At 40.8% G+C, this 72,089-nt stretch overlaps 1 protein-coding gene across 1 annotated transcript; it reads right to left on the bottom strand.

The window, feature by feature from the left end:
* Positions 1 to 24,973: 24,973 nt before the first annotated feature.
* Slc22a2 (solute carrier family 22 member 2) lies at positions 24,974 to 61,094 on the bottom strand. Its single transcript, XM_063233099.1, has 11 exons — positions 59,567 to 61,094; positions 57,994 to 58,097; positions 50,791 to 50,945; positions 48,544 to 48,712; positions 43,703 to 43,817; positions 41,866 to 41,972; positions 40,269 to 40,483; positions 38,991 to 39,099; positions 37,770 to 37,882; positions 35,300 to 35,399; positions 24,974 to 25,575 (listed from the first exon to the last, which is right to left on the bottom strand). Exons 1-11 carry the CDS (start codon positions 59,975 to 59,977, stop codon positions 25,509 to 25,511), a joined length of 1,665 nt encoding a protein of 554 aa, XP_063089169.1. The 5' UTR covers positions 59,978 to 61,094; the 3' UTR covers positions 24,974 to 25,508.
* Positions 61,095 to 72,089: the final 10,995 nt, after the last annotated feature.

Raw genomic sequence — 72,089 nt, 5'->3', positions numbered from 1 at the left:
TGGATCCTGCTTCCCAGATGGCATTTTATAGAGCAAAATCATGAGGTGGATAAATCTATGATCAGCCCATAATATTTTAAGTATAGACTCTTAGGTAATATTTGTCCAAAGGGAAGTAGGTCACATAGCAATACACATGGAAAGAACAAAAGAATTTTTCAGGAAGGGCTGGGTCTGGGAATCTTGGTCACCCGCTGAGATGACTAATGTCTATCTAGACTTTATTGGACCAGGTGTCACCACTTATCTGTTGGGGAGGATGTGGGCTTGGTCATTCCATCTTTATCTTGAGGCCTGGCCTCTAACAGAGGTGATACCAATCATAGTTGTAGTGTGTTTCTGTCTTTTGTATTGACAGTTTTGAGAGCCTAGCCCCATCTATTTCCCCTATTTCTACCTAGTTTAGCTGTTTGTAGTAATATGACTTTTCCTGTTGTTTGTGGAGGCTAGGATTATGGGTTTGGGGCTTCAGGATGTGAAGTTTTGGCTTACAGACCTGAGACTTTCCTAAGTTTTGTTCCTTTGCCTTTTTTTAATTGCTTGAGCCTAACTGCAGAGGCAGAGGCCACCTCTAACCACACTTAAGAAGTCTCTCCTGTAATTTCTAACAAAGTTTAAGGAGGCCTTTTTCTATCTTTTCCCTACGTACCAGGCTTCTATCTCTACAAAGGAAAGGGGATGAGTTTTATTCTTGGAGTTTGGATTGGGGTCCTATTTTAGACGCATTGTCCTTAGAGAAGTAACAATTCCATGTTTTCTTTAAAATATCAGCATCGGATTTAGGATAAGCTCACAACACAAGCTTTGCCTAACCACTCATAGGAACCCCGTCCTATAAAACTGTCTATGCTCCCCACATTTCTTTGTTTGGTGGCCTCATTCTCACTTTCCTCTTGCATCTGTCTCCTTACTTGTGTCTACCTGCTGAGGCTCAGGCTGAGAGTCAGCTGGATTTGTTCCCAAATCTTTTTTTACTTCTTGAACTTGACATTGTAACATTGCAGCTTGATTACTTATGTCAACATAAAATACCAACTCTGAAATAAGAAAATGGTTTATTTTAAGCCAAATATAAATGACCATGCCTTGGGGACACAGAATCAAGTTACTTGGAAAGATAGTGTCAGGTCAGACTTTAGAAAGATCTTCCCAATAAGCATAGTGCCTCGTACGAATAATAGGAATCCATGTTGCCCTCAGCAAACAGGAACTGACAGCCATAAAGAAATTTAGGACTGGACCTGCAGTTTCCCTGATGCCAAAAGACCCAGCTTCATATGCACACCTGTGCTGATTGTCCTTGCAGCTGTGACTCCAGACATTCCATCTGTATTCTTTGGGATTATGGTCCCCCAGCCCCAATCCTACATACACTTAGCCTCCCCTCTAAATATTCACTGATATCACTCCAATTTCAGCCTGCCTGTACTTAGATGGAATTAAATCTAGTCTTTCCCACAGTCTCCATCTCTGAGTGTTTCCTTGTGCACAATTAATTAACATTTGGTGCTGAAATCTGGAATGATAGAGGGGTCTACACACTATCTCAATCCCTTTTGCACTGAGGCCACTAGCCTCACGCAGTGGCATTGATTGCAGACTTTCATCCCGTACTTGAGGCAGCTCCCCAGCTCCTACCATGCTGACCCCTTCAGATCTGGTAAGCTCTCTCCCCTTTCTGGACCTCTAACATTCTCTGAGCTTTTAGTCCCCACTCTCCCCACCCAGCGCCCTCACTGCCTTAGCGATGCATTTTAACCCTTACTGTGCCTGATCTCCCTCCCTGCTGCTGGCTGCTCCCTAGTTCCACTCTCTCCCCTCTTCCACCTGGGACAGAGAAAGGCTCAACCTTCAGCGCCCTTTAAATCTAGCACTAGTCAGGACACTTCCGAGGAGACTGGTTCCCTTTGGTGACTGATCAGTTGTGGTGGCAACTGCCTTCCTCATTCACCCATGCTCCCTTACAACACCGGGTACAACTGAAAGCATTCCATACGGAGTCTGATCCTGCTCTTATTTGTCACACCAGGCGTGACAGTTACCTCTCTGCCCCTGATGGGTAATCTTACTCATTCTGTTCCCCTTATCCTGTCTTTCAAAAAGTCTGAACTGTCCCTGTCTCCAACTCAATTTTCTAATATTTTTTGTCACATTATACGGCCAGGATACAAACTAGAAAATGTTCCCAGAAAATGGGACTTTTGATCCCTACATTCTGCAGGATTTTGATAATTACTGCCCAACGCTAAAAGGTGGTGAGAAATCCTCTGTGTACAAGAATTCTTTACACTCTGTAACATTCTCAATTTGTGCACCACATAAGATTCCTCTCAAATCTTATTTCTCTCCCACCTACATCTACTTCATGAGAGGTGGACTCCTCTCTGACAGCAGATCTAACTGATTGCTCTCCCTGGCAGTGTCTACATCCTCTTGCTGCTGCAGTGTGTCCTCCTACTCTGGATCCACCTGCTGCTGCAGCCCCCTAACCTCCTAGAGAGCCACCTGCTGCTATGGACAATTCTTCTCCACCCCCAGAGCTTCCTGCGGCTGTTACAGCCACTCCCTTTCCTTCTGTAGGATCTCCTGCTGATCAGGCACCTACTCCATCTATTTATCTGGCACTTTCTCTTGAAATTATTTCTCCTCTGTCAGCTATACCTGTTACACCTGACGGCACTCGTCCCATACACCATCTGGTTGCAGTCTGGCCTCAAAACCCTGCCCCTTGTCATCTAGTTTCTATACTGGGGGACGACGGGAAACAGAGGGAATTGTTAGAGTTTGTGTTCTTTTCTCTTTGACAGACTTATCCCAAATTAACCAGTATCTGAGCTCCTCCTCAAATCCCACCCAGTATATCCAGGAGTTTTGACACCTAACTCAGTCATATCATCTAACCTGGACTGATTTAAATGTGATCCTGGACTGCACTCTTTTTTCACAAGAATGGGAATGAGTGATCATCCTGATTCAATCCTATGGGGATAAATAGCACCACTTTCAGGCCAATCCATTAGGTGTTACAGGGGTCCCCTAGGAAAACCCAGAGTGGAATTATCAGACAGAATCTCAGGATGTAGCAAGCTGAGACCACATGATTTCTTATTTAGTGAAGGAATTTCACAGTGTGGCCCAGATAGTTAATTTTGATAAGCTGAGGGAAACCTTCAGAACCTTAACTCAGTTTATATTTTGCTTGGCTACTATCCTTAGGCAAAATACACAGCATTAGACCCAGAGGGAGCAGAGGGAAGACTTATCCTAAGGATGCATTTTATTGCCCAATCAGCACCAGACATTCAGAAGAAATTGAAGAAACTAGAAGCTGGCCTTTGGGCACCAAAACAAGAATTTATCAATTTGGTTTACAAAGTTGTTAATAATAGAGATGAAAGTGCTCAAAAACAGTGCATTTCTGAGTTACTGATGTTAGCTTGCACTGTAAGAAATCCTCTGGCTGGATCGCCTCAGCCCAGGGCTAAAAGCATTTCTAAGACCTTCCTGCCCAAGGGCATCCCTCTGAGGCCATGTTTCAAATGCCGCCAGAATGATCTCTGGGCTAGGGAATGCCTATAGCCTGGGATTCTCCCTAAGCCACGTCCTTCCTGTAGGGGTCCCTGTTATGGCCTAGCTCTAACCAATACGCCTCCTCCTGTTCTGTATGCTCTGTTTTTGATAGGATTAAATTTCCATTTCCAGTAAAGACTTAAGTTTCAGCTTCTTGTAAATGCCCCGAACCCCGCTTCTGCATGTTTCTGCAAGGTGTGCTGTTCTGGGAAAATGTTCAACCGCAGAGAGCAATGGAATGTACCAAGAATCCCAGATGTAATATGTCAACAGCTTTGCGGTTTTTTAGCTTTAAAAATCTCACCCTTAGTATGTTGCATGCGCAGTCTTCCATATTGGCTACTGGAGGCTGCTTCACCAGGCCTGGAAATAAAACCTTTGCTTCAAATTTCTTAATTTCTTGCTTCTTTGGATTTATTCCAGGGTCCGAGCTATCACAGTCCCCACTGGAAGTCAGACTGCCCAGTGCTGGCAGACAGCCCTGCTGTCTCTAGGCTATAGCTCTAGGACCGCACCTGGCTCCTTCCCAGACCTTCTTGACCAGGCCACTGAGGACTGAGTAGGCCTCAAAACTGCAGAGGCCCCTGGAACATTTCAAATGCTGAACTCCAGGTGACTGTTACGGTAGAAGGTAAGTGAGTATTTTTGGCACTCAGTCGGAAGCGGCACAGAGAAAACAAGAGATAAAGTTAGCAAGATAGGAAAAGTTTAATGTAGGCACAGAGGCAGAGGGTTGGTTTATGTACATTCTGATGGGGGAGGGTATCGGGCAGCTGATGTAAGCTCCCTAATTTGGTGAGGTTGAAAGGGACTGGATTATTTTTCACATACTTGGACTTTGGCAAAGACTGCTGGGAAGAAGAAACTGTAGGGGTTTCTGGGAAGGAGCTAGGCACCATAACTCAGGATTAGACTGTCACCATGATGACCGGGCAAATCCCAGGTGAGGGACTGATCAGTAAGTCCATCTTATTATTTTTTTTCAATATATATATATATATATATATATATAAATATATATATAAAATATAAATATATATTTATATAAATATATATAATATATATTTATTATAATATAATATATATAAATATTTATATATATTTATATATATATATAAATATAAATAATATATATATTATTTAAAAGGAAAGAGAAAAAACAAAACAAAACAAAGCAGTGTAAGGGTACAATTAATACAGAACTAACAAAAAAAAAAAACAAAAAACAAAACAAAACAGTAAGAAATCACCAGTTAATAGATTACAATTATCATCCTAGAGACAGTTGCTCAAGTCACAGTATACACATTTTGGGTTTTATTACTCCTTAGTTCTTATTACTTTTTTTTTTTTTTTTTGGAAGAGAATAAAGTCAAATATGGCAAAACAAAGCTGTCAGTCAAAACCAAGGATAGACATAGCACATGATGTAAAAACAGAGTACAAGGTTATTGACAATGGTTACCATAATGCCTCTTGCTTCCTTAAAAAGAATTGTCTATCTCATTAGGTATTATAAAGTTGAACAAAACAGTAGAGAACAAGACCAATAAAACCTAAACTTTGTAAACACTACAGGACTTCCAAAGAAGATAATAGTCAAACCAGAATGGGCATCATAGTGAATCTTATTGCCTTCAAAGTAGTTGCCTATACCTTCAAAATTGAGACTATCATACAGAACGGAACAGAGTCTAATCAGTCAAAACAAGTTAGTGGGAGAATTACAGGACTTCAAATCAAGTGAATAGGAAATCAAATAAGTTACTATAACATATCCTGCTAATTTTTTTTATTTTTCCCCTTAATTAAAAAAATCATTAAAAATAACTAAATAATTTTTTTAATGAATAAAGAAGAGATTGAGATAAAAGAGGACATAACATCATAACAGTACAGGTCAAAGCATGACAGTTTCAGCAACATAGTGCTTCATCACCAAATAACCTGGTTTAATAGTAGTTACCATAGCGTCTTTTTCCTTGAAATATTTAAGTATAACTTCATACACTATAGCTTCAAACATATCAAGTCAGTGTAAAACCATTCAAGTGGATGAAAGCATTGTAGGGTTTTTAGAACCAACTAACAGAAAACAAACAATGGTTTCTATATTATCTCTTTGCTTATAACAATTTTTGTTTATACTATCACATATAATAAAATCCAGCAAGATACATCATGATAAAACCAATGGAGACAGAAGAGCCATAGTTTGGTGGGGCTTCAAAACAAGATGATAGTAAATCAGCACTAGCTGTTATGATGACTTATTTTCTTCAAAATAGCTGTTCATTTCATCACAGGTAATAATAACAAGCAGCCCAGAATAAAGCCTTCCCAATTAATAAGTGAAAACTTTATAAGGCTTCAAGGCCACATAACAGGGAATCATGATTACCACCTACTTTTATATATTTGAATCATTACTTACATTAGGGAAACTATTTGGTATTCACACATGCGATACTGATTTATTTCACTTATGAGTATGGTCTCAAGCTGCGCCCATTTATTGATGGGATCCTTCTTTATAGCTGAGTAATACTCCATTGTATAGAAATACCACAACTTTTTTATCCATTCCTCAGTTGATGGACACTTGGGTTGTTTCTAAGATCAAGCAATTACAAATTGTGCTGCTATAAATATAGGTGCACATATATCACTGTGGTATGATGCTTTCAGTTCTTCTGGGAATATGTCTAGAAGTGGAATAGCTGGAACAAATGGGACTTCCAATCCCAGCTTTTTGAGAAATCTCCAGGCTAACCTCCACAAAGGTTGTACCAGTCTACACTCCCACCAACAGTGTAGGAGAGTTCCTTTTCCCCCACAGCCTCTCCAGCATTTGTTGTTGTTGGTTTTCTTGATCCTGGCCATTCTTTCAGGAGTGAGATGGTATCTCAGTGTGGTTTTAATTTGCATTTCTCTAATGACCAATGATGATGAGCATTTTTTCATGTATTTATTTGCCATTTGTATTTCTTCATCTGAGAATTGTGTATTCATCTCAGATGCCCATTTTTGGATTGGATCTTTGAATTTTGGGGGTCTGAGTTTTTTTAATTCTTTATATGTTTTAGACAAAAGTCCCTTGTCTGAGGGGGAGTTCACTAAAATCTTTTCCCAGTTTGTGGGTTTTCTTTTCACTATGCTGGAGATTTCTTTTGACATGCAGAAACTTTTTAATAAGAGGTGGTCCCAGTTATTGATTCTGGGAAGAATTTCCCGTGTGGTTTGAGTCCTGATCATGAATTCTCTACCTACCCCTATGTCTTCAAGGTTTCTACCCAATTTGTCTTCCAATAGATTTAGTGTTTCTGTTTTAATATTCAGATCTTTGATCCATTTAGATTTTAATTTAGTACATGGTGATAGGCATGGGTCTAGCTTTAGTTTTCGGCAAATGGAGAGCCAGTTTTTCCAACACCATTTATTAAAGAGACTATTGTTCTTCCAGTGAACCTGCTTGGATCCTTTATCAAAGATAAGGTGATTGAGTGTGTTTGTAGTTGTGGTTGTATCTTCTAATCTATTCCACTGATCTTTGGCTCTGTTTTGATTCCAGTACCATGTTGATTTTACTACTGTTTCTTTGTAGTATAACTTCAAGTCAGTAATTGTGATGTCTCCTGCCTTGCCTTTGCTGCTTGGAATTGCCTTTGCTGTTCTAGGTTTCTTCTGGTTCCAGATGAATTTTAGGAGTGATTTCTCTAGATTTATAAGGTATGTTGATGGTATTTTTATTGGGATTGCATTGAATCTGTGTAACAGCTTTGGGAGAATGGCCATTTTCACAATATTTATTCTTCCTATCCATGAGCAAGGGATGTCTTTCCATTTTCTGAGATCATCTTCAATTTCTTTTTTCAGTGTATTATAACTTTCCCTGTATAGGTCTTTTACTTCTTTCATAAGAGTAATTCCTAAATATTTCATTTTTTTGCTTACTAGTGTGAAGAGTGTGGTTTCTCTTATTTCCCTCTGTGATTTTGCTGTTAGTGTATAGGAATGCTATTGATTTCTGAGTATTGATTTTGTATCCAGCTACATTACTGAATTTATTTATTATATCTAAGAGTCTTTCAATGGAGTTTAGGGGGTTTTCTATGTAGAGTATCATGTCATCTGCAAACAATGATAATTTAACTTCTTCTTTTCCTATCTTTACCCCTTTTATTTCTCTCTCTTGTCTAATTGCTCTGGCTAGTACTTCTAGTACTATATTAAACAGGAGTGGTGATAAAGGACATCCTTGTCTTGTGCTTGATTTTAAAGTAAAGGCTTTCAGTTTTTGGCCATTTAGTATGATGCTGGCTGTTGGTTTGTCATAAATGGCCTTTATTATATTGAGGTCAAGACCATCTATTCCAATTTTCTGTAAAGTTCTTATCATGAATGAATGTTGGACCTTATCAAAGACTTTTTCTGCATCTATAGAAATGATCATGCAATTCTTACTTTTGGCTTTATTAATATGGTGGATTACATTTATTGATTTACGTATGTTGAACCATCCCTGCATTCCTGGGATGAATCCCACTTGGTCATGGTGTATAATCTTCTTGATGATTTGCTGCATCCTGTTTGCCAATATTTTATTGAGGATTTTTGTGTCTGTGTTCATTAGGGAGATTGGTCTATAGTTCCCTTTTTTAGTTGGGTCTTTCTCAGGTTTTGGTACTAGAGTAATATTTGCTTCCAGGAATGACTTAGGAAGGAATGCTTCCCTTTCAATTTCATTGAATAGTTTGAGGAGTGTCGGCATTAGGTCTTCTTTGTATTTCTTGTGTGCAGTGAATTCTGCAATTCTGTAGTGAATCCATCTGGGCCTGGGCTCTTCTTTGTAGGTAAGGATTTAATTGCATTTTCAATTTCATTAATAGAGATTGGGTTATTGAGCAGTTTTACATCCTCTTGTTCTAGCTTTGGTACTTCATATGTTTCTAGGAATCTGTCTATTTCTTCTGTGTTATCAAACTTTTGAGAGTAGAGGTTTTCGAAATAGGTGTTGATGATCTTCTGTATTTCTATTGGGTCTGTAGTGATTTCACCTTTTTCATTTCTTATTGCATGAATTTGAGCTTTTTCTTCCCTCTTTAAAATAAGGTTGGCTAGGGGCTTATCGATTTTATTTATTCTTTCAAAGAACCAACTCTTTGATTCGTTGATTCTTTGGATTGTTTTCTTAGTCTCTATTGCATTGATTTCTGCTCTAATTTTTATAGTTTCCTCCCTTCTTTTGGCCTTGGGCTTGACTTGCTCTTCTTTTTCTAGCTGTTTGAGGTGTAGCATCAGGTTGTTTACTTGTATTCGTTCTGTTTTCCTGATGTGGGTACTCAGTGCAATAAATTTTCCTCTGAGGATGGCTTTCATTGCATCCCAGAGATTCCAGTAAGTTGTGTCTGTATTTTCATTTTCTTGTAGGTATTGTTTAATTTCTTCTTTAATTTTCTCTGTGACCCATTGATTACTCAATAGTGTGTTATTCAGTTTCCATGTGTTTGTGGGATTTTTACAATATCTTTTATCATTAATTTCTAATTTCAAAGCGCTATGATCCGATAACATGCAAGGGATGATTTCAACTCCTTTGCATCTATTTAAATATGTTCTGTGAGCTAATATATGGCCCATTTTAGAGAATGACCCATGTACTGCTGAGAAGAATGTGTATTCTGATGTTGTTGGGTGGAACATTCTGTATATGTCTATCAAGTCCATTTGTTTACAGGTGTGATTCAGTTCTGTTATTTCTTTGCTGATTTTCTGTCTGGTTGATCTGTCCCTTGGTGTCAAAGGCGTGTTAAGGTCTCCTGTTACAATTGTGTTACTGATAATTTGAGTTTTCATTTCTGTTAATAGTTGCTTTATATAACTGTGTGCTCTGGAGTTTGGTGCACATATATTTAAGATAGTTATCTCTTCCTCTTGGAGTTTTCCCCTAAGGAGTATGTAGTGACCTTCTTTGTCCTTTATGATCATTGTTGGTTTAAAGTTCAAGTTGTATGCAAACAGAATGGCCACTCTTGCTTTTTTTTGGATTCCTGTTGCGTGAAGTACTGTTTTTCATCCTTTGACTTTCAGTCTGTGAGTATCCTTCTGAGTTAGATGGGTTTCCTGTAAACAGCATATGGTTGGATTTTGTTTCTTGATCCATTCTGCTAGTCTGTTTCTTTTGATTGGTGCATTGAGACCATTTACATTAATGGTTATAACTGTTATATGCTGGTTTATTGTTGACATGTTATCTCTCTGCTGTTGCATCTTTATCTTTCTGTTCTGTTTAATTATCTGCTTTGCTTAGTGGTTTTTTCCTTTGTGTATCTAAACTGTCTCTCAATATTTTTTGCAGGGTTGGCTTGGTGTTCATGAAGTTCTTCAGCTGTTCTTTGTCATGGAAGTATCGTATTTCACCATTGATTTTGAATGATAGTTTTGCAGGGTACATCAGTCTAGGTTGGAAATCATTTTGCTTTAGGATCTGGAATACTTCACTCCATGCTCTTCTTGACTTTATTGTTTGTGCTGCGAAGTCTGCTGGATTCTAATAGGTTTCCCTTTATAAGTGATCTGTCTTTTCTCTCTGACAGCTTTTAATAATCTATTCTTGTGTTTGATTTCTGGGATGGTGATTATTATATGTCTGGATGTAGTTTTATTTTGGTTATGACTATTTGGAGTTCTACATGCTTCACTGAAGCTGATGTCAGTTTCTGATCTCATGCTTAGGAAATTTTCAGCAATTACTTCTCTAAATATCCTCTTGACATCCTTTATGTTGTCCTCTTCTTTTTCATTAATCCCTATCAATCTTATGTTGTTTTTCTTTGCATCATCTTGCAGTTGTTGAATTGTTGTTTCCTGATTCCTTGTTATTTTTAAAAGATATTTCCTTCCCTGTTCACCTGCTGCAATCCTGTCTTCAAGGTCTGAAATTTTATCTTCACTTTAATTGAGGTGGTTTTTACAGCTTTCAGTGGAGTTTTTTATTTCCTGCATATCTCTGTGCATCTGCTTTATGTATTCTGTTTGTTTCTTATATTGCTCATCCAGGAATTCTATCTTTTTGTTTATTTCCTCCAATTTTTTAACTGTGTTTTCTTTAGATATATTCAGAATCTCTTTCATTTCTTTTATCATTTCTTCTTTTACCTGGGAGATTATTTCGAGTTTGAATTTCTTTAAATCTTCCTGGAGTTGCTTGTTTATTTCAGTAGCTATTACATCCGATATTTGAGGTGTATAGCATACATTTTCTTCTATATACATTTCTCCTAGGGTTTCTTGAGATGGGCTGGAGGTTTGAGGTTGTAATTTGGTCTTTTGTTTTGTCAGTTTCCTATATTTCTGTGTTTCAAGTGTTATTTGAAAGCTTCCTCAGTGTCTGTTGGAAATCCCCTTCTATGTTCACAGCTCCTGGGACTCTGGCACCCAGTTCCCCTAGGCCGCTGGGCCTCTGGAACCAGTGGCCCTCTTCTGCCTGTTTAGAACTCCGTAGTTCCAGATAAGCTGGGCTCCAAGGACACTGTGCGCTGGCCTGCTTGCTGGAAACTCCACAGTTCTCCGAGGGCAGCTGGAATGGGGAGGCGGATGTAGGCGCCTCAGACCCACTTAGCCACTTCACTGCACCCGGAAGCCTGGAGGGTCCCTAACAGTCTGGGCTTCGGGCAGAGTGCTCTGGGCACTTACCGCAGGCCACGGTCCTCTGGAACTGTTGAGGCTGGCCTGCTTGCTGAGAAATCCACAGTCCTCCAGACACCGTCCATCTTATTCTTAATTGATGCCACTGATTGCCAACTCCACTTTGTCTTCCTCTGTGGACCAATCTCCTTGGCCCCAATAACTGTGGGGCCTATTGATGATAAAGTCCCCAGATCCTTAAAAACTCCCTTTTAGGGGGAGACATCTTAACAAAATTGTCAGCTATTCTTATTACCCCTGGGGTACAGATACCCTTTATAGTCACCCTAACTACTCCTTCTGCATCCCCCAAAAGACTCTTATCATTTTGCCTCATCTCAACCCCAGAGACTGGGACACTTCTATCCCATCCTTGCCTTCATTACAATAACCACTTAACATCCCTACCTGTCCCAAAGCAGTATTCCATTTCTGACGCAGTTTTATGGAGGCTACAGCCCATTATTCTCACCTAATGTTACGTGGATATTTTTTCTTGTCAGTGCTCCTCTTAACACACCCCTTCTCCCAGTACAAAAGGCAGCTGGCTTTTACAGACTGGTACGATTTCTGTGCACTGTCAGTCAATTCCTTTATATCCCAATGTGCCAAACCCCTATACCCTTTATCTTCTATCCCCAATCTACCACTAATTATTCTGCTTTAGACTTAAAAGATGCTTTTTCCACTATTCCCTTGCACTCAGAACCTTTGTTTGCCTTCACTTGGACAGACCCAGACACATGCCAGTCCCAGCAGTTAACCTGGACCGTCCTGTCTTGGGGCTTCTGGGACAGCCCCCACTATTTCAGCCAAGCCCTTGTTTGTGGTTTAGTTTCCTTTTACTCTCCCTTCTCTCATCTTATACAGTATGTAGATGACTTTCTTCTTTGAACTGCCTCCTGTGAGTCATCCCATAAGGATACTGTTTCACTATTGCAGCACCTAGATTCCAAGGGATCTCACCCTCTAAGGCCCAGACTCTTCCCAGCCTATCACTTCTTTGGGCATCATTCTCCACAAACATACCCGAGCCTGTGAGCTTGATCTCCCAGATATCAATTCCCACCACCAAACATTTTGCTCCTTTCCTTTCTCTCCATAATAGGATACTTTCACCTGTGGGTTCCTGACATTTCTCTTCTCACTAAACCCTCTATAAACTTGATGAGCCCTAAGATCACAAAACCTTTCCTTACTCATCCTTTTGGACCTAAAGGAGGCCCTACAAACAGCCTCCTTTTTAGGTCTCCCAGACCCCACCCAACCCAGTCTTCATACAACTGAACACAGGGGATCTGCAGTAAGGTCCAACCTCACACCCTATCACATTTCTGTCCAAACACTGACGTCACTATCTTAGGCTGGCTGCCATGCCTGTGTATGTCTGGTGCTTTCTGAAGCAGTCAAAATCACGAGGTATGCTCACCTCACTCTCTACTCTTCCCATATTCTTCAGGGACTCATGTCTTCACTCCGCTTCTCACACTTGCTATCTGCCCCTTGTCTGCTTCAGCTCTATGCACTTCTCATAGAAACTCCTGGTTACCATTGCATTGGGTCCCGACTTTAACTTGGTCTCTCAATTCATTAACCTGCCTTCTCATAAAGGGACAAAGCCACATGACTCTGTGTCCCTAATCCACTTAGCAACATCCCCTTTTCCACACATCTCTAAATTCCCCATTGCCAACTCTGACCACACCTGGTTCATTGAGGGAAGTTCATATAAGCCCACCCACCCCCACTTCCCTTGCCAGGGCAGGACACATTATCTTCTCCCAGGATTCTTTTTTTTTTTTTTTTTTGTCTTTTTCCTTTTTATCGGTACCGGGGATCAAACTCACGACTGCCTACTTACAAGGCAGACACTTATGCCGCTGAGCTAAATCCCCAGTCCCATCTCCCAGGATTCTATTGTTAAAGCTGTTGCCCTCCCTCTGCCCACAATTTCTCAGCAGGCTGAACTAATCTTGCTGATCTGGGCCCTCACACTAGCTAAGAGCTTACAAATTAATGTCTATATAGATTCAAGGTATACATTCTGCATATTGCATAATCACACTGACATCTGGACAGAAAAGGGATTTCTCATTCCCCTGGGGGGTCTTCAATCAATGCATCACTCTTTAAAATTCCTTCAGGCCGCCCTATTGCCAACAGGGGAAGGAGTGTTTCACTGCAGAGAACACCAGAGTGTTCAGACCCTATAGCCACCAGAAATACCTAGCAGATAATACTGCTAATGGGGCAGCTAGCACCTAAGGATCAGTATTTTGCTCTTTCTGGCATAACTCTAGCTTATTTCCCTTCTGCACACCAGCAATATGAAGACTTTCCTACCAAAATTGATGGTCTATAAGTCAGGGAAAGATTCTCCTCCTCGTTTCACAGGCCTATGCCTTCTCCTGTCCTTTCATGACAGTTTTCATGCAGGTTATGGACCTTACTTAGACTCCTTGAACCTCTATCTTGCTTTCCTTCTTAAACTATCACTGCTCAGTGCTCTGTCCACCACATGACCACACCTCAGGGTTTCTGAGGCTCCCTCTCTTTCCTACCCACTAATGCTTCTCCTCACCTCAGACTAGCACGTTGATTTCACTCACATGTTGCAGGTGTAGAAGTGAAGGTGTATTTTGGCTAAGATACCTACTTGTTTGGGTAGACAACGTTGTTGGATGGATGGAAACTTTCCCCACCACCTCAGAAAAAGCCTCAGCTGATGCTGACATAAATTGCATGGTTTGGCCTCCCTACTTCCTTCCATTCAATCAGATAATGGCCCAGCAATTATTAGTTAAATTATGGAAGCATGTCTAAGTCATTAGGGATCCAGTGGAATTTGCATACCCCTATAAACGGATTTTCCTCCTCCCAGTTGCTCTCCTTAGAATCTCCGCCTTGACAGCCTATAGGATTCAGTCCTTGAGATCTTTTATATGGCCACATCTTTCTGCTTGAACCAGACCTTAGCCTGGAGGCCAGTTCCATCTGAGACTATTTCCCAGTTTTGCAACAAACTAGAAAAGAAATATGACACGTTGTTAATCTTCCCCTGCCTTCTCCTGACACTCGCCCTTATGAGTATAACCTGGTGAACAAATTAGTTTTGATTAAAGATTTAAACCCCTGATTCCTATAGACAAAGTGGAAGGGGCCCTGCAGAATCATCTGGAGCACTGAAATTGCTATTCATCTGCAAGACACCCTGCAGTGCATTCACAGCTCCAGAATAAAGCTGTGTCCTGCTGACTATCCCCTTGACCTCCTCCTTGTGGAAGCCACAGGTAATCTGTCCTATATCCCCCAGGCTGAACAGAATCCCAGCAAACACCCAAATGCCCTGAAGCTGTCTATTCTGTGGCTTCACCTACTTTGTGTAATCAGGCTACAACTGATCTGACCTAGTGTCATCGTCAGACTCCTCCTCTTGAGTCTGTCTATCCCTGGGTAGAAGATCTCTGTTATCAAGACATTGTGAGATTTCTCCCCTGAGTGTCGTGAGTGTCTTAGAGCACTCTGAACTCCGGGCAAGGTAAACACGCACACACGCCTGATCGGGACACGGGGGGTACAGTGCTCGGAAAAGAAAGACAGGAGAGACACCTTTACTGTCTGCACCGCGTTACACTGCACTGCACGCACAATCTTTATTTTAGGATTCATATATAGTAAACCCGATCAGTTCACAGAGCCCAGATAATTAAGTAGTGAAAAGGCATTCTTTGTGGCAAGCTACAACGTGACAGACTACAATGTTTATTCTAAAGCTATCTAAGTGAAGTAAATAATCACAACCAGTTCTCATAACTTCTCTAGCCCAGGAAGAAATTCATTAGCTCAAGAATGTTGTTAATTTGTCTGCTGTTAGTGTCACAAAGGGTGGCCAGCCACTTCCTCAAGACTTCTGCAAAACAAAGCCAGCTCACAGTATGGATTCCAGAGGGTGAGGGGCTCACTGAGAACAGGCATTCCTATTCTACCTCCTTCTCGCATACCAGGGCGGCTATTGTAAATTGCAGGTTAGAGGGGGTTGGGCCTACAAAGTGACACCTCATCCCCCACACCTGAGGAGGTCATGTTGTTTCCTTTTTTCCTTGCCTTTCTCCTGTTTGATGATTGATAGGACTTTCAGACACCCTCTGCTTCTGTTATACATTTTCCTGTAGATTTTACTCTCAATTTTACTTGACTCCAACTCAGTTTTCTTTCGCCTCAGAGGTGGAACACCTTTCCCCCTCCAGCTTGTGTTCACCCTAGCCCTCGTTAAGCCTCTCCCCTCCCCTACCTACATGACTTTTGATTCAGTTAGGACTCTTCTCCTTTTCTCTACTGTCCAGGTGGCTCTCCTGCAGCTTCTGCCTGCAGTTCCTAAGTATCTTTACAAAACTTTACTGTTAACGCATTCTTTGTGAACTGCTCTAATCCTACCTTAGCCAAAGATTTCCGGCTCTGTATTTCGATGTCTCCAGTTACCTATGTGACCATTCTAGTCCCTCCCGAGGTCTAGTTTCTACCAATGTCACATACCACCCCCAATATGAAATGAAGGGCCCACTCTAACTCCTCAGCAACCATCCATTGCCACTTTCCCTCTCACTAGCAAGACAAATAGCCTCCAGGCAGGTCATGAGGCCTGACTCCTCCAGTCCTATTTTGATAACATGAGAGCTCAATTAAACCCAAGACCACATGAGCACTGATACTCCTCTGACTTCCCCAGCCCCTGTTTGCACTCAGTGTAATTTGTCCTCTGGTACATTACTAGGGCATTTTCTTCCCCATCAGTGTAACTATAAATTACTGTTACTGGCCCTACCTGCTTGCACCAGTTACCAGGTTAATCAGGATGCCATGTTCACTCAGCTTGTCTACTTTTCTGGTCCTCCCAAAGCTGTGACTATCTCACTGCTCAATAGACAGAGTTCTGTAACAGATCTCCTATCCCATCCATGACCTTTCTCCCATGGACCCCTCTTCATCAATCTCTTACCAGCTCAGGCTATCTCTTCTTGTCTAACCTTTGATGGTTCCTCACAATGGCTCTTAATAGATACCAAAAGATTCTTCCTACACTGAGAAAACAGAGTAATAGGCACCAGGGAGTAAACACCTCTCATAACTTCACTCCTAATCCCATGTTTAATTTTTCAGAATTCTGCCTTGCCACCTCAACGTCATCCTGATAGAATAACAGGTCTAAATCAAAGACACCTTTCCCTCTACCTCACTTGGGTCCATAAATATGACAGTGCCATGTCTCCTCATAACATCTTGTCTCTTTGTTTTTTCCAGTCTAACATACGTGCATTCACCAGTGAAGTTGTCCTGGCTAAAACACCTAACATCAGCGTCTACCTGGGCATCAACCTTCATCCCGTCGACTCCCCTAGACCCCAATACAGCGCCCTCAGCCAGCAGGAAGTAGTTACAGAGAAAAATCTTCACCCCTTTTTCTAATAATCATAAGATGGGATATGAAAGAGTTGCTGGCCCAGACCAGACACTTTAACCAGGAAAAGCCGCAGCCAAGTTAGGGGGCTCCTGCCTCACCCAGCCCTATAGATTTGCCTGTAACCCTATACCCTCATCCCTGGGAACCTGTCCCTGGCACCAAGCGTGTGCCAATGAAATACCTGTGCATCCCTAATGCCCCTTGGGGTCCGCCCCAGACAGAGGCTACTTATGGTCCTCACTCCACGTGTTCAGAAGAAGAAGAAAAAGAAGGAGAAAGGGAGAGTGTGTTCCAGAGAGAGACCACCGGCCCTGGGATGGAGATGCGATGCTGCGCCCTGGGGCCGGGGGGGTCTCTCCCTGCATTTCTGAAATAAAGGTTACTTATATTTTATATTTCTTATCTTTGTAGCCACCGCTGCCCACTCCTTTCATGGCCGTCCACTCCACTCCTTCCACGGACCTCTTTCCCCTCTTCCCCTCTTCTTCTCCTTCTTCTCAGACCTAACACCACTCAAATCCCATGTCAGGGACCCCCTCAGGCCCTGACAGGTGCTGCCCTCGTAGGCACCTTTGGAAAAGAGACAATAAAAAATTACATGCCTCTTTGACATTCACAACAGTTCTGCTTACCCAGTCAAGATGTTTTCTTCCCCCATGGTGCCTCTATCTACTTGGGCCTTCCCATCAATTGGACTGGCACCTGTATACTGGCATACCTCAGCCCAAAAATAGACATTGCCCCGGAAACCAGGGGTCTGCCTGTCCCATTAAAGCGCAGGTCTCACAGTGTAGAGCCATATATTTAATAACTGCTTATCGATTTAGGTATCACTGCCCCTACAGGGACAGGCATAGCAGGTTTAACTCCCTTCCCAACCTCCTACTGTGACCTCTCCCAAAATCTTTCTGATAGCCTCAGACAAATAGCTGACTCCATTCTCACCTTATAAAACCAGATAGACCCCCTGGCAGTAGCAACCCTTCAAAACTGTAGCAGTTTAGATTTCCTCACCACAGAGAAAGATGGGTTATTGTAGAGGATCTCCTGAGTGACTTTCTTTGAATAAAAAGCATTAACCTTGGCTAAACCTTGCCCTATCTCCATGTTCTGATATGTACAGAGCTGGCTAAGCTATTTCCTTTTCCCTTCAATTGGTGCTAAGCAATGTAAATAGGTCTAGCTGAGGTGCTGATGGGTAATCTTTGAAGCTAGGTGATAGTCATTGTTTCCTGGCCACAGTGTCTCCCTAGATGTTTGTGCCTAGCAGGATGGCAGAGTACCTGCTCCAGGGCTGTCAACTGGGCTTGAGCCTCGAGATAAGACACTATCATTTGCCAGGGCAGAAGAAGTTCGCACATCAGAACTGCAGCACCACCGCCTAGATATTAAATGCTTTCGTGTTATATCGATTCGTCTTTCTGTGTATCCTCTCTGAAGATTTCGGAAGTGCTTTCTGGCCTCCTAGCTAGCCTGGCTCACAATATTCACACAATTTCTGCCATTCTCACAGACACTTATCCTCTAGTCACCCCTTCTTCACGAATTAATAAAATTCAGGTTAGGCCCTGGGCAAAGCCTTTGTTCCAGTCAGCCTTCATCCTGGCTGGACTTGAGGCCCGTGGCCGCCCATGATTATAAATATGCCTTAGTGTCTTTATTCTCACCAGGGCTTGTACAAGAAGTGGGAGATTACAACTGCCTCACTAAAATTCCAGTCATGTTTCCAGGGGATTACACATTTAGGCTTCTCAGATTTCAATGAGGGGAAAAAAGGATTTTTACAAGTTGTGTGTTTTCTTTGGGGAAGAATATTGGTTTTACACTAACCAGTCAGGCAGAGTACAGGATGCAACCAAAAAAACTGACAGAAAAGGCTTCAGCAATTAGACTGACTGACTCTTGGACTAACATTTGGAGGCTGGGCCTTGTGGTTTCTTCCACTAGCTGTGCCTTTTATCTGTATTATACTCCTCCTTCTCTTTGGGTCATGCACCCTCAGACTTTTCTCTCTTTTTATAGAATCATGTACAAGTTATTAACAACAGACAAATGCTAGTCCTTAACCCAGGGCTGACCAGACCTTTGGACACCTGTGGAGGGGTGTGGCAAGGAGTTAAAAAAACAGACATATTTCAGGGTACAGGGGGAAACAGCACTGGCTTGGCTGCCTCTGAGGCTGGCTTACTTTTATTGCCCAGCAAGCAGTGTGGACAGAGAGGTAGCACACATTTCATGAAACAGCAGCTGTGGAAAATGGGTGGATAAGGATTAAATTATCGAGGAACCAGATTTTCTTTAAGCCTGAATGCCCGCACTGTGACAACTGTACTCAGAAGACGCTGTTTTGCCTCAGGAATGCGGGGTTATTAGCGTTCTGCCTCTAGTCAGGAGCACACAGCCTTTCATATATACCTCGCTCTTCCTGAAGCAAGGTCACACTCACCTCAGGGTTGTGAGGGTTCAAATCCCATAGGGAGGCCTCCCATAATCTATCACACAGCCTGGTCTCCAACAGGCTCTACTAGTCTTAGATACAGCCCTGTTCCTCAAAATTTTTCTCCCAAGGAAGTTCCCCATAGCATCCCATTTGTCATGCCTGAAGCAGCATGAGAAGCTCTGCCCACTTCCCTGCCCCTTTCTGTATATAACAATAAAAATATGGGAATGATAGATCTTCCCAGTAAACATGGTATCCTGTGCAAACAACAGGAATCTATGCTGCCCTCAGCAAACAAGAACTGAATGTTACATAGAAATTCAGGACTAGAACTAGTTCTCCTGATGCTGAGACTTAGCGTTATATGCATGCTTGTGCTGGTCATCTTTGCAGTTTGACCTCAAACATTCCATTCAGAACCTCTGGGGTACGACTCTCAATCCCAAACTATCTCCACTTAGCCTCGCCTCCGGATATTTTCAGATATTACTGTGACTTTATCTTCCTTGTACCTAGATGAAATTCAATTCCCCAGTCTCCATCTCCGGGTATCTCCTCATGCACTGTTAATTAACATATAGTACTGCTGTGAAACCAATTACATAAATTTTATACTCCCCTAAAGAAAGTAGGTGGAGTCATCACACACAGTACCTGGACTACAAAGGAGCAGGGAGATCTTTTCCCAAGGGTTCAGATGTTATATTTAACGAGCAAGGGAAATCTTTTACAGGATTTAGATGTCATCAGATTCCTAGCTTTCAAATTGGTAAAGACCAGAGATTTGCCAAGTTTAGAATATATTCTAAGAGTTTTAGCTGATAGTTACAAAAATGCTAATCAGTTGCAGAGGTTGATAGTAAATAGCTTGGGATAATTTTGGCTTCTTGACCTGCAACATTCCATCTCTCTAAAATGTTATAATCCTCCAGTTACTGAATATCAAACATTCTGAAATCGCTTTAACATAAAGATGGCTTTTTGGGAGAACATCAGTTCACACTTATTATGTAACCAGATTAAAAAATGAAAGCAAAAATTAGTTATATTTTATTGCAATTTAAGTAAATTCAACATTCAGTAAACTTAATATTTATTAAGTGTGAATCATTAAAAATTGTCAAATGAAATGTGGACAAATCAAATATGAAAGTAAAAGAACTTAAAATCTTTGTGATTTTGGATATAGAATGTGTTCAAGTGTTTTTTTTTTTAAGGGGGTTGGTGTTTTGACACCAGGTCTTGCTATGTAGTTCAGATTAGTTTTGAGCTCACTAGCTAGCCTTGGCTGGCCTTGAACTCCTGGCAATCCTCCTGCCCCAGCCTCCCAAATTATAGGATTGTAGGCATGTGCCATCATGCCCAGATATTCCAGTGTTTTGAGTTCTAGCTTTGCTTTACAGGAACCATAATTCAAAAACAAAACAAAATTAACAAAACTCAACCATCACCACAAAAAAACCTTCCATATTAACCTTTATCACTTAACATATCACCTTAGACATCCACTCAGTTTATGTATGCTATCTATAGTTAGTTTCTTTTTCCTCCTGAGGAACATCCTTGGTCTAGATATATCAGTTTGTTACCCCTCACCTCGTCACAAGGTAAAGTAAGGCATATTAAAATGTTACAGTCAATTGGAGCAAATAATAATTTATGGATTGGGTAACTCCAATCTAGAAATAGTCCAGGGTTCCATGGACAAAGCACAAGGGGCATTTTTTATAGTGTGAATGCAGAAATAATAAAATAAAATATTGATTAGTCACAGTTACTACATTGGCTAATGCAGTCTATTCTGTTGAAAAATCATAGTTACATAATTACAAATTTGTTGGCTTCTGATTGATTGAACCTCAATTCTGTTTTCATATCATATAGACATTTATAGGAAATAGCTAAAGTTTAAATTTTATTTATGCTTGCAAACCAAGCCAATTTCACTGAGAACTGACTTTGCTCGGAAATTCTTCAGGCCTGCTTTATATTTTACTTTACTTGCAATCTACTGAGGGATATTCTGGTCCTTTCCAGTTTTTAGCTATCATGGATAAGCTGGCATGAACAATTGTCTACAGAATTTTTGTGGACACTTCTTTCCATTTCTCTGGAATAAGTGCTGAGAAGTAAAATTGTTGGGTAATACGGTAAGTGCATATTTAGTGTTAAAAGAACTGCAAATCTATTTGCCAGATTTAATCATTTATTTTCAAAGATAACATGAGCACGGGGCATGAACATGCATATGAAAACATAAAAATGCTGCAGTTACAAAAAGTTTTAAAAATTCCTTCACATCTGCTGTCTAGCCCCTGACCTCTACTCTGTAGGCCACCAGTTAGGTAAGCGTCACATCATTCCTCCTTTATTATTCTAAAACTCATCTTTGAAGGTTTTTATGATGCATCAATAAATATTTTCCTTCCTTCTGAACTGATGAGTGGATAGAACATGGTTTATGTAAGCATTCCTCATATTCGTAGACTCTTGTTTTTCCTTGTTCTTGCTGTCAGCCATAAGCGATTCAATAAAGACCTCTGAAATGACTTCATGTGTACCCTTTTGTCTCTTAAAGGTGAAATTAGTGAGTCTCAGGGTTACACGTGTGTGATACTGACACACTGCTTTCATAAAAGAATGAGATAGTCAATACTCCTGCCAGAAATGCACTAAAGTTTCTTCACATTGTTGTTCATACTCAGTAATATCAATTTTATTAATCTGAAGAGGGAGCATTTTCAATTTCACTTTAATTTGTATATTCCTGATTAAGAATGAGAATGCACATCTTTAAAATTATGTGATTGGTTATTTTTATATTATCTTTGATAAGTAAACTGTTTTTAATTCTAGACTATCCTCCCTCCCCCATTTGATTATATTTTCCTTATTGACTTTTAGTAGTTCTTTCTTTTTAAAATAAATTTTAAGAAATGTTAATAGTTCTTTGGATTTTACAGATGTAGTAAAACTATGTTTCCATATCTGTTGCTCTTGTTGAATTTCTACTTGGTGTGTGTGTGTGTGTGTGTGTGACACTGTTTAATTTAGTCTTGTGTAGTCAAATTGATGAACTTTTGGCATTATGTCTCCTGAATTTTGTCATGTTTAATGTTCTCATATTTTTCTAAAGTTGTTGGCCTACAAATTATTTGTGGTTCTTGACTAATAATAATTTAATTAGTTTTTCAACTTTTTGATGGGATAAGACTGATACACATTCAGTAGAGGTCAAACTTGTAACTCTGAGCAGCAGCAATTGGCCACAGAGCCAAATCAATCCCAAGATCTTGAAAGGAAGAGACTTAATCCTCTACAGTGTGCTATTACTGAGTGATGGTGTAGTTAACACATGTTCAATTTAACAACAACTTTAGTTTACAGTGAGTCCATCAAGAGGTAGCTTCATGAGTCAAGGGACATCTCTTCTAGAGGAATGCCTGTTGCTTCAGCTAACATGTTAAATCTAGATTTTTGGGTCAGGGGGTTCATATATAAACCTTATTTGATTAAACGGTATGCTTGCCTTCCTGGGTCTAGTCATATCATTGTTTAACCTCAGATTTTCCCCTGCATGCTTTGTTTGAGGTATTGAATATTGAGAATCCCTAACCCTGTTTATTTTTTGTTCTGAGATAGGGTCTAAGTTGCTAAATTGCCCAAGATGAGCTCAAATGTGCAATAATTCTTCTGTCTCAGCCTCCCAAAATTCTAGAAATACAGGTGTGAGCCACCATTCTCAGTTCCCCCTCCCTTGATTTCTGCTGATGTAAATTACAATATTTAAAATTCTCTCTCTCTGTCTCTGTCTCTGTCTCTGTCTCTCTCTCTCTCTCTCTCTCTCTCTCTCTCCTTCCCCCTCCCCTTCCTCCTCCCCCTCCTCCTCCTGCTCCTGGCAGGGTCTTGTTACGTAGTGCAGGCTGATCTTGAACTCACTTCTGTAGCCCCGGCTGGCTTCAAACTCATTACAGTCCTCCAGCTTCAACTTCCTGAGTGCTGAGATTAAAGGCATGAGTCACCATGCCCAGCAGGTTAAAATTATTTTAATGTGTCAATGGGATCTTTCCTATTAGACTTTTGACTTCTCCCCTTGAGTTAGGTGCAGGAACACACTCCAAACACCTGGGGGCAGCATTGAGCGAGGTGCCTGGGTGGGTGGTCCTGGGGCATCCTGGCACTGTCTTTCCAGGTACCTCAACTCCGGGAGATGAGATCATTAAAAGTGTTCAAGCTAGCTAGATCTAGAGTTTTGTCTTTAAAAAAAAAGAAAGAAAAGAAATGAAAGAGAACGGAAAAGAAAGAAAAAGGAAAAGAAAAAGAAAGGCTGCATCTCTTGGTAAAGGAAGCTTGGGGCATCATAATTCATTTAAATCTATCCAATACCTCCATTCCAATTCTCAGGAGTCCAATCCTCCCTATCCATTTAAGACCCAAGTGGGTGGTGAATTGAATCTGTGATGTGACTCTATAACCCACTGGGTCAAATCTTCAGCTTCTCAACCTTGCCTCTACTCAACTCAGGAGTTTCTCTCAGTATCATGATAGGATCTCTTGTTTTACCTGACAGTGCTAGATATTTTAAAGTCTTAAGGCTTTCATTTTCTTTTTATAAATTCTCCAGTGGCATCAGTAGTTACCCTACACCAGTTCTTATTGTCATACTTCCCACAGTGGTGATCAAATTTGATGTCACCTGATCTAACATTGGCTTCTTGTTCTGCCTGTGATAGATGCCATCAATGTTGGCACTTGTCCAGTGTTGCTTCCATTTCCCACTCACAATAAGACCATTTGTATGTTCAGTCCCCATCACACCATTTAACCAGATTGCCATATTCGAGTATCTGTTTCCTGGGACCACCATAGTACCAACTAGAGCAGTGATTAGTAGTGACTCATCAGAAGATTACATTAGCTGAAGACATCCTGGTTCCTTGAGAACCAAGTAGTGATGAAAAAAAACTTGGGAAAGGCCAAACTCTTTATGAACCTGACATCTCTCCATCAGCATAAAGATCTTCATTAGTGTAATACTGTCCCACCTTCTAAGTCATCAGATAATCACACACTAGTGCTTCCAGATGTGAGATCTTTAGGGGAAATGGAAAGAAATGGAACCAGTATGTGCTGTGCTTAAACACGGTGAGGGAAATTTATTGCTTGTCAGAGTTTGGGAGGGAATGAACGATGACTATATAGAAAGGGAGCCAATAAAAATAAGACTCTGGAAAGCAAAATGTTCAGAAAGAAATGCAACATAATCATAGGAATATTGTGTGGCTCCAGTGTTAGTAACATTACATACTATGATGATGCCAGTGTTGAATATTTGATTTAATTAGCAGGTGACAAAACAAAATTCAAAGAGAAGAGGAGTTGTGCTTTGGGATTAGTGGAGAGATGAAGAGAACTAAATCTTTAGTATTAAAAAAGTCAGTAGGAAATATTCTAAATGAAAAATCAAAAATAGCAATAGAAAGGGGTTATTTGGGTACTGCATATGGAATAGATTTCAGTTTGAAAATTTCATAGTTGCAAACTTTTTCAGAAGGGATGGTAGAAGTAGAATAAGCTACAGAAATTTTTTTACAAGTCATAGTTTTTACTCTTAAAATGATATTTACTATATTACTTTGGTAAAATATTAATACATTTTTTCAAGTCCAAAACTTTAGAGAATATTACGTGAGTGAAAAATTATCACCTATGATTTAATAATGCTAACAATGTCCTTTAACTTTCCTCAAGCTCTTTTGTAGAAAGCACACATTTGAAGTTATACATCCAAATATAGAAAGACTTTGTGATTCCTTGAGTTGTATTCTAATTCTTTTATTTGACATTCCCTTCAAGTCTAACTCAAACAATGATCAATATATTTAAAATTTACTCACTTATCACTGAGAGGCCCCATTCAAAGGTCTTGATACACACTATGGACAATATGATGTTGCTTTAGATACTTTATTTCTTTAAGGAAATATGCTCTTTTCTCCTAACTGTATTGTTTTTCAGATCTTTTCTATTTGGCTTCCCTTGCTCACAGTTCCCTAGGTATTCTGCTTTGGTATTATTGTGGGAAAGGAACCAAATAAAGAAATACGAAGATGGGAAAAAATTCAAGCAAACTAATGGCCTGGGAGGTCTGAGGACAGAGTGAGCTGGAAGGGTTTGGCAGGATTGTAGGGTGATTTTTAGAGAGCAACAAAGCCCACTGGCTATAGCTCTAGATTGACAGAGCTCAGGGTAAGTATGGTGAATCGCATGGGCTTTGTGATGAGTGAAGAAATCTCTGCTTCTGGTCTTGGAAGTATCAAAGCAATGCTGTAACAGGAGTCATGGTCTTTCTCCTTATTTTAGTGGAATGTCTGGTTTCTTCACTTGGAGGTAAATCATATTTTCTTTGTATTTTCTTGGTCTGTAGTAAAAAATGAAATTGAAGAGAAGAGAAATTATGAGGAGGTTGAAAATCCAAATAAAGTAGATATAAATTAAACAAAACACAGTTATAAACTTTGCCGGGGACTAGTCTTGAAAAATATATTCTGAGTGGTGATTTTCATAAAGAACATAGACAGAGCTTGATCTGTAGTATTATAAGATATACCTAAAACACTTATTGAGAAGTAGAACTGACATAACTAAGGTTTTTTCTTAGAGTATTTCACTATCTTTTGTAGCAGTTCATGTAGGTGGAGATTAAATTCAACTTCACATGAATTAAATGATGGTTACAAAAATCCAGACAGTGTTATCTGTTCTCAAATAAAATGTGAGAAGTTCCTTTTTAGTCAATGTCTATTTACTTTTGAACAGTTCAATGAGTGAGAATGCAACTAAAAGTTTTTGTCAAATTTCATATTTTTCACCAATTTTATCTTTATAAATTTCAGGATTTGCTGATATTCATTGGAAAAAATGCTGTTTTCTTCAGTGTGTTATTCCCATCCATATTTTCTGCATATACTTCTGCTCATAGCAATACTGAATCAGGTGTGGTCCCACTTGGACAGGGTCAGTCCTACCTCAGTTTTTAGACCAGTCAAATCTGAGGTAAAGTTAGCAGGAACCCACCAAATCATTCAGAAACACTTGAGTCATCTCAGACCCCAGGTGAAGGGACAACTGAAGCTTCTGAGTTTTCATAGTTTCTATACTTACAATAGCAGCAGTAGCATCACTGACAAGAACAGCAGCAGAAATAACAACAATAGCAGCATCAAATTCAGAAGCAATAACAGCAGCATAATCAGCAATGATAGCAGCCACAATATCAGCAGCACCACCAATGGCAACAACAATAGCAGTAACATCAGAAGTATTAACAATGGCAGCCACAGCAGTAGCAACAACAGCATCACTGACAGCACTACATGCAATGGCACTTTCACCAACAGCAGCAGCAATAGCAGAATCAACAGTAGCAGTAACAGAACTACCAATAACAACACCACCGACAGAAACAGTAGTAATAGCAATGGTAACAACAAGAATAACAGTAGCACTACCAACAATATTATCATCGACATCATTAACAGCAACAATATCAGTGGCCACGGGAAAAGAAGAAGCAACAGTGGCAGCCACAGCAAAAGCAGCAGCAACAACAATAATAGCAGCAGCAGCAGCAGCAGCAGCAGCAAAAACACCAATAACAATGGTAGCAGCAGCAACAGCAACAGCAATGATAACAGCAGCAGCAGCAGCACTAGCAGTGATACTAGCATTATAATCAGCAAAATTAGTAGCAGAAACAACTGTAGCACAGATAATAGTGGTAACAACAGCATCATCAACAAAAACAGCAGCAACAGCCCCACCAGCAGTTGCACCAATGACATAACCAACAGTGATAGCAACAATAGTAGCAGTACCACCAGCATCAATATCACCACCAGTGGCGGCAACAACTTTAGTAAAAACAGCAATAATACTATCATCAACAATAGCATTAAAAACAGTGACAGTAGCAGCATCACTTCCACTATCAGCAGCAGGATCAGCAGAAGCAGCAGCAATAGAAACAATAACAGTTTGACCAACAGTAGTACCACCAGCAGCAGTACCAACAGTATCAACAATGTTACTACCAGCAAAAATGGCAGCAGTAGCATTAGCATCATAATTAGCAAAAGTAACAACAGTAGAAACAATAGCAGCGTCCACAACAATGGCAGAAAGAACAGCAATAGCAAGAGCATCACTGCCAAGAGCACCAATGTCACCACTAACAGTGGCCACAACGATAGCACCACCATCACTGCCAGCATCAAGAACAGCAGCAACAACAGCAACATTGACAATGACAGCAAAGGCAGCAACAGCAACACAACCAACAGTAGAAGCAACAGCAGCAGCAGTACCACCACCAATGGCAATAGCAACACCAGCAGCAGCATCAACAGTGGCAGCAGTAGCAACAATAGTAGCATCAACAATAGCAGTAGCAACAATTGTACTAGCAGCAGCAGCAGTAGCAGCAGCAGCAGCAGCAGCAGCAGCAGCAGCAGCAGCAGTGGAAGCATCACCAAGAATATCAACAATAGCAACACCAATGTTGTGATCAGCGACATGAGCAGCAGCAAAAACAGTAGTACCAACAATAGTAGCAACAACAGCAGTGTCGTCATCCCCACTGACAGGAGGAACAACAATAGCACTGACAATAGCAGTAATGATAGTAGAAACAACAATAGCATCATTAACAAAAACAATGGTGGCACCAATGTCAGTGGTTGCACCACTGACAGGATCAAGAGTAGCAACAACAACAACACCAGCAGCATCAAGAGTAGCAGCAACAACAACAGCATGAACAGTAGCAGCAGCAGTGGTGGTGGTGATGATGATGGTGGCAGTGATGGTGCCAACAACAATAACAGCCACAACAGCAGCAGCACTATCACCAACTGCAACAGCTGCAGCAATAGCATCACTAACTACAGCAGCATCACCTCCCACAGCAGCAGCAGCAGCAGCACCATCATCAACAACTGCAAAAACAGCACCTTCAATAACAGCAGCAGGAACAATAGTAGCATCACCACCAATAGCAGCAACAACAATAGTAGCACCAACAAAAGTAAAATTAACAGCAGAAACATCATTACCATCAACAATAGCAGCAACAAAGGTTGCGGCCGCTCTGCTACCAACAGCAGCAGGAATAGGAGCACCACCAGCAGCAACAGCAGTATCACAGATGGTGGCAATAACAATAGAATCAATATTAGCAGCAACAGCAACAGCACCATCACCACTAACTACTACAACAGCAGCAGCACCACCACCACCAACTACTACTATGGCAGAATCTCTAACAGCAGCACCACCGACAACAACAGCATCACCACTAATAGCAGCAGCAATAATAGCACCAACAGAACCAACAAATGCAAAATCATCAGCATTAGTAGCAATAACAGCAGCACCGTTACTACCACAAAATGTAGCATCAACAATAGCATCAACAATAGTAGCAGCAATATTGCTACCAACAACATCAGTCATAGAATCATCAGCATCAGCAACAAAAGCATCAACAACAGCAGTAATACTGGCAGCAACATTAATAGCAGTAATAGTAGTACCAACAGTAGTGGGAACAAAAACACTGTCACCGCCACCACCAACAACAGGAGCAATAGCACAGACAATAGTTGTAACAATAGTAGCAGCAACAACAACAGTAGCAGCAACAATGACCCTAACAGTAACACCAATGATAGCATTAATAGCAGCAGTAGCACCACCAGCAGTATCATCAGTGGCATCAAGAATAGCAACAACACTGGCATCAACAACAGCAGAAACAGCAGTTACAACAACAATAGAAATATCACCAATGGTAACATCACTACCAGCAGCAGCACCTACAGCAGTGGCAACAACAATAAAGTCAGCAATAATAGTAACATCAACAATAGGAACAATAGCAGCATCACCACCACCAATAACAACAATAGCAGCAACAACAGTGGTAGAATCAATAGTAGTAACAGTGGCAGCAGCACAACTCTCACCACCATCAACAACAACAGTAACATTGACAATAACAATAGCAAGAGCAGCATCACTTACAATGGCATCACCAGCAGTAGCAACAGCAGTACAAATGGCAGCAATAACAATAACAGCAGTGGCAGCCACAGGGGTATTGGCGGCGGCAGCAGCAGCAGTAACAGCAACAGCATCAGCAACAGCAGCACTAATGGTAGTAATTATAACAGCAACATCAATAAAGGCCATAAAAGCTGCAGGAATGACAACATCAATGCCAACAATAGCATCAACAACAACAGCAGCCATAGAACCACCAACAGCATTCAGAACAGCAGCAGCAACATCAGCAGTGGCAACAGGAGCACTAACAATAGCAACTATAACAGTGGCATCAATAATGGCCATAACAACAACAACAATAGCAACAGCAACAATGTCACCTATAGCAACAGCAACAATGGCAGCAACAGGAATAACAGAAATAGCAGCATCAATAATGGCACTTTCAGCAACAGCAACAGCAATAGCAGCAACAACAATAGCAATTATAATGGCTGCATCAATAATGACCATAAAAGCAGCAACAACAGCAACATCAACAACAGCCTTGACAATAACAACAGCAGCAGCTATAGAACCATCAACAACATCCAGCACAGCAGCATTAACCATAATGGCAGCAACAGCAGCAGCAGAAATAGCAGCACCAACAATAGCAGTAAGAACAGCAGCAGCAGCAACGACAGCAACAGCAGCAGCAACAATATCATCAGCATCTATAGCACCACAAACAGCAGCCAGGAGAGCAACAGCAGCAACAATATCAGCAAGAGCAACGTCAACAGCAGAAATAGCAGCACCAATAATAGTAATAACAACAGCAGCATCAACAATGGCAGTAACAGCAGCAGCAGCGAGAGCAGCAGCAGAAGCAGCAGCAGCTCTAGTACCACCAACAGCTGCCAGAACTGCAGCAGCAACAATAGCAGCACCACCAGCGGCATCAACAATGGGAGCAACAGCAGCAACAGTAACAATTATGACAACAAGAGAAATAATAGCCATAACAGCAGTAGCAGCAACAATAACATTAACAACATTAACAATGCAAATAGCATCAGAAACAGAAGCAGCAGGAGCAGCAGCTGCACCAGCACCACCACCAGCAGCAGAAATGGCAGCAACAGCAGAAACAGCAGCATCAACAACAGCAATAACAAAAGCATTGACAAGAACATCAACAGCAACACTGACAGTAGCTCAATAGCAACCACAAAGGACACAACAGCAGTAATAATATAAATAGCAGCAGCAACTGTAGCACTGACAGCAGCTGGAACAGCAGCAGTCAAAACAGCAATAATAGCAATGGCAGCAACAGCAGTAGCAGCAGCAATAGCATCACCATCACTAGCAGCAACAGCAATAGCAACATTAGTATCAGTAACAGCAGTAGTGTTAATAATGGCTGGAACAGCAGCTATTGAATCTCCAAAAAGACAGACAGAACAGTACCATTAATAATAGTAACAGTCGCATCATTAACAATTGCCACAACAGTCACAATAACAGTATTACCACCACTACCACTACAGTCAGCACCAGCAGCAACAGTGGTGACAATAACACTAGGAACAGCAGTAAAACAGCATCAGTGACAATGGTAACAACCACAGCAGTAACAACAGTATCAACAACAGTGACAGCTATGGCAGCAACCACAGCACCACTACTGATAATAGCATCAATAACAGCAGTAACACCAGCAGCGTGAACAATGGCAGCAGCAAGTACACCACCACCAACAGAAATGTCAACAAGAGCAGCAGTGACAATAATAATCACTAATTAGTAAGCAATAATCACTAAGTAGCATCAATAATTGTAGCAACAACCACAGTACCAGCAACAATAGCAGTAACACTAACGGCAGGAAAAACAGAAGCAGCAACAGTAATAGCAATAACATCAACAGCAGCAGTAAAAACAATGGAGGCAACAACAGCATGAAGAAAACAAAAGCAGCAACAACAGAAAGCAATAACAGTATCAGCAATATCAGCAGCAGCATCAACAATAGTATCAGGAACAATGGCACTACCAAAAGTTATATTAATAATAGTACACAGCAAACAGCATCAACAACTGCAACAGCACCAGCAGCAACAACAGCACACCACCAACACAAGTATCAACAACGGCAGCATCAACAGTAGCACCAAGAATAGCAGCACCAGCAATAAGCATCAACAACAACAGTAATGAAACAGCAGCAACAGCAACAATACAACAGCAGCAGCAACAGTAGCTACAACCTAGATGCTGCTCACTGCACGAGTACTCGGCTGCCTGTTGCATGTGTGAGCTTGGTCTTCAGGGCATGAGGAGGGTGTGTGGATCATGGAATCTAGCAGGCAGATTTGGATCCTCGGTTTCATCACTTACTGGTGGTGTGACTCCAGGCAAGTCCCTTCGTGTCTGCATGCCTGTATTGGCTGCAGCTGTCAGTGGGATTACCAATAATACCTGTTTCTTAGGACTGGGGCAAGGACTAAGCAAGGAAATGAGTGTCAGGGAAGAAGGCTTTGGATAGCAGCAGTTGAACAGAACTCAGCTTTGTTCTCAATTCACAAAAAGCAGAACAGGTTCAGAGAGGAGAGCAGGGCACATTACTAAGCACACAGGCTGTATGTGTAATTAGGCTGTGCCAAGTGTTCTCAAATACCACACACCTTGGGTGTGCAAGAGACAGCCTGTCTTGTTCTCTGTCCCCAGGACACTGAACCTGGCATCTGCTCTCAGTGCCAGCTGTGGTTTGCTTCTTGCTGATTATGTGTAGATGAGCCCTCCCAGAACTGTCTTGGCCTACTCTTTGCAAACCCCTTAGTTCAGTCCCTAGGCCTCTAGCAGAGCTGTCTCAGTGACCAGTAAACTGGGTGATATGATACTGAAAAATCTTTACAGGCATATTATTTGCAGATAACTTATTTGCACACCAAATAACAGCAGCTATAATTCTTGAAAATGTCTCTGAGCCTGCTTTGAGCCTGCCTGATGGAAACTGAGAACTCTGACATGTGAATGTGTGTGTGTGTATACACGTCACTGAGCTGTACTGTTTGTCTCAAAACAATTCCCCTAAAATTCAGTTTCCAATGAATAGTCTCAGTGGATGTTCTGTCATTTTATAGAACAACTATCAAAGCTTCACTAAAGAGTAACAGTGGCTCCTGGACATTTATTATCAAGCACTTTATATGCTTTGTCTCATTCAAGGAAAACAAAGGAATGGTATTATTGTCCCCATTTATAGTACATATGAAGAGACTGGGGCAGACCCCACAGGTGGAGAATGTGAGTATGGAAGGTTAGATGCTATGGCCATGCTCCTCTCTGCCACATGGGACTGCCTGCCGGACATTAGAGCTGCTGGGGAAATGCCAGGAAGGCTTTCAATTTTCAATGCTAAGGAAGCCTGCAGCATTCATTCTACAGCTATCTAGAGAACTTCTGTTCCTGTGTGTAACATGACACACAGAGGACAGAGTCTCTGTCCTCAGAATGAGGTGCTTATGTGCACAGGAAGAACTGCTGAGATAAGGGAGAGGGGAGCTAGCCTAAGTTAAGGGCTTCAAATTCAGATGTCCTTAATATAAGTGCACCAGGCCCAGGACGACAGGGGGTGGTCGGGGTGTTGGCCTACTGCAGAAGACCTGCTTTTCAAAAAGCAGAGCCACTGCTCAGCTCCCACAAATTGTCAGCAAGAGGAGATGCCTGATCAGTGTTCCTAACTCTGATTTCTAACAGATCCTGAAAGTCCCCTTTATGTGGAATTTCCCACTTTAAAAAATATTACATTGGCCAAACAAAGCATTGGAGAACTTTGTGTCCTGTGGGCTTCCAGTGGATGACCTCAGGTCAAGATGAAAAGCCTCTTTTAATTCTAAGATCTGTTCTAGGAAAAGCTTCAGAACACTTCAGTTCAGCAACATTTGCCAAAGTACCCAATAAGTTAAATGTGAAAGATTTGTAGAATGCAAAAATTCAATTTAGTTCATGGCACCAGTGGGTCTAAAATAGAGATGACAAAATTTAAAAGAACAAAGGTTTAAGTAGATTATAGAAACAAAATTTTTTTTAGTTTACTTTTTAAAGCAGTTCTTGTGTTATAAATTTAAAAAGTATAAAAATATATGTCTAGGAAAGTGTTCCTCTTATGTATATTCTATAGCCACCCAATTCCAGAAAGTCAGTGTTATGGTTCGTGCACATTCTTTGGAGATACACATGCACACATACACACACACACACACACACACACACACACACACACACACACACATACACACACACACACACACACACATTCCCCACTGAACCCGGAAGATAGGTTCCAAGACTTCCAGTGTATGCTTGATTGTATTGTATCACATAAATGCATGCTCTGTTCTCATACAGATATGCCTATGATAAAGTTTAATTTATAAATTGGATACAGTAAGAGATGTATTCTTTCTGATCCTCTTCACAACTGTGACATAATTTTTTCTTTCCTTACTACATTGAGAGTTTTCACCTTTTCATTTAAATACTTTGCAGTTTCTCTTTGGCATGTCTCAATGATCAGCACTATTACTCTCATATTTTATGATCATTTTCAAGTAAAATAAAGGTTACCTGACTAAAGTATGATGAGACCTCCATAACCCACTGGATAATTGAGTGTACATGTTTTTCAGTGTGGAGATTGAACCCAGGACCTCATGCCTGCTACTCAAATGTTCTGCCCCTGAGCTACCCCTTCAACCCTCTCTTCAATGACTGAGCTGCCTGCTGAGTTACTATTGGGAGACAATGCAGCACAGATACTCTAAGGGGTATTTAACACAATGGTGCAATATTTCATCATAAGAGGTATGGTACAAGTTTTTATTGTGCTATTCAGAGCAGTGTGCAATATGAAATTCATGGATTATTTATTTCTGCAATTTTCCATTTAATACTTTCACATTGCAATAGACAATGGGTGAGCCATGGGTTGTTGAAGGCAAAAAACAAACCTTGGGGGATTTAGTATATATTTAAATGTAATCATAGTTTTATATCTTCAGCATTTCATTTTTAGTCACTTTTATGTTTATATATTGTCAGTATATTTACAAATGGTAGAATGTGTACTTTTCTGTTTTTCCTTTGTCCCATTAATAATAAATCTTAAAGAACTTTGCTTCTCAGTGAACCTAAGCTGCACCTTTTTTTCAAAATGTCTGTGTAGCATTTCTTTAAAGGGCTTATCATATTTAACCACTCTCCCAACTGATGTGTGCTTGGGTTGTTCCCAATTTTTTGTTACCTAATAGTGCCTTGATGATCGATTCTACACAACTGTATTTTGTACAAGTAAGTTCCTAGACATGTGGAATTGCTATTTGAAAGATACACCCATTTGTTATTGTGACTCTATTAATACCCTGACCATTGTGGGTATATCAAGTTTGTTTTCCTACTCGCAGTGCAGGAGGCTGGTGGTATTCCATTCCTTCTCCATAGATTATGTTTTTTAGGTACTTTGGTTTTTGGAAATAAAGTAAATATTAGTACAGTGTTAATTTGTACTTCTTTGATTATGGAAGAGGTTGAACATACTTTCTTACATTTAAGATATATTTTTATTTCCTTTTCACTGAATTAGCTGCTGTAGTATTTTGCCTGCTTTTTCTCATTCATGGTTGCCCTTATGGTTTGTTAGGGTTCTTTGTATGTTCAGGGGATTAGCCCTTCATAGAGCTGTTAATACTTTCTGTAACTTTGTCATTTTACTTTTAACGTATGCTAGCTTCTCAATGCAGGTTTAAACAGAAATTATAAATAAAAATATTGATCCTTCTTTTATGGTTCTGAATGTTTTTTGCCATATACAGAAAGACCTTTCTTGTTATGAAGGTATAAAGGAGTCCTCTTATACTGTTTCCATTATTTCACTGTTTCTTTTTTTTTCAATTTTGTTTTTGATTTAGCTTGAATTTATCTCATTGTATGATATAAGGGGTGGATTCAACCTCATCTTCCTCTTCAGCTGGACATGGAGTTGTCCCAAAGCATTCATTCAAGTAGTTCATTTAGGAATCTCAACTCCCTACCTCTGCATCGCTTCAGCATCTTCAATGGTCTCAGGTAGAGCCTTTCCTTTGGTCTCTGGAAGCAACAACACCAATACTCCGGCCACTAAGCCAATCACGGCTGCAAAGACAAATGGATCAGATCACATTTAGAAAGGCAAGCTCTATAATCAGAGCTCCCACCCCACCCTGTGTTTTCCTATAGTTATTTATAGATTCCTTGGCCACTTCTGACTGTCCTATTTTCCAGCATAAACATTATGCCAAACACCACTAGATTATAATTCCTTTTAGGGAAATGAAATACTTAACGTTTTGAGTCAAGGTTATTCTAGGCCAGAGGACATTAGATGATATTAAGTGGAGTTAGAAAAGAATGGGAAAAAACCTAACTATATGAAAAGGCAGAACATAACCCTGCCAAATTAAAGCACTTAGTAATGAAAATACATCAGAAAACTTGGACCTTTACTAGAAAATTAAAATAATGGAAGTATTACTCTGTAATAGCATTGAAAGCTATTGTGAGGTCAGTTAGTTCAAACCCAGGTGCTTGCCAAATTCACGCTGCTCCTCTTTCTTTGTCTCTAGTTATAATCCTTAGTAACAACTGTGTTGATATTCTTAGTTCTTTAAATTCTGATAAAGGTTTTGCTCTTCTAAAGTTGTATCTTTCTATGTTGTTTCCATACTGGAATACAGGATATGGAGCTTGGGATTTCCAAGTGCTGCGTAGTGGACTTTATCTCTACCCTGGAGAAATGGTGGCGATAAACAGACAACACAGTCCCAGCTCTAAGTGCCTGGGGCTGACTCCGGCTCCTTCCCTGGTCTAAGAGTCTTGGGAGGTCTGGCAGTGGCCTTTCCCTTTTGATTCCCTTTTGCCACATGAGACAATACATTTATTTACAAGTTTGTTAGACGCTGAAATGAGTGTTTGTCAAGCACTTAGGAAAATGCCTGGCTCATGGGATGAGCTATGGACAAGGCTACTAAGTCATTTGCTGTTCTAAGTCTCTCAAACCTTACAGATTCACTTGGTGATTGTGTAGTGATGTAATGAGTCTTTGAAATAAGTGAACTTTGATGAGCAGATTCATCAAATCATCACCTGTTTAGCATTTTACATTTGCAAAAATAAGTTTAATCACCCTGGATAACCATTAGCCATTTTTCCAGCGTTCTTTGAAGCAAGACTTTCTGATGTGTTGATTTTCAGGCTTCTTACATACCTTTTTATTTTTTATATATTGATTTTTGAGATGAGGTCTCTCTTTGTAGTCCAGATTGGCTTTGAATTTACCATGTAGCTCAGGCTGGCCTTAAATTTATAGTAATCCTCCTGCCTCAGCCTCGCGTGTTCTGGGATTGCATTTGTATACCACCACACCCAGCTCCCATAACCATTTTAAGTTCACAGTTCACAGGTCTGAGAGCACTGGGAGATCCTAAAGTTGTCTGCATCTCTGACTCCCTTCTGCCACATGGAACAATGTATTAGTACCTCACAAGGTTGTTAAGAGTATTGCACAGAAAAGAGAAAGAAAGAAGTTGAAATGCAAAACTATTAGTTATGCTTCGTACTAGCTCCCAGAGTGAAGCTGGTGAGGGAAGAAGATAAAACTACCTGTAAATATAAAGCTGGGATTGCCACTGAACTAATGTTGGCTATTGAAATGCTGCTATAATCCCTTATCTTCCCTAGGAAAAGGTGAGGCACAAGCAAGGGTCCACAGTGGCTCCTTGGTATCTGAACTTGGCATTGTTCTATTAAAGCAGCTATGGAAACATGAGGTAGTTATTGATCCCCAGAAATACCCTGCTCATCACTCAGTCTCCTCAAGGGCACAGCTGAGGTTGAGACATCTCAAACTTCCTCCCAGAAGGCAGGAGTTCAGAGCTCAGCTGAGCACTTCTTTAAGAGGAAAGAGCTTGGAACAGATCCCCTGCTGGTGTTGGGGAGGGGCGGATTTTGGGGCACAAGTTCTTATCAGCAGCGCCAGTAACTCTGGAGCCAAACCAAAGTTACTTTGGGATCAAGAGCTTGTGTCCTACTACCATTCCTAGCTTGATGCATTTTCTTAATTGTGGATTTTACTTCCTCTATGTTTTGAAGTGGAATTTTGCAAAAATTTAAACATTTTTCTTTGGCGTAATTAAATAAAAAGATGTATTTTAGTGTCTTTTGGCTGGAGATTGGTTGCATTAGCTCCTTGACAGAGGGGTGGACATCTGGAAAGAGGACACTGGAGAGAAACATTTTTCTGAATCACTATTCTTAAACTCTGTCTTTGTGAAACAGGAGTCCCTACTTGGGAATTAACAGTGACTAACAGTATTAGAAATACCTACGTTACTAAGTAGTACTATAAGTAATACTACTACTTGTAATTAATAGATGCCAATGAGCATAATATCTATTTTGAGGTGGAGAAATATAGGTTTCAGAAAAATAGGCTTCTGTTCAGAGGCTGCTGAGAGAATTTCTCACCAAACACCACGAGTGGGAGCTTCTGCCAGAGCTCTGAGAGGCGGTAGACCAGGAAAGGCGTGAGGATGCCACCGATGTCACATACTGAGGAACAGACAAGCACGCCCAGATTCCTAAAATGTAGGAACTCAGTTTGACTTTTGACTTACCATATGGCAGCAATTATGTCCCACCCCCAAAGAAATACTTCCCCAAGCTGAGCCAGGTGATTTACAACTACAACCCCAGAGGTTGAAGCAGGAGGATCAGAAATTCAAGCCCAGTCTGGGGAACTTAGGAAAACCTTATCTAAAAGTAAAAAAATAAAAATCAGAAATGGGGACATAGCTCAGTGTGAAAGTCTTGGTACTAAAAAATAAAAACAGAAACCAAAACCAAAATCTTCCTCAAATCATAAAAATGTTGGAAAACTGAAAAACGTTGCTCATGTTATCTTCAATGAGCGACGGTGACGTATTTACAAAATTCCACAGAATTGCAAAATGAGTCTATTGTACTAATTTTACACAAACTTTCAGACTTTGAGGAGTGGAAAGTTGTGCTTTTCTCTGATGTCATCTGGCCTCTTAGTGACATTTCTAAGAACTTGCCAGTCCTGTTCCCATCAGTGTTTCGTGAAGCAGTCTGCTGGTCCCTCTCCTGCAATTCCATGTCCTCAGTTCCCACTAAAGCCTCTGAACTTCGCCCCTCACTGAAAGCAAGAAGTGTGAGCCACTGGCATCATCTGAGCATCATCTTCCCCTTTCCTGCTGTGTTTGGAAACTGGAGTGCTGCTATGGCTTCGATCTAAACTGTCCCCCAAAGTCTCATATATGTGGAAGGCAACTGATCATGGGCGTGTCACATTCATCAGTGGATTCATCCGTAGATGCATTCATAGCTGAATGTGCTTTCAGGAGGCAGGGCCTGCTTCTTGGTGGTCACTGGGGGTGTGACCTGGACAGGTATGTTCTTATTTCTAGCTCCTCACTTTGTGCTCTACTTCCTGCCTGTCACTGGCTGAGCATCTTTGCCTTGGCCATGCCTCTCTGTCATCCTGTTTCTGCCTTGGGACCTGCCAACCATAGACTGAAACTGTGAGTTGAGACAAACCTGTTCTACTTTAAGTTTTGCATGAGTATTTTGTCCCAACAACAGGAAACTAGCTAAGACAGATACCTTTGCCTGCACCACAGGGGTTCTAGCCCCATGATAAAAGTTCCAACTACCCCGTGTACTCACCTAATGAATGTGGGGTACAGTTCAGCATTGACTAGGCAAACTATTTCGAAGGCCGTTGTGATTCCCATCCTCCCTAAGCATGCTAGGATGACTTTTAGCCAGTGTGCATCTGAGGGAAAAACACAGTATTTGTATAGATGGTGCACGATCCCTTATCTCCAAACAGTGCTTTCAAACAGGCTTTGTGCAGAGAAACTGTGTGTTCCAGGATGAGACAGGGAAGTCAGAGCCATGCACTACAGACTCAAGACAATGGCAGTAACTGTGTTCTTTCTGTTTGGGCCTCACAGGAGGTCCCAATATGTTGTCTTGATTTTTTAAAATCATTTTTTAAAATGTCATTTTAAATTCCTAGCAAAACTGAGGAAAGTATTGTGATTTCCCATTTCTCTGAGCCCTGACATGTATACCCCCTTCATAGCATGGATCCCACAGTGGCGCGTTTACTAAGCTTGTGATCCAACAGGGACATGTAACAGTTACCCAAAGTTTCCAAATTACATTAGGAGTTGCTTTTAGTAGTAATCATTCTATGATTTGGACAAATATGAGACAAAATGTATCCACCACTTTGCTGTCACACAGGATTTTGACTGCCTTTAAAATCCTCTGCTTTCTACCTGCATAACTCCCCACCCAGTTCCTAGTGACCACTGAGTTTTCCCTGCCTCTATAGTTTTGTTTGCAAACAAAACTGTTACCTATGGGCCTCAGTTGTTAACTATATAAAATTATAAACTTTTCCAAAGCTAGGGCAACTTTATAGAGGTCAGTGGAGAGAAATAGCAAAGTATGGGCCCACTTTCAGTAGTTGCTATTCACTGAAGTGTTTGGATAAAATCCCACAATTGCTAAAAGGATTCTTTTTCATAAGGTTTTGCTCTCTGCCACTGAGAATCATTTCATACAGAAAGAACAATTGTTTACTGATAGCGTATAAGTTTTCCAATTTATTTTATAGGGTGATGCACAGGCATGAAGGAAGTTTTCTGGAAAGTTCTACAGTAAGATTTAAACCATGGCCTGTCCTCCCCAGAGCATATGCTCTGTGCTTTAGGCTGCCTCTGTGGCCTGATGCTCAGATCTTCACAAAATCTCTTATGCTGTGGCACTGTAGCACAACAGAGTCTATGTAATGGTTGAGGGCATGTTTGCTCAGGACATAATGCTATTTTTCCAAATCATCTGGATGAGAAATTGGTCTTTCTATTAAGACCAGGTCTTGATACCTGCTCTGAGGGCTTTGGGGACAAGATCCCAGGCTGGCCAGAAACTTACCATCAGGAACAAAAACTGAAGCGAGACAGGCCACCCCTGCCATCACATTTGACATAGCCCAAGGGTAACGGCGCCCAATGCGGTCAATGGTGAGAATGATGATAAAGGCAGCTGGGAATTCAACCAGTGCAGAATAGAAGAAATCCAGGTAGATGTTTTCCCCTACGAGGCCCATGTGCATGATGAGGCCCTGGTAGAGAACAGAACTTGTGAACCTGGGCAGAGAGGAGAGAGCCAAGGTCAGGTTGAGCACTGAACAAAAAAGAAGCTTCTGGAAGGACTGAAGTTGATGGCAGGTGACATTTTCCTGTGACCTCATGGCTGTTCTCTTTGTCCCATCACTTTAACACAAGCTGGCCAAATTTGATGGCTGCCTGTGAACTGAGACCTAGGCACAGGGAAGCTATTAGGACAGCATTCTCTGGTCAAACTGAAAGCCAAGAATGTCTTCACAGAGTGATTTACTCAGTACGACAATGTCAAGTTATTAAAGACTATGAAATGTTTGTAGTCTTCTAAAGCATTGAATCTAATGAATTCCTATGTAACTAAATTTCAGGAAACAGAAAACCAAAGGGGAACCAATTTCTTTCTCGAAAAGTTTCTTCTGGCTTGACACAAACATTTTGACAATATCTCTAGTTTTGATGACTTAAGACAGTCATTATACGTGCTGGAAAAGATGAGGATGATCAGGAAGAGTCGCAGTTATTCAGAAAAGGAAGGGAGGAGAATGAAGTCAGATCTCAAGGCTGTCTTTTCTATGCAGAAATTGTGGAGAACTTTGCCATTGTAAGTGAGAAGATCACTTTGTGTAGCCTATGTGGGGCTTGCCAAGCTGATGCTGCTTTGCCAGGAAGGGGCAGCTTGTGGTGAGTGGCTCTGGGTTCTGGGAGCAGCCAGTGTGGCCCAGTAAAGCTCAAAGTGCTGGTCTGTGCAGCCACTGTGTGCTATTGATTAACAGTCTATTTTTTCCTCTAGGTACAAAATACAAAGAAAAGGCTCTTTCTGAGTAAGCCTTGTGCTATTTATCCTATTAATCCACGGATATTAACCATGAATGAGTGAAATTAATGGCAATGTATCTTTTACTGTAATAAAGTTTTTAATTTAAACATTCACCAGAGTTTTTGACCATGCCAAGGTACAATAAAAAGAAGAGGTCCCTTTCTTGTCAGCCCTGTGCGATTTATTGCAGAGATTTATGATTATCTTCAATTAATCTACACCGATAGTTCTCAAGTTGGGCTAAACATTAGAATCCTTAGAATCACCAGGAGAATTAAAAACAGTTTTGGTTACTGGGCCTTACTCTAGGTCCATTAAATGAGTTTTTTAGTCTCCTGCATGAATCTAAAGAGGAGCTGAGGTCAAGATCACTGTGATGTTTATGTCAGGACTGTGAACCGACTTCCACATTTATCTGAGAGAACCATGAAGAAAACTTGCTACCTATGAGCCACATGCTGTGCCCTCTGTCAATGCTGAGCCTGGAACTGGGTTGTTTTGAGGTGTCCTTGTTCTCTCCCTTAATGTGAATGCCTGTGAGTAAATAAATTTGAAGGGATTTTAAAGCAGCAAACAAACAATGGCTTACCAGATATACATCAAGATCAAAGTGTGTTTCCTTATCTGAGGGGTTCTGACCAAGTCAAGAAATGAAGGATTCAGCTTCTGACCAGCTTCCTCATCTGCTCTCAGGCTCTGAGAAAAAACACAGTAAGAACAGCTTTGTCTGCAGAATGGTGGTTCTAGAGTCTTATGGGGTACAGCAGCAACACCTCGTACTTACCAAACACCTGTCGTGTGCCCTGCCTGACACTGAGTGCACTGCATGCTTTGTCTTATTTCATTTTTACGAAAGTCCTAGAAGTTAGAATCTGCTTTTATCACCTCATTTTATAGAACAGAAGCTTTTTTTTTTTTGAAACCAGGGCTCAAACTCATGACCTTGTGCTTGCTAGGCAGGCACTTATGCCTCTGAGCTAAATTCCCAGCCCCAAGAGAAGCTTGAATATGGATAACTTGAGTAATGTGTGGCACATATCTAAAGTGGGGTAGCGTAGTGCAGTGTCACTGAAATGCAGACATAGGACCTTGAGGGGGAAGTGTGAAGCATCTGGTCCCCCTCCCCCTGCCAGATGTGGCCCATCAGGCAGGAGGTTTAGACTTGGGATCTTGACTTAAGACCAGCATGGGCACTGCCCAGAGACTGTTATAAATACAGTGCATGCCCGTAATCCCAGCACTTGGGAGGTTGAGGCAGGAGAATCATTTGCAAGTTCAAGACCAACCTGGGCTACAAAGTGAGTCCAAGGCCAGCTTGAGCTGCATATTGAGACCCTGTGTGAAAAAGACCACCACCACCACCAACAACAACAACAAGAAAAGCAGAAATGAAGTATCAGGAGATAGACTGATTGGAATTTGCATTTTCACAAAATCCCATGTGACCTGGTGTATGGACAGTAACATCTAAGGAGTATTCCTCTGGAAGTGTGCAGTCACTAGATGGTGCAGCTGTAACTTTGTCAAAGGTGGTGGTGTGCAAATGAATGGGATCTAAGCAAGACTGTGGCAATAGCATAGCCACAGTAGTGTACCGGAACTTTGGGTCCTTTGGCAAACCAATGATTCACCTGTGCCTGATGTCCTAGTCATTCACTGCAAGAACCCAAAACTCAAGAGTCAGAACCATTTTAAGTCCTTAATGATAAAGGAAATGCATTTCAACCATCCAGAAGTGTAACGAAGTGAAGAAAAGGCCAGTGAGCCCAACGTTCTCATCCTAAACCATGCAAACTTCAAGTTCTTATGGCTGACCTACCTTAAATCCTCATTCACAAGAGATTGACTCTTACCTTTATGTAATTTTCTAATATGTTTCATTTTCTCCTTTCTAGCTCCTGGGAGATGAAAAATTCTGAGTTCAAAGTGATGAAATCTACTAAAGGCAAAACATAAAACCCAGGACAAAAGGACACCTCAGTAGCTTAATTTTGTTTAAGAAGATAGATGATCACTTAAATATTTTGAAACAATCCCTGTTCAAAATATTTAAAGTGCTAAGAAGCTACTTGTGTCCAAAGAACTGTGTTATGGCTGTAAGACTCCGACCTGAGGGTACCAGGCTCGCAGGGCAGCAGGACATGGGCTCTGAGGGACAGTGTCCAGCAACACTTTGTGTTGTACAGATAGCAGCTCCTCGTCTGCTTTCTAAGTGGTTTCTGGTTCTCTCTAAGTTCGATGTTTGACACATGGGGAGAGCGTTCTCTTAGGAACCACGAATCTTGCATTTACCCTGGTTATCTAATCTCCCACAGGTAGACCAAGAGGCAGGTGGCGGCCCTCTGTTGGCATTGCTGGTATGTCTTATTTTCCCACTGCCTTCTCTAGCTGCTGCTTAATTTGATACCTGAGAGACCCTGGCTCACCTGAAGTGTGGCTGGCACTGATTTTCCATTTTTCTTAGCGATGTGCTTAATGATCTTCATGGCTTTCCCAGCTTTGTTCTGAGAAATCAGCCACCTTGGAGACTCGGGGATGCACCTACGACACAGCATTAGTGAGGAGAAAAGTCACACTGAAGCCCTCCAGCCCCCACAATTTTGTGATGGGATCTCTGTGAAGATCATGCACAATGAGGTTCAGTTAAATCAACAAAGAGGATAAAGAGCAAGTTGGGGACTTGTAGTACTCGCCTCTTGAATACCGACTTTACTTGGCCTTTAAGAAGCCCTTGGGCTCCCTCTGCAGAAATTTCTAGAGGGAATAAGCCAACTGGGCCTCAGGCTTTAAAGGACAGAAGGGATCTCAGTGTGGAGGTGGGGGCATACAAATCATCAAGGAGGGAAGCAAGTATAAAGTGTGATCAAACAGTGTGACCATGAATTTTTTTGTGTGTTTTTTTAAGACAGGGTCTTGCTATGTAGCTCAGACTGGACTTGATCTCACTATGTGACTCAGGCTGACCTCAAACTCACAGCAAAGTAATCCTTCTGCCTCAGTCTCCAAAGTACTGGGATAACAGGGCTTGTGCGGCCATGCCCAGCAATGAATGTTTAAAGTTTAAAAATTAATTACAGTGAAACACATGTGGTCACTAATCTCCCTCAAATATTCCCCCTTGCTTCAAACACACTCATTACAACATTTTGCCACATTCTGAAGCGGTTCTGGCAGTTCTCTTTCCTGATTTTAGTTGTAGTGTCGTGGCTGTCTTGATGTCCTGAATTGATGAAAACATTTACCTTTCATGTGGGGAGTGGCTGAAGCTGGAGACCAGTCATGTGTGCGGCTGGAGCAACGCCAGCCTCAAGAACACAAAGTGCCTGACGCAAGTCACACAAATTAGCTGCTCTAGTGTCAAGAACACTGGGTGCCTGAGAAACACCACATGGGTAAACCATTAGGTGGAGACGTCTCACGTGATACTCCACCTCTCTAGTGTGTGCATAAACGCACTGCAGCTATTGGAGCTCTCGCTCCTCCTCCTCCTTCTTCTTTGATTACTTCCTGTCAAGACTTAGTTTTCTGTAATCCAACACTTGCCCTTTTTATTCCATCCTCTCAGTGTCCTTATCCTGAGAACATTGACAGCTACGTGGGACACGCACTTTCATACTCATTTTGACTTTGGGGAAGATTCAGAAGTTACTTGATGTGGTGAATAAGATGGATGAAGACACATTTAATGTTTTACAAGCCTGCCTTGCTGTTGGATGCCTCTCAGCAGCAACATTCACCATCTTTTTGATCATACTTAGTAAGGATGCTCACAAAAGAAGACTTCCCAGAACTGCTTCAGCAAGTGGCAAGAAAGATGGGGTACATGTGTTCAAAGTGAAGAGGAGTATATTCCAGGGGGATTAAGGGCAATGCATCTTTTATTGTAATAAAGGTTTTGTTTATTTATTTGTTTGTCTGTTTTCAAAGACAGGTTCTCACTATATAGTTGAGGCCGGTCTTGAACTTACTATGTAACCTAGGCTGGCCTTGAACTTGCAGTGAAGCCATCCTCCTGCCTCAGCCTCCCAAGTGCTAGGATTACAGGCATGTGTCATCAAGCCTGGCAATAAAGTTTTTAATTTAAGTATTCATGGTATATTTTGATCACATCTCGTATATATATAATATATAATATATATAATGCAAAAGGTGGCTTGACAAAGAAAGAAGTAAGAAGTTGAGGACAGATGGTGGTGGGACATAAAAGCCAGACAGTACGATTTGAGCTAGAATCTACCAGTGATGAGGAAGCTCTTGCAAGGTCTCTAAGCATCGGCTCTGGATTGACAGCACTTGAAATAACCAGGTTTGAAGTAGAGAGAGACGTAGGAGTGCAAAGAAGGAGCTCGCAGGTCACTCTCACAGCTCCATGGTGTAAAAGTGGGAAGCACTGATTGGAAATATGGCTTGGGATTGAAATTGTTGAGAGATAGCAGGACCCAGGTGGGTGTTTCAGTGGAGTAACGTGAGAAGATAGCCAGGAAAACTGATTGGTTAAGAATCCAAGCATGACCAGGAGCATATTGTGCTCAACTGCAGCCAATCAATTACTCACACTGTGACACTGCAGGGCCATTTTTTCAGATGACACTTGGTGCCCATGAGCAGCTCTACTGCATGCCCTTTTAGGAAGGCCAGGGTCATCTTGGCCAACTGATACCTGAGCTGGGGTGGGGAAGCTAAAGAATGTTCACTTGGGAACCAGGGAGAGATAGGTAAGAACCTAGCCAGCCTACAGGTGGGGAGTCAGGGTGGACTTTGAGCTAACACAATTGCTAAAGAAATTTTTGATAGAATAAAAATTAAAATGATTTTTTGGCAAATTAGCAACATTGGATAAAAATGACAGGGGTACAAATGCTGGCTCAATCCAAAGTACTCTGAATACAAGCTTTGGGTTTGTTCTACAGTAAAGTTGCTTACTCAATAAAAGAAAAACTCTCCTAGTTCAAGCAAAGGCCAGAAAGTCATCTACCAGGGCCCGAGGCAGAAGGCTGCATCAAGGAGTCCCATGTCACCTGACCTCAAAGAGCTGATATCATACTGTGCCCGTCAGGTGATAAAATGAAAGGTCAGGACTTGGTGACAAGAACTGCTAATGTGAGAGTTATAGAGACAATGCAAAGCTCAGTAGCGTGGAGGAGCACCCCACCTCCTCCTGGGCCTGGGAAGTCACCACAGGAGGCTTTGAGTACTGAGGATTGAGGGGAACCGCCAGCATCTGTAACTTCCATTCTTGCCTCTGTGACTCTAAATTCCTTTCCTATTTTGGGCGATGCCACCTTGCCCTTCTTTGGTCTTAGTTCCTCTTCTTTTGCTCAGCTTTCAAAATTTGGTGATTTCTTGGATTTTGGCCCTATCTTCTTCCTCTTCCAACTCTATTCATTTCTTATCTCATTTGGTCCCATAGCAACAACAAAGACATATGTGAAATTTACTGCAATTCCAGATCCTTAAATTTCACTGGTTTCTGGATATCTGCATGAGACTTCCCTTTAGCACCTCAACTTTGGTGTGTGCAAAGCTCTGTTCATCACCATTCCTTCCACCCTGCTCGTCTTTCTGGACACCCAACCAACATGTAGGCACTCAAACCTACAATGGAAACTCCTTCCTTCTAGTTCTTCTTATGTGGTCTGCCACCAAACCCTAGTATTTATACCTTATTAGAAATTATACATTTATATATATATATGTTTTCCCCCTGCTCTTCCTATACACAGCTTCTTAGTTTAGACCCTTGTCTCATCTTGCTAGGAAGATTGCAATAGTTTCTAACTGACCTCCTTCCCTCCATTCTTTCCCTCAGAAACCTGTTTCCTATTCTGGGTCTCAAATAGCCTTCCAAAAGTGCACCCCTGTCATGAAATTCTGTATATAAAATCCCAACTTGATTTTATTGTGTGCCAAGTGGCAAAAAGTGCTCCGTGGTGGCCAGAACTTAAGTAACAGGCTTTTCTGGCAGGATGAATCATTAGGTCTTTATTCACAGAGAAATAAAATTTTGCAAGACTTTTAAACAGGAGAGTGACATGAAAAAACTGGATTTTTAAATTTCTGTATGAAGTAGACAGTAAACAAATGTCTAGACGAGCAGATGGGACGCTACAGGAGCAATTTAGCTGAGAAATAAGATTTCCCATTGGGAGTGGGACAAAAGGGTGGATTCAGAGTAGTAAAAATGAGCATGGAGAGATAAAGGAGATGAGGATGAATCATAGAGTACAGCGGATGCATCCACATGTTGAAGCCCTGCCCTGGAGGTGGGGCTTTTGGGGGTAATTGGTTTAGATGAAGCTTTGAGATGAAGTGACATCAATGATGAGATCAGTGTCCTTCTAAGAAGAGGAAGTGAGATCAGAGTTCTCACACTCTAGTTCTGCCATGTGAGGACACAGGAGAAGGAAGGTCTCTGCAAGCTCAAGGTGGGATGGAAATTGGTCAACGCCTGGACCTTTGACTTCTTAGCCCTGATAACTATGGGAAATGTGTCCACTGTTTAATCACCCAATCTGCAGTGTTTGTTGTAGAATCTTAAACTAAGACACAGAATTTTACTGACTTTTGGAAAAGAAGCAGTCCTCTGAGTGGAGATGTTTAATTTTTAGGTAAGACAATTATAGGAAAAAAGAAACTGATAGGTCCAGGAGGGAAAACATAAGTGAGTTTGCTGCACAGGAGAGTGATCTGGTCCCGTAATACAGCGTTTTGTCTGTTTATTTCAGACATGTTATGGTTTTCTAACCATAACATGGTTTTCTGCCATTTTCCATGTGCTTCCCTTGGGAAATATACTTAATTTGCTTTGATAATGATAACTGATTGGTATGGTCCTGGGGTGCCAGGGTGGCCTTATTTGAGATAATAGGTGCTGTGATTGATTGGGGATGTCTGCCTTGGGCTTGGGTATGGGGAAGCGGCGACATAAATGCCATGCTCATTCTTCAAGAATAGAGTAGCAAGAGCAAGACTGTTGATCTCTTATGGATCTGTAGTCTAAGCTGTATTAAGTTTGCTGGACACTAATTTAGACATCAAATAAATCATCTGAAATGTAAGATCCTGGTCACAAAAACCTTATGCCCAAAGTGAAAAGACACTTGATTCCCACTGAGGAAGCATGTGTTTTTTATCTTTGAAACTTGGAACTGGGGTCTCTGTGAAGCCTGAATAATGAAGGAAAGCCTGGGATTTAGAAGTGGAGTGTGTTTATTTTAACAAAATAAATGACTTCAGCATATTTCCTTTGCATTCCAGATGGACTTACCAGTAATAGAGCAGGAAGCAGAAGTTGGGCAGAGTGACGGCAAGCTGTAGCCACCTCCAGTGAGGAAGGGCGTACGCCACCCCTGTCAGTACCAGGAGCCCGACCGTAAAGGCGACTTGGTATAAAATCCCCACTGTTCTCCGATAGCTCATTCCAACGAATTCTGTAACTGCAGAGAGAACCCAAAAGGACACATTCAGCTCCATTGTGAAACCAGAACACCAGCCTCAGGTGTATGGTGGTAGACTAGGATTTTCTGTACAACTCTCTGAGCTGTTTAAAATGTTCTTTGTACTTATTTTGTTGTAGTTATTGCTGTTGAATTAATAGAAATCCTATAGCCTTATATCATCAGATTTAAAATCAAACACTTTCCAATATGAACAAAAATGTTTGATTGTAACAAATTTGTTTTGTTTTGTTTGTACTAGGACTTGAACTCATGATCTCATGCTTGCGAGACAGGTGTTGTGCCACTGAACTATACCCCTGGCCATTTAAATGAACACCTGACTATAACTTGTTCTCTTGCAGGGTAAACATTTCCTTTGCAATCCCCTTTATCTGTGCAAAAGGCTAAAAGTTGAGAAGTGGACTAGAATCTGGCAGTATTGACTGAAAGAGCATATGTTACAGTTTTCAGGAATTTTGGAAACTGTTAAATTTATTATTATCTTGAAACCTATCATGGGGGAGCATTTAAACCTAGGAAATTAGAAAACAATTGCAAATCAGTGCTTTTTACCTTCCAAGAACCAATTTACCAGCACCACACTCACTGTACATCAGCTTTATCCCATCCCATGACTGTGCTGTGGCAGATGTATGAGGTCTATGTACATGGAACTATGTGATAGTCATTTTTATATGAAGACATAGTGACACTGAAGTTCCTGATGCTCCACAAAGCACAATTTTGACTTTAAATGTTTGGCAAATATGTTAAAGGTTCATCTATTTATAAACCAAACAGAAATGTACCTTAAGATATTTCTATAAATGTGAATTATTTAAAATATTTAAAAACAGCTAAATAATTTGATAGAAAAGAAGAAAGAAAGAAAGAAAGAAAGAAAGAAAGAAAGAAAGAAAGAAAGAAAGAAAGAAAACGAAAAAGCAAGCCATGCTCAACAAATACAAAGGTCTGTTGAAGTGGTTGGGGTCATGAATGGATTTTGGGGAAGGTTGGGAGGAGGACGAGGGGAGTAACAAAGTACACATCAAAGACTCACGGACATTCAGAGGGACTGGAGAAGAAATAAATGGGAAGAGGCTGAGATTAATTTCGCTGAAATATACATGTACACAATTAAATTCTGCATACTGCATGTTCTGAAAGCCAAATTATTGGTTAAATAACTGCATGCATGATCTTCATTGGCCAAATGTTATTTTAGATGCCTTTCTTGGCAGAAATCGTGTTAAGAATCATCTACTCTCCCTGTCACAAAATTCCTTGCATTGGCTTTTCCAGATAAAACTATGTAAACACATACATTTGAGTTCTCTCATATCTAAGGAGCTTTATTATTGCTATTATTAGTAGTGTAACTTGAAAATGACCATTCTCTTTGCACAGATGCTATTTAAATGCAACCAAAGAGAAAGTAATGACGAAGGTTATTTTCAAAGATCTAATAATGGCTGTAATTTTTCTTACTATTCCTCTATGTGCTCTGTTGTTAGAATTGAAATATACTCTCACAGTCTGTGGACTTTAAACATACTCTGGCTACTAGTGAGTAGGGTATAAATTGTGTTCCTTATTTTACAAATGGCTTGCTGAGGTGATAAACCTATTTCCATCACAGTATTTGTATTCTCCATTTTTTTGTACAAAAATTGAGGATTATTGTGGTTTATAAGAATGGATGTATGCACAGCAATAAAGTCCCTTATACATCAAACATATCTCTCACCATTGCATTTATTTGATTCCATTCTATCTAAATGGGTCTAGAAGGTTTCTCTCTACATAACATGCCAGTGTACAGAAAACAAAAATTCCAAAAGAGTTGTATATGAATCTGGGTGGCAAGATGTTTATCCTTGTTTCTGCCTCTATTGTTTTCTTTTCATAGTAGAATTGCAGAATTAGTTAATTAGACAATTTTTAAAAGTTGTTTGGATATGGAATAAATCTCCCAACATTGTCTCAAAGCTGGGTCCTTATTTCCTCCCCGACTTGATGCTACTCTGGCAGTTAAATCCCTGTGCTCTCACACTTGCAACCACAAGCATTCTTACTCAGGATATAGCCGATTATCCAGCCTGCTTTGCTGACCAGTCCTTGGATCAAACGAAACAGTAACATCCATGTATAGTTTGGAGAAATGGCCATGAGAACCCCAGATGAAGCATTTATGAAAACTGTTATTATGAGGCAGATTTTACGGCCAAACCTGTGGAGAGATAAAGAACAAAGATAATACAATTAAATTTGAGTCATAAAATTTGTGGAAACTTCATGGAAGTTATGGAAATCTGTTCAAAAGTGGAAGTTAACTCTAAATTGCAGTCAAGTGTTTGTTTATATCTACAAAGACAATTCCTGACTTTGGTTCTATTTAAGAGTTTTTATTAGTGTCCTCTGTATAAAATTGATGCCAAAGAGCCCTGTTCTTTCTAGGGTTGAAGAATTTCAGCTCCACACTGTGGTGAGCATCCAAGGAGGTTTGTCCTTCTAGGTCACCCAGTGCTAATGCCCCAAGGGGCTAGTTAGGTCTTACATCAGCTTATGAGCTGGGTTTTTTGTGTTAACAGTTTCAATCAACCACCCACCTTTGCTTTGGGTAAAATGAAATTTGACATTCACTGTACGTTCCTATTTGCTTTCAACAGTACTTTTGACATTTTGTGGTCTTTGCATGTCTGTATGTCTTTGGTTTCACATACTACAGTTCCAAGGTGCTATTGTTGTGGAGCAATTCTTGGTGGGACAAACTCTATACTTTAGATCTGCAGAAACTTAACTTTCATTAGTTTAGGGATTTTGGAGCTGTCCACGAATAGAGCAAAAAATTAAAAGTTAAGTTTAATTATGGTCTTACCACTTAGCGTGGTGTTTGGCAAGTTATTCAACGAGATTCAATTTCTTCAGATGGAAAAGACTTATCTGACCAACTAAAAAGAGGATTAAGTAAGTTATTAGAGACAAGGAGCTCAGCCCAGTCTTCCTGGCATTTCTTCAGTTTTAAACGCTGGTGCCAAGGTTTGAATGTGTTTTGTCCCCCAGGGCCATGTACATTGGAACTTGATCTTCATAGTGTTAGGAGATGGGGAACTGCTGAAGGTGGAGCCTAGTGGGAGATCTTTAGGGTTTTAGGGACCCTGCCCTTACAGAGGATTTAGGAGGTTCTCAAGAAAGTGCGTTGCAGGGGAGCAAACATCCTTGAATCACTCCCTGGCTTCTGATTCTGTGGTGTGGTCTCTTCCTTTCATATATGTTTCCAACATTATTTTACTTTAAGCTTTAAACATGATATTTATTTTTGAAAAGTTAACACATATATTGTAGGAAACAAAAACACAAGCAACAAAGCATGAGGTCGTTTGCAGTCCGGCTTTGTTGGATGTGTCCTTCTAGAACTATGCTTATGAACATAACATGGGTGAGACTGCATGGTGTGGTGTGCTTTCCACACACTATGAATATTCACCAAATTCCAAAGCTACAGGAATAGTTTTGATAATCAAGAAAACACTACACTGACTCGGTCTGTTAGGAAAAATTCTAATCCTGTCTTTCTTGAGGACAGAAATTTCACTGAAGAGAAAAATGGCAACAGATCTTTAGATAGACATACTGGAAGAATTACAATTAAAATATTGCATTCTTGGTTGGGCATGGTGGCACATGCTTATATTTCCAGCACTTGGGAGGTTGAGGCAGGAGGATTGCTGCAAGTTTGAGGTCAGCCTAGGATACATAGTGAATGAATTAAGGCCAGTCTGACCCTTTCTCAGAAAAAAAACAAAAAGACATGCATTCTCTTAATTGTCAATTTAAAATGTGACACAAAGCAGCAAAGCATACCGAGCATATTTGTAAGTGTTACTAGGTCTCTATGCTTCCACCATTATGATGGCATGTACTAATAGATCTTTACCAGAGCTGAGCTGATGTGGTACCATGCAATCAATCCTCCCGAACTACAGACTAAATAAATCTCTTTTATCTGTAGAGTTGCTAAGCATCAGGTACTACATTAGAGTAACGGTACATGGACTAAAACAGCTGACTATCAGAAAGTGGACTTGAGGCCTCTTACATTTTTACCACGTCCACCTAGTTGTGTTCCAAAAGACACCTTAATTTGCTCTCTGGATATTTTGAAAATATTTCAGAGAAAACAATGGTACATCTAGTCTTTATTTTATCCTCTTCAACTAGAATAAATATTTGTTGCTAGTACTGCACATCTTAATGGTAAATGAACATTTTATAATTGCAGCTTTTAATAAGCAACAATGTTCTGGTTACTATTTCAAATACTAACTAGCATCATTATTATGGCTTGTGTCTAGATGTTTCCCCAAAGCCTCATAAGGTGGTAGGTGAGGCTTTTCAGGGTGGCTGGATCTGGAGCGTGCAATGTTGGCATTAAGTGTGTGATGCTAGGACCAAGTGTATATGATTACTGAATCAGTTCATTTGGGAAAATTCTTCGAGTAGATAATGGGCATAAGTGCCTCCTGCCCCAAGGGTTGGTAACCTGGGCAGGATATAAGGACAGAAAGAAGGCTGGTGCGATCGCTTGTCACTTGCCGCTTGCTACTTTAGTACTCTGCTGGCTTCCTGCCTTCTGCTCGCCATGAACTGTTTCTCCTTGTTGGAGCCAGCGGACTATGAACTGCAGCCTCTACAAACTGTGCACTGAAATAAACCTCTTCTCCTTTAATCTTGGGTGTTGGGCATTTTGTCTCAGAAACAAGAAAAGTAGGTCAATCATTAACTATTTTAGATTGTTAACATTTTAAACCTCAATTTTAAAGTTCAAGCAGTCACATTAGTAATTAACATAAATTACTAAATGTCTTAAAAACAGTCTTTGGCTATATCAGTTCCTGATTCTTTGTCAGTTGCTCTCTGTTGTAAATATATATCCCCTTGGCTTTTAATTCAAAACTTTTGAAAGTCACATCTCACTTCCTCTACTCTCCTCAGATTTTATAATCTATAAACATTTGTTCTAATGGTAATTCTTTAATATCCACGCCTGATTCAGGCACACAGCCTATCAGTCATGCTCCTGTAATGGATGAAATCCTTGGATAAAGAAGAGGGAATACTCCTCAATGGAGAATCTAAGCAAGGAAACACAATTGATGAAGTAGAGAAACCTCACCATGGAACACATTCCAATTAAGGATATAATGCTATTTTTAAAAAATCTAATACATTGCTAGAAGAAATTTTGGTGGTTTGGGGCAGTGATTTGAGACCCCCTTCCTTCTGATAAATCAATTTAAATGAGTACATGAAAAATAGATCAAGCAGCCAAGAAAAGATGGACACCCAGCACCTCCAACTTCACAGTTCTTGTTGCTACTTGGTACGTGGCCCAAAACTCTCAGTGCAGTGGGATGGGAATGGACTAGCATCACTTGGGGGCTAGTTTAAGATGCAGACTTTAAGGCCCACCTAGAGTGACTAAATCAGAGTTCTAACAGGATTCCAGGTGACTTATATGCACATTGGCATCTGGGCAGTACTGCTTTAATTTCATTCACCTTGGTTTTCTCATCTGTAAATGATGGATAACAAAATCTACCTTAAAAGTTGCTGCAATCCTAAATGAAACATTAACAAGCGAAGATACCCAGTGAAACAATTTGCACACAGTAGTCAGTGGAAATTTGTTTTGGAAGAGCGTGTGTAGTTGGGCACAGATTGGGATGCAATGTAATGGGAGTTTGCTTCTGCTTTGATCTGGCTCTATCAGAGTATAAAGACAGTGGATATTGGCTCATAGTAGCTAATTGCTATTCTCAGAAAATTTGCAAGCCACTCACCAAACACAGCCATTATTGAAAATTAAATTGTAGATACTTTAAACAAAATATGCTGCATTAAAATAAGCATGCAAAACATATTTCTCTTTAATTATCTTTCTACGTTTACTATCTATGCTCTTGGTTATTTGTGACTACTATAGTTGTGTTGTAGAAATGCTGTGTAACAGTGCAAGTCTCTTGCCACTTCTGCCCAGTGATTTTGGTAGCTTGCAATGGACCATGACCCCTGCAGAGATCCAGTTATTAAACATCTACAAACGTGCCACTAAATCTAGTACTTATTACCACTTATCATGAGAGTGAAAAACTCATACATGATGAAGGATTGCTTCTTTGTGTTTCAGGCTATATTAAAAAAAATCTTTCCTTAGGAAGTATAGATGAAGAAATAAATTAAATATGAAAGTTTCATTTCTAAATTCTTTGTTGGATGACTTGCCTTTTATTGTAAAGCTAGCCCTCAAGAAGTAGACTTGCCTGTTGACTCATTTTTAAATCCTCCTTTCCTTCCTTTGCAGTATTCTTATTTATATCCTATTATTCATATTGTCTTCCTAGTTTTTTTCAGAAAAGACACATAATCAGCTGTTAGAGTATATTTTAAAAACTCCTCATGAAAGACAATATAGTCTACTTAATGATCATTTGATGAGTGCATAAAATGGATTGCCATAAGATTCTTGTCAAATTCTCATATAAAATCTGAAACTTGCAGGAGGTAAGTATGCAAAAGATAAATGGCTTCATACTTTTTGAATCTTGTGGATTATCTTCCTTCTAGTCCCCTTGCACCTTCTTGTATGTATGCGCAGATAGAACAGAAGATTTATGACCAAAAAGCCTCCAGACAGCTTAAGAAAAAGGAGTAGGAGTCAAGCATGGTGTCAGATGCCAGATGCCTGTAATCCTAACACTCTGATAGGCTGAAATAGGAGGATTGCAAGTTAGAGCCCAGCCTGGGCAATATAGCCATTTAGCCAGACTGTCTCAAAATAAAAATTAAGAAAAAGCACTAGGGACTTAGCTCAGTGCAAAGGCTCCGGGTTCAATATATAGTACTAGGAAGAGAGAGAGAGAGAGAGAGAGAGAGAGAGAGAGAGAGAGAGAGAGAGAGAGAGAGAGAGAGAGAGAGAGAGATACAGAGGAGATGAAGGAGACATGGTCTGTGTTTTGGGTAGGAATGCTGAGTGATCAGCTTTCCAGGGGAGACTTCCTCAGCAAAAGCAGCGTGATGAGGTCATCTAAGGAGGAGGATAATTGACTGGCATTATCACTCAGGAATGCACCTTAGAACAGAGTTAGAACTAACTTCCTACTCCTTGGGTGGGCTGAAAATTATTAACTCACGTCTGCAGCCCACATAGTGTGCTCCCATGCTTTCCTGGGAGACCTGGGGGTTCATGTCCCAGCTCCCAGGGCACAAGGAGCTGCCAGCCAGCAGCCCTACGGAGCAAGGCTGGACCCTGGATGTCCCCTGGATGTCCCCTGTCTTGACTTATGGGGCATCTCCAAAGAGCTGTCCTTGGTTCTGGGGCAATAGTAATAAAAACAACGACCTTCCTCTCCATCTCACGACCTTCCCACAGCAAGCCCCAAGGAGGGCCCTGTCAGGAAGGCTGAGGAGGTTGTTACCGTCATGGTGATGACAGAATGGCTTTTTAGTCTAGAGCACCTCAGCTGTTATCCTTCCGCCCTCCTCCTACCAAGTGGGCCCAGGCCCTGTAATGGTATTGAGCTCTCTCTGTGGGCTGCCAAAACATTTGCTGATTTTAGTCAGCCTGAGAATATCATACAGCCAGAGAAAATATTTGCCTCTATTTATTATCATAGTCATAGGTCTGGTCATATCATAGGTGCAGTTGAGGAGGCCACAAATTATATTTATTTCAGAATTAAATATGTTTTTATACATAAATATATAATAAAGTCATGTAGTTATACACTATATATATAAATATACATAGTTACAAGGACTGGTTAAAAAGATAGTGTGTGTTTAAATTTTGCAACATATAACACAATAAAAGCACATTACCACGAATTCCTCTCAAAATATCTCTTCTCACTTAAAAACATTCATCTCGTCTTTCTTCTCACTTTCTGAGGAAGCCTTGGCAGAAATCCTTTCTGCAGCAGACATTCTTTCCCAAGTGTCTTTACAACTCTGATAAAAAATACAGTGACGACTACTGCCAAGTGTCATCCAATAGAAAAGTAGTCCTGTAAAAGATCACCATGTGTTCTCGTCTACCTTATTTACCAGATCTGTCACTGGTGACATCTGACTCTTCCCCAAAGCTGAATGACCATGAAAGGTAAATGCTTTGAATTAGTTCAGGACCCCCAGGCAGCCATGGCAGTGCAACGGAAACTCTCAGGAGAGAAGTTTCCAGAACTGCTTCAGAAGGTGGCAAGGACCATGGGATTAGCATGGTTGAACTGAGGGGAAGGATTTTGAGGAGGCTTAATGGAAACGAGTCTTTTATTGTAATAAGTAAAATTTAATTTAAATACCATCATATTGTTTGATCACATTGCCTATATATTTGCATATGTACCTCTATCTTACTAAGTTGGCTGATGATTAAATAGTCTGTCCAAAACCTCACACGCAGTGCCTGGCACCTCGTAAACACTCAGTACCTCGTCAGCATTATGAATGTTAGGTAACTGGCCTGGGTAGCCAAGTTACCTAATGTGCTTATCAAGATAAAAACAAGTGATTCTGTTCCTTTTCTTTTTGCGTACACCAAAAAATATCGTTAGTCATCAACAGATTAGAGACTCACATTCTATGGAACTGTGAGTGAGAATGGGACTAAAATGCTGGATGAATCAGATACAGGTCTGGCTTGATTAGTGTGAACGCTGGATATAGAGACATGGGGCCATGTACTTCTCCGAGAGGACAAATTGTTATACAGGCTTTCTTCACCTCTGCAGGGACACAAGCCTTGTGGAAGGATCTGCACCTCTCCCGGTGTACACAGCCTAGTTCTACTTTCATTAGATTCATTATATGCACAGTTCTGAACACACAATCCTGTGTGGCCCCAGGAACCTGATTCAGGAAGTCTGTAAATTGACAGGCAGTGGGGACTTTCTGTGCTTGGCCTGGCACTCAGGACCCTGATGCATGAGGGACAGCAGAGGATGAGAAGGAGCTCACAGGACCTGAAGGATCACGACTAAGTTAGAGGCAATGAGAGACAGAGAGAGAGAAAAAAGGGAGGATTACAAAAGGAATTAAATCATCTTTTACTTTCCTTTCTGCCTCTTAGTTACTGAATAGCCCACAAGAAAAAAATTATTGCCAAGTGCTAAAACATCTCTCCCTGACCCTAGAGCATTTGAAAATAAATACATGAGTCCTTATCAAAGTGGTGGAAGAAATCTAAGACTGTGAGGTTGCCCTAGAGGTGTTTCACCTACCTGTCTGCTAGGTAGCCAATGGCCACAGCACCAACAAAAAACCCCACATTCACGGCTGACTGAAACAGGTCCAGCATCCAGGAATGGGCACACACTAGGTCGAACTGTCCAGATGTGAGGCATGTTCCAGGCCAGGAGGGAAAGAAAGCATAATCTGGTTAGACACAATTCATCCAGGGAGCTCACTAAATATTCTTCAAACTGAGCTGGGATGGCTGAGTGGTAACAATCCTACAGGTTCTTGTCCATATTAATGTCCTTTTTTGGGGGGGGGTACCAGGAATCGAACTCACGACCTCACACTTGGCAGACAGGCACTTATGCTACTGAGCCAAATCCCCTGCCCCCATATTAATATTCTTTACATTACCAAAATATTTGTCCAAAATCCTTCCAGCTCCCACTTTGAGATGTGACTTTTGACTAAACTAAAGGAGCACCTAATCAGCTGAAGTATGTTTTCACTTACAAACAAATTTTCCTTCTTAATTTGAATATAGTGAAGTACATAGCTTTGTGGACATAACACATGTGCAGCCAGGAGAAGACTGGGCTGTTATTTCTTAGCTGACTTTTTAGCAGTAAGGGATTCACAGTGTCTTGCTAATTGCTTTCATCTTTAATAAGGCAGGGGATGGGGTCAGTAGGTGCTGGCCTGGAAATCAGGACATTTGACTTCTAGAGTTAATTCTGCTGTCACTCAATCTGTGTTGTGTATGAAACTTTGCTTTACTCTGGACTCAATTTCCTGTTCTCTGTGCAAAGGGATGAGATTAACTGCACTATATAACCTCTTGGGCTTTTATAGTGTTAAGTCCACGAATCTCTCTATTGTATGCAACTACTCACTACTATCTTTTAAAAGAGGCTCCTCTGCTCCAATGTGCAATTTGCACAGCACATTTTCACATTATATAAGTGGTCCTTTCAACTAAGCTGGAGAGCTCATTTTTCATTTTTCAGGTTAATTTCTCTTCTATTTTTCTTTGCCTCCAATAAACATGTCTATGAATGTCTTTTTCTCTTATTGGAATGAAGCTTCACAATTAGATTTTGCTATGATTTTAGTTTTGGATAAAAATAATTGTGCCATAGCATAACCTCCAACTCAAATGATTTCATATGGACACTGAGCAAATCAAAGAGGAAAAAACAGTGATCAAGAGAAAAGCATGGTGACTCACACAGTAAAGCACTATTCCAGTGAATGCCACATGCTTTCTCTGTCACCTGTGTGTTGGTAAAACAGAGGGAGGGATAGGGCTTCCAGAAAAGAGGAATCTTGAAAATATTCCCTTTCCTGGCATCAAGTCCTTTGCTTGTTCCTTACTGCTGAGACTTGCACGAACTAGAATCATTGTCAGAGTCTGAGGCAGTTTAAACTAATCTACTCATACTCTAGACAAATTAGAAGCAGCATGTTTTTACTTGGAAACTAGTATTTTATAATATACATCAAGTTTAAAGAGCATGTCTAGGCAGTTCTTAGAACCAAGTCTTTTCTGCTTTTTTTCCTTAAGAAAAGCTCAATTATTTGTCTTTTTTTTTTGTTCAGAGTCCTGAGCTCACTTACCTCAGTGACGATGGAGGAGCCAGGCGTGTCATACACCCAGCCATGCTGACAAGGGCCCAGAGGCAGGAGGCTCCTGTTGTCAGCCAGGCTGGACAGAGGGTCCATGCAGCTAAGGGTGCTCTGGTTCCAGTCCACCTCATACTGCATGCACTGCTGGAGGAAAGTCTTGTCCGCAGCACCCAGGCCGGGCACTGTGTAGTTGAGCTCCTCGGCCAGACTCCAGCCACATCGCTGGCTCAGTTTGGCCACCCCGGGGTTCCAGCATCGGTGGTTGGGGATGAAGCCCAGGAAGACAATGCCCACATAGATCGGGGTGAAGGCAGCCGAGAGCAAAGTTAAGAGGAAAAATGTTTGTTTCTGAAAAAAATGGAATTCTCCTATATGCTCTAAAATGTCATCCACGGATGGCATGATTCCCGAAGGCCACAGCCCTGGTAAGTCCAGTGCAGTGTCCCAAGTGCTGCTGAGAGCGGCAGCAGCCAGCTCAGCACAACTCAGGACCAAGAGTCGAAGGGTGAGAGTTAGTTGACTTTAGAAAGGGGCCAGCCTACGAGTCCGGCTTCTTGGTTGGGCCAGTTTCGAACTGCGCCCCTCTCCAGTGAGGGAAGGTCTTGCTGCTGCCCGGAAATACTCAGAGTAGGCCCCTGGGGCGCAATGTTGTATTTATTGTAACATTATTCTCTCTGAGCTTGACTCTGTCTCTTGCTAGCATGCAAACAATCCTTTCTCTGTAATGCAAGGGGAGAAATCTGAGTCCCTCCACATATTGTTGTGTATTAATCTTTCTCTAGCATTCCAGGTGTCCAGGAAATTAATATAGTCCTATCTCACAGCACAGCTGGCCTTGGTGTCAGGTGCAATGGAGAGGGCATGCACTTTGGGCTGTGCTTGCCCAGCACAGTATGCACCAGGGTCTCATGTCCCACTCCAGTTCTGCCGCTGGGCTCCTTCTACAAACAAGTGGGTTAGGAAGGCATGCTGTGACGGCTTGCTTTGATTTCTCCAGATATTATCATTCTGGCCTTCCCCTTATCCATGTGAGCAGAAATAATAAAAGTTTTGCTTCACGCATAGATCAAGTGTAAATGCAGGCAAGAGTGTTTTGTGCCATTGTCTTTTTTTGTTAGAGGTATTTTTTGTTATAGGTTACAGGTGTCTTTTTAAGATGGTAGTCAGGGCATCCAAATGCAAAGGGAGAGGCAGGTCATCTTTCCTGCTGGGCTCAAGGCATTATGACACTGCCAAGCAGAGGTGGCCCCTCTGACATACCTGCATTGATACAGCCTCAGTTATTTAGTCCAGCTTGCTTTCCTCTCCTCCTTTCTCCTCCTCCTCTGTTGAATATTCACTGAGTTTAACCGCATGGTGTGAAGGTAGTGACCTGCTGTCCTTCCCGTGGTCTTGACTGGCTTACATAGAACCTCTGAACGTGCTGCTAGGGCACTGCAGTCCATTGGTCATTTACTAAGAGATGGATACGTTTGGAGCGGTCCAGGGGCTGCCTTAGAGGTGGCCAGAGTCGTATGGGCATGAATCAGAAGCTGAGGCTACGCTTCTCTGCCGTCAGTTCTTCTGTTTATTCACCAGAAGACTGTGGACATGGACAAGTTAAAAAGTGACTAAGGTTATCCAAGTTCATTCTGCTCCCAGGGAAGCAAGAAATTTACAGACACTTACACCTAGATTTGACTCATGGTCACAGTCCATGTCTAGACACGAGATCTCCACACCATGAGCAAGAAGGCTCCAGGTGAGAGGGAGGATACTGTGGGCTAATGGGAAGTGATGTTGAAACTCATTACAAATTGCTTAAAGGGAATTATCAGATAAGGCAACAAGGTAAGGTGTCAGATCACTTACAGGACTGAGTTTACAGTCACTGGACACCTTTTCATCAAAGGAACTAACATGGGAGTGAGTCCTACTGCAGAACTGTGGTAAAATCAGTCCTATCAGGTGACAGGCTTGACTCTACAGCAAACCTCCCAGCCAAAGGGCACCCCCCACTTCCCCAAAGATAAGACCTAGCTGGAAAGTAATCAGTCTTGAAAACTAGAGATCAAACATGCCAGCCCCAATCAGGGTATTCTTGACCTTTCCTCCTCAAGCAGGTCATAGATTCATACTTGAGAAGTGCCCTCCCTGTGAAGAGAGGCCAAAACCACACAGGGACACAGAGCAAAGTGAGTTCTCCCAAGCTCACTTCTTTATCACACCATACTTTCCATGATGCTCTACATTCCCTCACACCTAAGAATAAAAATACATGAGTTTCCCAGGGCCTTTGGGCCTTTGTTTCTGAAGACACTCATTCATGCAAAACTTATACTAAATAAATTGGCAAGCTTTTCTCTTATCATCTGTATTTTGTTATAAGGGCCTCAGCCATGAAACCAACAGTGGGTGAAGAAATCTCTTCCTGTCCTACATTCTAGCTTAGACCTGCAGCTTGGGCATAGGGGCACAACACTCTTACAGAGCTCTTTGGTTGGGCTCACAGTTTACATATACTGGGGGACTGAACCCAGGTCTTTGCACAAAGATACATTCCCACCCTTTTTTTATTGAAAAATAGGGTCTCACTAAGTTGCTAAAGTTTTCCAGGCTAGATTCAAACTTGAAATCCTACCTCTGCCTTCCAGAGTGCTGGGATTACAGGCATGCACCACAATACCTGAGTATTCTCCCAGTTTGGTTTGCCAAAGTAAACTCCTTATTAAAATCCTAATCCAAACACAATTAGAATTTGTTAGGCATTTAAACTGTCCAGAATCTCAAAGGTAAGTCAAGTTGTTTTCATTGCTTTCTTTGTTTTTAATTTTATTTAAGGAGAAAAAGAAAAAAAGCAGAGAAAGGGTACAAGTTATACAGATTTACAGAAAAAAATAAACAGTAGGAAATCACTAGTTAATGGATTACATATTGTCATCTTAGAAATATTTGTTCAAGTTACAAAATTAAAGCTTATAAAGTGGACATTCCAACAGTGAGACTGCAAACAGTTCTGTTCAGTGATCAAACAAAACTCAGTAATATCATTATCTATCTTATACACTTAAATATACATGCAGTTATATCATTTAGAGCACTTTTCCTCTCTTTTGCACAATGACAATTACACATTTTGGGTTTTGTTGCTCCCACAGTTCTTATTACTTTTTTGGAAGAGAGTAGAACCAAATGTGACATAACAGAACAGAGTCAGTCAAATCAAAAGGGTGGACATAATAGATAATGTAAAAGCATAATACAAGGTGATCAACAATGGTTACCATAATGCCTCCTGCTATCTCTAATATAATTGCCTATATCATCAGTTGTAATAAAATTGAACAAAACAGTAAAGAACAAAAGCAACAAAACCAAAACCTTGGAGACATTATAGGTCTTCAAAAGTAGATAATAGTCAACCAGAATGGGCATCATTATGAATCCCACTATCTTCACAGCTGTTGCCTAAACTTTCGAACCTGGTACTATCAAGCAAAACAGAGTAGAGAGACATCAATCAAAACAAGATGGTGAGAGCAATACAGGGCTTTAAATCAAGATAATGGAAAGTCAAAGTGGGTTACTATAATATATCCTGCTATTTTTTATTTATTTTCCCCTTAATTAAAAGGATAAAAATAAAAATAAATAATAAAATGGAGATTGAGATAAAAAAGGGCATAGCAGCAAAACAGCACAGATCAAAACATAACCATTTAAGCAAAATAGTGTTTCACCACAAGATTATCCCGACATAAAAGTAGTTACCATATTGTCTCCTTCCTTGAAATCTTTGAGTATAACTTCATATACTGTAGCATCAAATATATCAAAACAATGTAAAACCATTTAAGAGAATGACAGTATTACAGGGTATTTAGAATCAACTAACAGAAAATGAACAATGGTTTCTATATAATCTCCTTGTCTATAAAAGTTTTTGCTTATACTATCATACATAATAAAATCCTATAAGATACAACCTGTTTAGACCAATGGAGACAGAAGAACAAAAGCTTGATGAAACTTCAAAATAAGATGATACTAAATCAGTATTACCTATTAAGATGTCATTTTCTCCAAAATAGCTGTTCCTATCATCCAATCTTCTCTGCCTCATTTCTACTGAGCCCTTTTTTGTCATTAGTTGTCAGTTTGTCTTCTTCATTTTGTTTTCTGCTCCATTCATTGTGGCCTCTCTGCCACTATTTCTGGATTCTTTGTATTTTTCTTTTTTAGACTATCCTGCAGTATTCTCTGTAGAGTTGAATTGGTGGTTGCATAGTCCCCTAGTTCCTCTTCATCCTGGAAGCACCTTGGTTTTCCATCAATTTCCAGGGATAGTTGTGCAGGATATCTCAATCTTGGCTGGAGATTATTATCTTTCAAAGCTTGAATTATTTCCCCCCATGCTCTTCGTGATTTGATGGTTTGTGCCGAGAAACCTGCTGTAATTCTGATGGGTGTTCCCTTGTAAGCGATCTGTTTCTTGTCTCTGATGGCTTTTAATATTCTGTTCTTGTACTGAATTTCTGGAATTTTAATTATTATATGCCTGGGTGTTGCTCTGTTTGGGTTGTAGGTGGCTGGGTCCTGTATGCTTCATACAACTGAGTATCTTTACCTTTTGCTAAATTAGAAAAATTCTCCTGGATTATTTCTGTGAGTAGCTTTTGTAGCTCATTTGTTTGTGTCCCTACTTCTTCTTTTATGTTCTTAATTCTTAAGTTACAGATCCTCTTATCATCTTCTAGTCTTTGTATTATTGCTGTTTGTTTCTTTGTTATTTTTAAGAAGTTTTTCATTTCATTCTCCCATATTACAAATCTGCCCTCCAGTTCAGATAATCTGTCCTTAGTTTCTTTTAAGCTGTTATGCCAGTTTTTGATAGAGTTTTTAGTTTCTTGGTAATCTCTTTGAACCTGCTTCATGTATTCTATGCTTTCTCTATTTTCTCCATCAAACAATTCTCCCCTCTTTTTCTGTTCTTCCATTTCACCATCTGTTTTTTCTTGGGTGGTGCTTAGCATTTCTCTAACTATTCTGCTTATCTGTAGCTTCAGGTCATTAATAACTTCATTCCTGAACTTGTCTATGAGGCTCTGGAGATAGCGCTTTATATCTATTGGTGCTGTGTCTGCTATTGCCTCTTTCTCAGGATTGGGGGCCAAGGAGCCTTTCTTGTTGCTGCCTCTTCCCATATTCTTTGTTCCTTATATATGCAAGCATATATAAGAGGCCCAGCTTCCTTCCCTGTTAGCCACAGTCTGATTGAATTGTGCTGGCTAGGTGTTCCCACCCACCGCAGTGCACCAGGAAGTTGCAGACTGGGCAGCCTATGGGCAGCCTGCCCCTCCAGGTCAATCTACCTTCAGATGCTGGGACCTGGGTTGTGTTAGCCTACTGGGTCTCAGCCAGCAGTGTCACATAGGCTAGGCACTGCTCACCAATCCCGCTAAAGAGGAGCATACGTGACTGAAGTCACTGCAGCGCCCTGTTCCCACAAGTCTGCCGGGTCCCAGAATGTCCTCTGTTGGAGTCTCCTAGACCGTGGAAGAGTCCCAGTTTCTCTCACTCACTGCAGGTCTATGCACGGCTCACCACCCGTCCTGCTTTCAACTCTGTTGACCAATTCCAGTTCTCAGAGCTTTCGCTCATCTCTCTCCCTGCCGAGTGGATGTAGATGCAGCAGCGGTGGCGGGAAACCCAAATCTCGGTTTCCAATGGCACAGGCTCCAGCTTTCACACTGAGGCTTTTCTGTTCCTGTTATAGCACCAGGATTACATTCCCAGTTGGTTTCTCTCAGCCCAGTTCATTCTTGGGTCAGCAGGGCATATCTCCACTTGCTTATGATTCCTTACTCCACACCATTCCTGAATTCTTTTTTTTTTTTTTTTTTTTGGTCTTTTTCGTTTTTATCGGTACCGGGGATCGAACTCATGACTGGCTGCTTGCAAGGCAGGCGCTTATGCCGCTGAGCTAAATCCCCAGCCCCCCATTCCTGAATTCTAAGCTGAGTCTTTTAGAGAGCCTCCATAGCTGTTGCTATCTGTCCACCATGTTCTCCCCATCATTGCTTTCTTTAAAAAGAGAAAAACTGTCCAGGTTACAGGCCAGTGTGGCTTACAAAGTAAGTTCAAGGCCAACTTGAGCTGCATAGTGAAACTCTGTCTCAAAAAGACAAAAACAAAGCAAACAAAAAACCAGAGAGATGAACTCCAATAGGAATGGAAAGTAGATCTTATAAATGTGAAATCTTATAAATGTGAAACTTGTGGAGAATGGCCAGAATGAGTCATTTAAGTTTCATTGCCATAATGATCAGCTTTCCATTTTTAAGTGTGTAGAATCGCAACTAATTTTCTCTTTGATCAAGTCATTATTTAAGACTTTTTCCACAGAATTACAGAAAACTGCAGGTCATGCTGCCATCTGTTTTTGATAAGGAGATTTCAAAACAGGTATGTTTTATGTGTTGGTGTCAAAGGAACATACTAATTTCAGAGTGATTTGAAAATATAAAGCAGACCTTTGAATTCCCAGTGAAGCTGTAGGTGCATCACTAGAAGTGTTGCTCTGAAAATCAAAGAAGTCTGGCAGAAAGATGGCCCATTACATGGCTTTCTTTTGTTATGACATCACCCCAGAGGAGGGGAGTGGTTCATGAAGGAGAAGACATCTCCTTGGAAAAGGTGCTGATTCCAAGTGAGGGGCGGGAAATGAACGGTATGTGCCTGGCATTCTGTTGGGCTAGGAAACAAAAATGTTGAGATTATTGGTCCTGTCAACAGGTCAGAAAGGCTACCTGAAGAGGCTCCCATTGGCCCAAATGGAACAATTTGGCCATCAGAAAGAATAACTGCAGTACACTGAGACTCATGAAGTTTATTTTTAACTGTATGGATTCATAGTGATTTTTTAAACAGCCCATGAAAAAATTAATCTTGGCATCAGTCTTTCATAGATGTGAAATTTAATAACTGATGTGCTGAAGAAGAATTTCACACCAGAGGATTCAGACTGAAGCCGCTTGAAGTTATGGGCCAATCTTACCATCAAAAAAAGTTGTAATTAGAAGAAATAAATCCTGGTGTTCTCTTACTCAGTAGGATGACTATCATTAATCATAATACATTGTATATTTCAAAACAGTTAAGAGTGCTTTGAACACGCTCATCAAAAAGAAAAATATTTAAAGAGATAGATATACTGATTACCTTGATGTGATAATTGCATACTACGTATATCAAAATTGCACATGTATCCCATAAATATATATAATTATTGAGTGTGAGATTTACCAAATTTTACAAAAATGGTAAAACTTACCTTTGCAGGCCACATATTTTAATAGGTAACACACAACATACAAGCTAAAACATATCCCTTGTTTCTAAATCTGTCAGTTTATAGGACATGTTTGGGTTCAAGTTAGTAAGTGACAGCATAAGAAAGTAATTAGCCAAATCCAGAAGCAGGGTATCCATCTGATAACCCAGTCGCTCTGAGGAATCATGAGTCAACAGGGTGTAAATCCAAACACAATTAATAGACCACATTTGGATTCAACTGCAAAAATAATCTTGGAGAAAATTATAGAAATTTTAATATGGACAGGAGAGTAGGTGATATTTAAGAATTATTTTTAATTTCAAAAGTGTGATTATAGCACTGTGGTCATGGCTTAAAAGAAGCATCATCAATTGGGGGTTGTCATATTGAAGTCGGTATGGATGAAATGGCAAATTGTCTAGTATTCTCTTTAAAATACTTTAAAAAAGTGAACGCAGATGGAGGAAACAAAAATAGCAAAACTAAAGCCACCAAAACCAGCAGCTACTGTGAAGGACATACAAATGAACTGTCTAGGGCCTCCTGATCTTATGCTTCTGGCAGATTCTTTGGCCACCTTTCAATAACTTTTTTGTATAATTTTCAAAAGAGCTTTGTAAGTCCAGCCACTTTTTTTTATTTTCTTACAAGCTGATTTGGTTGGTGAAGTTGGTTTCAGTGGGTAGGGTTTGCTAGAATGTTCTTGGCTCTAGAAACATGTGGTTTGGGAAGAGAAAGGCTGAAAGAACCCTCACTACTGGGTGGTCACATGGTCAGCAAAGATGTGGAGCCACAGCTGAACCATATTACTAAAGATGAAAATTACCAGTAGAATTTAGAGTGGATCTAACTCCTGAAGAATTTGTTTCCTGGAATGCAAATTAATAAGAGAAAATTGAAATATTCAATCCTTTGGTTAGTGTTATCTATAAAAGCTAAAATGAAAAGATAGTGCTATATCAAATTTTGGAGCTAGACCAAGGTCATATTTCAGTTAGTCTGAGTTTTGGCTCCTACCACCTACTAAAGAAAAAAATTATTTATTGACACTTGCTAAAGAAAATAAAGAAATACATTTTTTTTTCAAAACTATCTTCATAGGTATAGTGGCTAGAGCCATAAAGTTTTGCCGTAGGGGGAGAGATTGTGCTCAAATCTGAATACAGCCTGGGCCAGTTGGAATTTACAGCCAAGAAGCAAGGCAAAGGTCAGAGGATGAAATGTTATTGAGGAGAAACATCAGGTGTCAGAAGGATTCTGGCTAAAGAGACCTAATACTTCATGCCGAAGTGATTAGACATCAATATTGAATAAGGACTTACTGTCCAACACACATAGCAGCAATGTTGTGGCACTAGGTTTTTGCAAAAAGAAAAGGCTTTCTTGTGTGGTAACATGGCAGGGACGCAAGGAGCTGGTAAAAGCCGAATCTGCTTTTCTAAGCGGTTGATATTGGAGGAATTTACAGGAAGGAAAAAAGGATAATTTGCTTGTTGATTATGTGACAAAAAGGAGAGGTTCATGGTTCTTTTATATAGATACAGATAGTAATGACACCTATTCATAGGTGACATGTTTCTTTTGGGGGAAATATTATGATCTGCACGGGTGGGGATTTTGAATTTTGAGATTAAAAAAAATGTTACCCACTGCAAGAGCTGGTTTCAGTACATGACCGTCCATTCTGATTCTTGAAAAACCGGTTCTAAATCATCCTTGGTGAGTTCTGGAGGCTTTTCTTGAAATACAACTTAAGCATCTTATTATGATTACAGGATTTATGTCCTGTCCTCAGCCAATTTCAGTATCGCTTTGGATGGGGCAGGATGAAGAACCTGGGCCCTCGTTTCTGCTCACCACTCAAAAGTCAGTACGTGGGAGATGCAAGTTAGTAGGAAAACTGTGAATTTTATTCAAGGGCCAGCATCCTGAAAAAATGGAAAGGCCATTGTCCTCAAGCTCCATCTTCAGGAACTCAGGATGCCAAAGGTTTCTTTTCAGAGGGAAAGGACAAGCAGGGCAGGAAGGCTGTGCTCTGAGTAGGGTCTTCCTCTTCTCGATTACGTGTCTTCTTTTTCGTTTTTTCTAACCAGAACATTGCAATTGACCTGAACGTTCTGGAGCTAGCTCTTGTTCTTTAGAAAAACATATTATTTTTCTATAAGTTAGATCTGATAGCAGTTTACTGGCTTTGTGTTAGCATGAACAGAACTAAACAATAAGGGACAGTATTACACATTCTGATGTTATCTAAAGGTTACCAGATATCCTGGATTCTGTAAATCTAATGAAAGATTATTTAACAGTTAACATGTTAATTATTTAGATGCACCTCCTCTCCTCTTTAGAATATAGACTGGTGGCCAAATGTTGTAGGCAGGGGTTGTGCAAAGAACAATTTGAATAAGGACATGGAGTTTATAATATTATTTTATGATGGTCATCCAGAGTAGCACAAAAATGCAGGAAATCTATCCAGAACACTAATGACACAGAATATTTAGCCAAGGGCCTGAATCCCACAGCAGTGTCCCACATGAGTCCAAGTTGAAGACCCAGACCTCATGACAATGCCTCTCACTAGTCCAACTGGAGGTCTAAAGCCCACAAGAAGGACTCATGCCAGTCTCTTTTACAGACCTGGGAAGGCCCAAAGGTCAGCAGTGGAAGCCAGAAAGTCTATGCCAGCAGGGTGAAGTTGCTGTGCTGGTAGATTGAGGGTTCTATGCTGGAGCCAAGAAGTCACACTCACAGCAAAGACCACGGCTGTCCTGAAAAAGCACCACAGCCATCCTCAGTGACACGGAGGCCGTGAGCTCCTTCTCCAACAAACAGTTGAGTACATGCCAGGAAGCCAGCATTATGAGTTCATCCTGGAGACCAAGTAGCACACGTCTTCTCCAGAGTCAGGAAGCAATGCTCAATGTGAGGACCAGAGCTTCTCCAGGAGAGCCAACAGCTCAAACAGCAGCTCATAGGAGAACCCACAGTGTCTCAATACCTTAATGCAATAACTCCTCCTTCTTCCTCTCCATGTCTCTATTTATGCTGGCAACCTTTCTCAGGTGAAACATCTACACTCAGCAGCATGGTGATTCAATTTTGCTGGCCTTAAGTTGACCACCAGTTTTTAATCCATAACACCAAGTGTGTCCATATGTGCCTGAAATTCCAGCTTTTGAGATGGTGAGGCAGGAGGATCACTATGAGTTCAAAGTCAGCCTGGAACTGGACTGGATAGTGAATTCAAGGTCAGCCTAAACTATAGTGAGACCTTGTCTTAAAAAAAAGAAGAGAAAAAAAGAAAAGAAAAGAAGTGATATAGTGTGTTGGCCAAAGAGAGGGGATATAACCTTATGAAGCGCAATTCACACACAAGTGGCCACAATTACATGATCAAATACTGATGATCAGATACTGATACTGAGGTTCTTGCTAAACTGACTTAGCAGAGTTCTTTGATAATACTAATATATATTTTTGTTTGTTTATTTTTAGCACCAGAAATCAAACTCATGACCTCGGGCTTGCCAGGCAGGCACTGTGCCGCTAAGTTATATCCCCAGCTGCTAATACTAAATTTTGTCAGGAAATGTGGAAATGGTCTAGCAGATGATTCAGAAGGCTAAATTAAAGTCTAGCCAAACAAAGAATCTTTTTATCTCAGAGCTACCTCTTGAGGGGAAACTGCTGAAGAACTACAGAAAGTACCTCTAATACCTCTGATAGAGCATGCAGAGGAAAACAAAACTAAGATACTGTTGACACCAGGGGTATAGGTGGGGCAGTTTTCCTTTTGTAGATTAGTGTTGGCAGGTTCCCAATGTGTCTTTACAGACATGGATTCTGAGATTAACTGATTTAGGGCATCATTGTTGGTTTTAATGCTGCAGAATAGAAGAGCACAGATGGACTGATGCAGCCTGGCTCACTCTGGAAAAAACACAAAGAGTTATTTATGATCCAGACACATATGAGGTTATTCTTGGGGCAGCAACCCCGCTGACTGACTGGATAGACACCACTGTAAGGTCTGTTTACCCTGAGAATGGGCTGCCTTCCTTCCTCGATGGTGCCAAGTAGAAAACCCCAGAGGAAGTAGCTGATGTGTTTCATATGCAAGCAAAATAAAACTGGCTTTATGCTGTCCGAACACTCATCTGTTGACAATGTCCACTGCCAGGATTGCAATAAATGCTTTGATTAAGGAGGTTCCTTTTACACGGATACCTCGGATTGTCACCTAAAGCTTCTAAGCCCAAGGATAGTTTGGGAAGTGTTGTACAATTTGCCCTTTCAGCTTCTCACGAGTCTTTTAGATACTGAAAAAGGTATTAGGCTAATTAAAAAGAGAATGGAGAAACGATGAGAGGAAAGCCACAGGCTTCTGCTCATCAGAGTGGAAATTTCTATTGACAGACCTGAAACAAAGAGGAAAAGAAAGAGATGAGTCTCAGGGCTCAGTCCAACTGGGTGGAAATGTTTGGGTGGTTATTAAGAAATGGGATGAAAGGCCAAGGATACAGCTCAGTGGCACAAGCAACTGCTTGACAAGTGCAAGGTCCTAAGTTTGATTCCTGGTATTAAATCAATCAATAAATAAAGGGGATAAACAAATACAAATTGATAGGATTTTAACAAAGGTTTTTAATGCCTTATCAAAGACTAGGTGGGGTTACTTCCTGCTGGTCCCCCAACATTAAAGGGTCTCAAACCAGTCTTTTTTGTTTACCATAGATTGGAAAAAATGAGAAGAGAGAACTCATAATGAGAAACTTGATAATCAATTTCTTGGGGGCAATGGCCAGGCAGGTTAATTGAGGTAAAGATTGACAAAAAGGTCAGGGTCCACTGACATCTTGCTGGGGATCCAAAGTTTTATGTGCAGTAGTATAGTGGTCAGCGATGAAGACCAGAGAAGTTCTAAGGCTCTTTGGCATAGGGAACTCATGCACTGTGGCACCAAAATGTATTGATGATGTCTTGACTTGTGCTACCATCACAATGAGAAAACAGGAAATGAAAACGTTTTTAAGTTGATGAAAGTTGGGACACTAAAGCAATCTTTCTGATGTAAAAATGTTGGGTTTCCTTTATCTAAATATTTATCTGAGTGCTTAATAGGAATGGGTATACTTTGTCTGAGGGAACACTTCCCCTGTCTAGTATTGTAAACCAAAGCCTGTTAATAAAGTCCTA

Source organism: Cavia porcellus, unplaced genomic scaffold, assembly GCF_034190915.1.
Source record: "Cavia porcellus strain 051 isolate PalLab524CR breed Dunkin Hartley unplaced genomic scaffold, mCavPor4.1 scaffold_22, whole genome shotgun sequence".
Classification (NCBI taxonomy): domain Eukaryota; kingdom Metazoa; phylum Chordata; class Mammalia; order Rodentia; family Caviidae; genus Cavia; species Cavia porcellus.
This window is presented reverse-complemented; position numbering and strand designations above follow the sequence as displayed.

Excerpts from the sequence above, each read along its gene's own strand:
- Slc22a2 (XM_063233099.1), bottom strand. The coding sequence starts at position 59,977 with ATGCCATCCGTGGATGACATTTTAGAGCATATAGGAGAATTCCATTTT. Across the intron at positions 58,098-59,566 it reads GCTCCTCCATCGTCACTGAG|TTCGACCTAGTGTGTGCCCA; the intron begins GTAAGTGAGCTC and ends ACATCTGGACAG. Across the intron at positions 25,576-35,299 it reads GATGCTGAAGCGATGCAGAG|ACCAAGAAAATACAAAGAAA; the intron begins GTAGGGAGTTGA and ends TTTTTACTACAG.